The 60948-nt window shown below is 38.9% G+C and overlaps 1 protein-coding gene across 3 annotated transcripts; it reads right to left on the bottom strand.

Moving 5' to 3' along the window:
- Positions 1–24305: 24305 nt before the first annotated feature.
- LOC129441630 (CD48 antigen-like) lies at positions 24306–58849 on the bottom strand. Of its 3 annotated transcripts, XM_073872338.1 has the most exons (8): positions 58719–58849; positions 41618–41929; positions 37352–37399; positions 37142–37267; positions 36875–37003; positions 26262–26308; positions 25441–25488; positions 24306–25148 (listed from the first exon to the last, which is right to left on the bottom strand). In XM_073872338.1, the coding sequence occupies exons 1-8, from the start codon at positions 58768–58770 to the stop codon at positions 25059–25061; spliced, it is 852 nt and encodes a 283-aa protein (XP_073728439.1). In that variant the 5' UTR covers positions 58771–58849; the 3' UTR covers positions 24306–25058. The 3 variants fall into 3 exon arrangements, with proteins under 3 accessions (XP_073728439.1, XP_073728427.1, XP_073728433.1); XM_073872326.1 differs by having other exon boundaries at positions 37142–37399; XM_073872332.1 differs by having other exon boundaries at positions 25095–25228; positions 37142–37399.
- Positions 58850–60948: the final 2099 nt, after the last annotated feature.

Raw genomic sequence — 60948 nt, 5'->3', positions numbered from 1 at the left:
AACACCATACTAACAGTTAAGTTTGGGGGTGGATGCATCATGGTTTGGGGCTGCTTTTCAGCAAGGGGTACTGGCAGACTTGATATTATTGAAGGCAGGATGAATGAAGAAATGTACCGGGACATTCTGGATAAAAATCTGCTGCCATCTACCACCCAATGAACCTTCAAGATTTAAAGACCATTTGTGGGGAAGAATGGGCAGGAATCACTCATGAGCAATGCAGAGAACTGGTGTCTCCATACAAGAGGGGTCTAGAAGCTGTAATCACCAACAAAGGCTGTGTTCAATACTTATTCCCTGTGTCATTTCACTTTATTTATTATGACTAAACTTGTACTTAAATGTTCTGATTTCTTTGTATGTGTCACAAGGTGACGATCTTTTAGGGGCGGAACCAAAGTTGAGGGAGTTTGGTTCCGCCCGGAAGCGCTCCGCCTGGACCGGGAAGGAAGAAACACCGGAACTTCCGGTAGCACCGCGAGGAGGAAAATCTGCGAATTGGATACAGCTGAGCCTAGTTAACAGGAGCGGCCGATGATTGGAGGATACGCGGAACAGGATAGTATTTAAGATCAGCTTAAATCACAGTTTGGGGTGCTTTGTGGTTGTTGTTGCTGTGTTGTGTTCACTCGATGCGCTACTGGTGGCAGTCCGGCTCTCTTTCTCAGGCTGAAACTATATGTTTGGAAGGACATTGTATACCTTAAAGGTTGAAGAATGAACGGAAACTGTATATATAAAGGCACATCAAGAGGAAAAGGAACAGAGTGTTATGTGAGTAGCTACCTACAAGAAAATTGTGCAAGCACTGGAAAGCTGTGGTGTGACTTTGTCAAGGGAAGCGACGGCCTGTCTTCCGGGCCGACGTTGACGGTTGCTGTAAAGCAGAGCGAAGGACAGCAGACCGAGAGAGCGCACAGCACTCGTGAGTAGTAGTATTTTGTCAAAGACGCTTTGTATACTGACCTATCTTTCTAGCGGATACCTCCGGGAGAAGGAGGGCGGCCCTACCCCTAAGATAGCGTGGTGGGTGAGCCGAGGAAACCTTGGATTGAAGACAGCCACAGCGACGAGACCATCACTAAGGCCGTGTTGTACATCGCTAATTGCACTGGGGCAAAGTGGACGAAGACGGGCGTCCATTGTGTGCACTTAAGCGTGGTGGGTGAGTCTTTGTGCTGTGGAAACCTTCACTTTGATGTGGTGCTGTGTATTTTGCTGTGCATTGCTGTGTGTGTCTCGTCAGACAAACCCCCGCCTTCATACACTTTGTCCGGGATGATGAAGAGGCTGCCGGCCTTTGCGGAGATTGCTATACTGTATGTTGTGAGAGTGCTTCTGGTTTAAAGTAACGGAGCGGTGGCCCGGAACGATCCCCTGTGCAGACATTCAGGGTGTTGTTGAAGAGCGGCGGTGAAGAGCTGGAAACTAGTGGATGTGTGAGTACGACTAGGGATTGTTATTGTGGATGCCTTGACCTACGTAATACTTACTGTTGCAGAGAACGCGGTGTAGGAAATCCCGCCCTTCCCGAGGTCCCTACAAAAGGGCGCCCCTGTCCGGTGTGAGATCGCCTAACGGTAACAGGAGAGGGCAGCGCTCGGCCTGGTGCGACGTTTACACCCCTCTGCAACCAACACGCTCGTCAAGAGGGTCCGCCCCCGACGTTACCTGGAAACTGAATGTTCCACCTGACTCATTGATAGAAAACCAAATATCGTAAGTCCGCCGTTCCTACTGTATCCAACTTGAATCCCCCAAGTCTGCTGATTTACAGGGACGGAGAACGCACCACCCAGAGCCAGGACGCAAGTGAACACTAGAGAGAACGAACTGTGCGAAGCCTACACTTACCAAAAGCTGTAACCAGCGAAGAGGTGAGAGCAAATGAAGTCGAATTAACTATGCCTTTGTGTCCGAGCCGCTGCCTGTGGAGAAAGAGAGTGAACACCAGAGAGAACAAACTGTGTGAAACCTATACTTACCGTGAGCTGTAATCAGCGAAGAGGTGAGAGAAAACCAAGTCGAACTAACTGTGCCTTTGTGTCCCAGCCGTTGCCTGTGGAAAAAGAGAGTGAACACCAGAGAGAACGAGTGGTGTGAGACCTATACTTACCGTGAGCTGTAATCAGCGAAGAGGTGAGAGCAAACCAAGTCGAACTAACTGTGCCTTTGTGTCCCAGCCGTTGCCTGTGGAGAAAGAGAAAGAGGGTGAACACCAGAGAGAACAAGCTGTGTGAAACCTACACTTACCATGAGCTGTAACCAGGGAAGAGGTGAGAGCAAGCCAAGTCGAACTAACTGTGCCTTTGTGTCCCAGTCGTTGCCTGTGGAGAAGGAGAAAGAGAGTGAACGTTACGACAGGGAAACATGAGAGCATGTGGGGCGAATACCCCTGCTGAGAAGATGAAGGTACGCAGACAGAGAAAAATCATTTCAACAGTCACACTGCTTTTTACTCTGCCTCCAGGAAGGAAGAAGGAGGGCGCTATGAATAACAGGGACCAGGCAGGAGCCTGACTCCCCCCCGACCTCTGTGGCCCGGACTCCTGTTGCCCCCCCCCCTTGCCTGTCTTCCCTTGGCTGCCGCCTGCCTGGAGGGCAGAGCCAGAGACTACTTAGTTTTAATTTCCCTTTCCCCATTCCCCGATTATTTTAAATATTTAATAAATAAAGATTTGTTTTAATATTCACCTGCTCTCGTTGTTGTCTGGTCATTGGGTTGGCTTTGGGGACCTCCTCGAGGTGGAGGTTGAAAAAGGGCGTGGCTTTAGTCAAACCACAGCCAGCCCCTGGGTGTGACATATGCATTTATTATTTGGCTTGATGGCTGCATCTGGTGTAAATTTTGTGTCAATAGCCCACTTAAAAATCTCATTACTGATAAAAATGCTGATGTGTCAAATACCTTTTTTCCCCGCTGTATATGGATGATCATCAAAACAAATTTGAAAACAAGCTGGTGGCAGGGCCGGATTATCCAATGGGCATTATGGGCACGTGCCCAGGGGCCCACGCGCAGTCAGGGCCCAAGCGACGGGAGAAAATAAAATGTAAAATCTACTTGTTAATTATTTAGATTAACTATTTAAACGCAAATAATCCCGCGCTGAATCGAGCGGACTGTGGGTTAGACCCCGAAGCCATTTGTTTTGGGAATAATGGCTGGCTGATAAAGTTATTGTCTGGCTAGCCGGCTCACCCGAAACCTAAATGGCTGCTGCAGCCGCCAAACTTTTCATAGCTGCAAATGGCTGAAGTTGCCACATGTCTACAGATGTCTACGTTATACTGATTAACAGTGTTGGGAAAATTACTTACAAAGTGTAATACATTATATATTACAAATTACTGTAGTTTAGTCACATTACAATATTACTGTCTCTGAACTGTAATGAGTTACATTACTTTTAAGTTACTTTCATCAAAATAACAGAAGTATGACTAGGCATTATAAAATGTTAAAATGTAGTTTATTGCTGCTTATAAATCTAGAAGTTATGTGTTTGCCCTCGAGCTTTGAATAGGCACAGTGAAGACTTATGGCAAAATACAATAACTGTCAGAATTATAAACAAATGATCTGGTAAAAGTCTGTTAAATTATGGTACACCTAACCAAACACAAAAGAGCTAGAGCCCACTATAATGCTACCTATAGACTAATAACATGGCAAAACACGCAACCTCTTTTCATTTCTATTCTTTAATTCACTTTTAATTCAGAGCCACAGCACAAACCTGGCATGCACTGGGTTGAATGAATGAATGAATATAGGTTCCCATACAAAGGCTGGTAAAAACTTTTAACATTGATGTTTAAAAGTCTACACTAATTTTACGTTGTAGTTTTGGTTGCTGTTTGTAATAAAACTCTAGATAGCATAGCAATAGCCTAGTAATCTATTATGTATCTGGACTGTAACCATAGCAACGCTAGCTTACCTTGTCATTGCTGGTGTGATATGGATTTTACTGGCAAGCTTTTTAAAAGTCTCTTTACTTCTGGGGTTCAAGCAGCACAGGAGACCGATAGAAAGAAACCTTCTGTTGCTTTTATTTAGTGCTCTCATTCGCAGAATTATGCGTGTGCGCTACCGGACCTGATTGCGACCACTTTAGTCAATGTTATGCCGCACGTGGACTTCCCAGAAGCGGCTCTTAAAAGAAACGCGTCTATTTGACTTCACCGATTCCAAATCGCAGTTCCAATACAAAATTAAAGTAAAAATGAACATGCTGCATACAGCACCCGGAAACAGACATACAAACGTTATTTTACCCGCAGCTTTTTCTTGTGTGGACTTAATTCAAACGCAAATGCAAACTGTTTGCATTTCCGTTTACGCGAACGTACAATATATGCCAAATTTCAAATGTAAAATCAAAGTCCATTTGCAATTGAATTTCCAATGTCTTTCGAGTTATGACCCTGCCATATTTCAATCTGAATTGCAATTCATAATTTGCTATTTCACTTCCTCTAGCGTTGCGTACTGATCTTGCTAAAACTCAAATGAAATTGCAATCCTCTTTGCATTTGCGTTTCCAATGCCTGTACTTAAACTTGTCAATCACAGTGTTGGGGGTGGGGTTATATTATAGGGCATGTTTGGAAGCGGCGTCACTGCACTTAAACGGCCACAAGGGGGAGCACAAGAAAAGCTAAAATGATAACGCAGAAAATATTTTATACATTAAATTATATATATTACCTCAGTTATATTTCAGCAATAATCAAATAAGCTTAAGCACTGTTTATTAACTTGCATAAACTTGCATTAACTTGCTAGTAAAGAAAGATGCCATTTTTAAAGCATTTTAATAAAAAAAGAGCTCATTCTGTGTTAGATGTGATATGAGCTAGTGAAGTATCAAGTAAATGTGGGTTCATTACTTTAATTCATGCTAATAACATTTTATGTTAATAGTGATTGGTTATGGAAGGACGGGGATGACTGGCTTAATGCGTTTTAACTGAGAACAAAAACACCCGCTTCTTGGTTCTCCTTCAATAAATATTCTTTCTTCAGGGTTCTAGAGCATCAGTCCACATACATTTCTCTCACCCTCTCCAGAAAGATCGCATTTGCAGCTTTTGTTTCCCCACGACGATTAATGACGAGAAACATCTCATGCTGAACCTGACCCTTACGAAAATTAACCATGGTTTTACTACATTTAAAAAAAAACATGGTTTTGACAGCCATGGTTTTCAAAAATCATAGTTAAACCATGGTTTTGCTGATAGTAATCAATACACCAAAAACCATGGTTACTACACTTTTACCACAATTAAACCATGGTTAATTTTCGTAAGGGGAACTTTGGGACCGCTCGTCTTCCGACTTGCTGTCACTCGTTGCTGACTCCGCTGACTCTTTGTTTTGTCAGACAGATTAACATTTTTATATTGTTCTACTAAAAATACCAAGGTTACAAAATATTTGTTAACCTTTTGAAGAAATTTAGGTTATATGATATTTTGATACATAATAGACTGCATTAATTTTATAATACATTTAGTCAATAGGTCAGCTAAATGTTCATATATTATTTTTCTGATCGAAATATCATTTAGCATACTTCATTGACTTATTTATAAAATAATACCTTTTCTAATAAAAGTGTTTAAAATAATGCACTTATGATACACTTCTAATAATACACTAATAGCGTTTGACATGAGATATTGTCAAAACATTCTGCCATATTATTACTGACAAAATCCATTGAAGGTCAATAATCAATTAATGAAGATGCATTCATTTAATTCATAAAACTCACACTTTTGAAACAGTGTTTATTTGGTTAATAATTGCTGCAATATAACTGAGGTAATATATAATTTAATGTATAAAATTTTTTCTGCGTTATCATTTTAGGTTTTCTTGTGCTCCCCCTTGTGTTAATTAAAGTGCAGTGAGGCGTGGTCGACTGTGAGTGACGTCGCTTCCAAACACCCTATAATATAACCCCACCCCAACACTGTGATTGACAATTTTAAGTACAGGCATTGGAAATGCAAATGCAAAGAGGATTGCGATTTCATTTGAGTTTTGGCAAGATCAGTATGCGACGCTAGAGGAAGTGAAATAGCAAATTGAGCAATTGAGATTGAAATATGGCAGGGTCATAACTCGAAAAACATTGGAAATTCATTTCCAAAGTGACTTTGATTTTACATTTGAAATTTGGCATATATTGTACGTTCGCGTAAACGGAAATGCAAACAGTTTGCATTTGCGTTTGAATTAAGTCACAGTTTTTACACCCACAAGTAGGAAACGCAATTGCAAATACAATTTGCAATTCCTTTTTAATATTGTCTGGAATATCATTCCATATAAATGTGTCAAAACATTTGCTCAAGTTACCAAACTGAGTTACCTGAACAAACTATTTTAAAAGTAAACAAGAGTTCCCAGCATGCATTGCATTACATTCAATTCTGTTGTTAAATGTTAAGTGTTTTAGTGTTTGCTGGCTTTATCCATGCTGTTGAATTTGTCTATGTTTGCTATATGTTGTATTAATCGTTGTTTTATAATAAATTATGTTTGTTGATTGTTATCATGATTAAGGTTTGTGTGTTCAGCTGTGAGGTCTCTGTGAATGACACAAGAACATTAATTAGGTTACAGTTTATTCCGATAGTTCACTTTAGACATTCTACTAACTATAAATGACTTTGCTTTTGATTAATTTGCAGCTATGTGTTAACTAATAGTGGTTAGAGTATTAGTAGACTGTAAGGGTTAGTGGAATAAGTTGACATGCACCTGCAAAGATACTTATATTCAGTTGAAGGTCTGGTTGAGGGATCATCAACATAAAGTGTTAATAGATATTAGGCAGTCTACTATACTAGTCAACATTTGAAGTGGGTCAAAACCTTTCCTAAAAGTTTGGTAGTTTCTGTTGGGAATATTACTGATTATATACTGTATTAATATTACACTGGATTATTGTCCCTATATAAGATTATGATGACACCCAGTAAAACTTTCGTTTTCTTAGCCAACTTTTTGATTTCTTAGCTGACCTTCATTTCCTCAGTTAACTTTCGTTTCATTATTAAAAGAGCCCAGGTGCGATCCTGCGACTATGCCATGATTGTTCTCGCCACGATTATTATTCGAAACAAGGTCCAGCCGTACTTTGCTATGTTAACAATAAGATATCTGTGCAAACTAGGCCAAGGCCATGAGAACCAATAAGCAGAATACGCAATTTTAGATATGAGAAATGATTCAGCTGCACTTTTGCTCCATTAAATAATAAGTAAGTTAATTGTGGCAGGCCGAGACCAATGATATGAATGTACGTCATTTCAGATAAGGAAAGTTTGATCTTGCTGTATAAAAATGGAGTCAGATGTTGGGAGGGCAGATGATCTTTGAGCTCTGTTTTAGGGGTGTTCATTTTCTCATTTTGTTGGCTCGAGCAAATACATTGATTTCTGTTTGGCACCTGTATCCTTTGTCTCCTGAGAATTTTTCTTATGAAGATTCAAGCTAAGACTTTGCCACTACAAAAGTTCTCTTTAAACCAATACCCCTTACCCGTTCTTGCCTCCGGCCCGCTGTTCCCGTAGCCGGTGGTGGTGAGGGTGCATCTACAGGCTGCCAGGTGCGGTGGCAAGACTGGACTTCCCTGTGCGACCCCAACCCCCTCATTTAATTGCTAGCACGATACCCCTGTAGCGTAGATCTTATCATTTGCTCGCGGGTGTGGAGGGGTACCGTAACACCTTTGTCCACAGGTTTCTGGCAGTCCAGATGGCATCCTTGATGGCATTTAGGGTGAGCCAGAGCGTAGTGAACTGATGTGCAGTCAAGTCCCTCATGCCCCAGCCCACCCCCAGGACTGCGAGCTTGTAGTCCACCTGGACTCCACTCACTGGCAGGCTTGGGGAAATAAGTAGTTACTTAGAGTTAGTCTAATCGAAATAAAGTGTTACCCATTAATTACTGTGTATTATATTTAGAAATAACTGATTATCTTATTGTTTTATTGCAAAAGAAACTGTAACCAATAACAGTCGGGGAGCCAAAGTCTCAAAAGCTCAATAAAATGGGTTGAACCTGACATGGTCTGCCATACTTTTTATTTGTGTTTTTTCTGTTAACTTTGACCCCAAAAACCAATAATTGAAGGGTCTGCTCTGCCGGAAGTATAACGAAAAAAATGTGTGGCCATTTTAGTTTATGTACCCTTTATTTGCATCAGAAAATTGTGAAAAATTATTTTTTTCCTCAAATTCTTAGTGGGTTGGGTAAACTGTCAAAAAATGCATTCCAGATACAGAGAACACATGTGCTCACAACATCCACTGACAAAATAACTCTTAAAACACATTTCTGCATAATTTTGCATCAATTTAATGCAAAAAAGTAGGCGTTTTCTCACTTTTTCCGATATTTTCATCTTTACTTCATTGGCAATCAACTATTCCCCCAAGTTATGACATTAGTCAATTTACCATTCTTTTCACCAAACAGTATACTCATTACACAGAAAAAATTATAAAAATTCAACCAAAATCAATGGAGCTGTAATGATTTCACTACTAGTTGGGGATCAACAGGCTCAGAACCTTAATAGAAGTTTTGGCTACTTTCAAAATTCCGAAAGACATACTGGATAACATGATTGTTAATGTCCACATTATTAAACATCATGTTCTAGGGATCTTTTTAATTTCAACATAACCCTGTGGAAATGTGTCACACAATAAATATAATACAGCAAAATGACTTTAATTATTTTATTGCCTCAGATGACAACTATTACAACTTTAAAGAGATACTTCACCCATTTGCATTAAGCTTTGTAGCTTTAGAAACCCAGTCATGTTTTTGAATGGTCGTGCATCATTTTCAGTTTCCCCTGAGACGGGAGAAATACAGATTTCAGTGTTGCACTTCCTTCTTTCAATGATGTAAAAATCGTCATTTTGCGTCATTGAAAGAAGGAATTGCTATATCTTTGTCGAGGGTGTAAGACTACAAACCCTCTGTCGTAATTTTTCCAGGGGGGGCTATGGGTGGGACCCACTCATGCTACAGACCTATTACAGATTAGTGGGTGGGACTTACGAAAATAAATGATACAGCTGCCATCTTTTTGGAATTAAAGCTAACAGATACTGTTGTTTCTTTTATCACGCTGCTGTATAACCCTCAAATTCTTGTTTGCTGTCTCCTCAGGTGGTGAGGGTGAAGGTCTGTCCCCAGAGCAGTATCTGCAGTGTTCCACCCTTCTGATTATCCCACCTCACATGGACCTGCACCTAGTTAATAAGTTATGTTATTTTTTTTCCGTTAAAGGGACATTTCACCCATGGATACATTAATCCTTATTGAAAGTGGGTCATATTTGTAGTCAAAATGTAACATACATTTCAAATGTGGTGCCTATTTGACCGTAAAAAGACAGAAAGTGACTTTAGGGCACATTTGTATGGAAGACAACAACTCCCACAATGCACAGCTCTGCAAGTCACTCCCAAATAAAATAGAAACACTTACTTTATAGTCAGACGTCAGTTTTTCCCTGCAGGCTTTGGCTGTCACTTCCAGTTGACCTTTGGTATTCTAAAATATGTATCCAGAACGCTGCTGTCCATATGCGGTGCGAAGCTTGGGTGGTTCACCACACAAACGTCCATATCCTCATCTGATGTAGAAATTTCATTCAGAAGAAACTGGAATCTTTGAAATTCTCTGCAGCAGACGGACTCCATTTCTGTGTCCGTAGGTGCACAGCATGAGCACAGGCACAACCAGTCCATCCCAGCTCGGGTCAGTCCAGGCTCCTCGCCTGCGACAGGCAGGTCTTCTACCTCATTTTCTACCTTCTACAGGCAGGTTTTCTACCTCTGTCTTCTTCCTCCTGTTCCTCCATCTGCCTCACCTGCTCTTCCCTCTATTGTGGCTCATAAAGATAGCCTCGAAATCACCATCTTCCATATCATATTGATAACCTTCCACCATTGTTGGAAAACATCAAGACTGGCTCCACAGCATCTGTTAGCTTAGATTCCAAAAAGATGGCAGCTGTATCATTTATTTTCGTAAGTCCCACCCACTAATCTGTAATAGGTCTGTAGCGTGAGTGGGTCCCACCCATAGCCCCCCTGGAAAAATAACGACAGAGGGTTTGTAGTCTTACACCCTCGACAAAGATATAGCAATTCCTTCTTTCAATGACGCAAAATTACGATTTTTACATCATTGAAAGAAGGAAGTGCAACACTGAAATCTGTATTTCTCCCGTCTCAGGGGAAACTGAAAATGATGCATGACCATTCAAAAACATGACTGGGTTTCTAAAGCTACAAAGCTTAATGCAAATGGGTGAAGTATCTCTGTAAAGTTGTAATAGTTGTCATCTGAGGCAATAAAATAATTAAAGTCATTTTGCTGTATTATATTTATTGTGTGACACATTTCCATTGGGAGAACAGAGTTATGTTGAAATTAAAAAGATCCGTAGACCATGATGTTTAATAATGTGGACATTAACAATCATGTTATTTTGAAAGTAGCCAAAAATTCTATTAAGGTTCTGAGCCTGTTGATCCCCAACTAGTAGTGAAATCATTACAGCTCCATTGATTTTGGTTGGATTTTTATAATTTTTTCTGTGTAATGAGTATACTGTTTGGTGAAAAGAATGGTATATTGACTGATGTCATAACTTTTTGCCAATGAAGTAAAGATGAAAATATTGGAAAAAAGTGAAAAAACGCCTACTTTTTTGCATTAAATTGATGCAAAATTATGCAGTTTTTAAGTACCGCGAGAGCGTTTCTAGAGTAGCCGGCTAGCTCAGCCAGTGTCATGAGCAATTCTGACCCCCCTGGCAATTCGGTCTCCCCTAGGACCCCGCGTGATTCCATTGGCTGAAAAACTCCTCATGGGTAGTTTTCTTTGCGCCTTATTACAATTCCTACAAAATCACGTTATGATTTATGTAGTTAGAACGTTGTTAAAATTACAATTGATGTCTTTTAAATTATATAGTAGTATATAAATAAGGCTATAGGTGGGAGATCTACACATTGCTTGTGCCATTTTATTATTTAGATTATTATACTGTACCCTTTACACTTTTGTACTCTGTAAAGTTAATAAATTACTTATACAAAACACGATTACTACATAGCTGAATCACACATCAAAACTATAATTTATAAGCCATGATTACTACACTTTTACTATTTAAAAAAATGCACTTTGTAAGGTATGTTAATAATTTACAAAAAAGTATTTTTTGTAAAGCAGATGATGTCACAAAAGTTCTGACGTGTCTGCAACATGAATATTAGTTTATTATATTATTTTTTTGGTTAACTTTTATTAAAAAAAATGTGCATGCTTCTATTTTGTACAACATAATTAGCTTGCTAGTCCGCTAACGCAGACGAGATATCGCAATGACAATTTTTTGAACAGGCATTAGTGCTAGGTACCAATCGGGGTCACTACGGCAAGCAGCAGGTGTCCGGCTTGACGGCTCCATCTTCAGTTCCTCCCTCGACTGCAAGTGGCAAACCTCGCCGATCGGTCTGCGCAGCGCCGGATGATGTCGAACACACCTATTGTCTCACCAGGCTATGTTTATTCGGCTGTGCTGAGGTTCAATGAAACTTCACGAGACCAGCGAGATGCTTCCACAGGACGGGAGATATGCGGCGTGATTGACAGCTTTGACACCAAATGGATATAGGTGAAAATCAGATTACATGATTTCACAACTTTTCATTGCCCATTTAGATATGTGAAGCATACTGTATACGGAAATCAACCTGGACATTCAATCCGTTGAAAAATCTAAAAATCAGCAAAATGCACATACGTGGTTTTTATCGGACAGCGACGATATACTGCATGCTACATTTTTGTGCATTATACTTTATTAAGCAAAACATCATTTTGACTTGTTTCTTAACTCTCTTTGTGAGGACAAGATTTAAATGTTTTATTACAAATTTAACACTCTGGGGTCGACGGCGGCGCGGGCGCCGCAAAGTCTTTATTTTTCAATCACTCCGCAAAGAGAGTTAGATAACTCTGCTGATTTTGGACATACAGATATAATTTATACATCATTTAAAACGTTAAAGTGACTAGTTTTTATCTGTCCACTCCCAATAAAAACAGAATATTGTGCTTTTTGCAAAATTAAGAAAATAAACATGTTGCATGTTTTGTTTTCTCTCCCCCAGTGAATTTCTTTCAGAAACGTTTCAGAAAAATTAACTGTAACTTAACGACTATATGTCATAGAAACAAAAGATACATGTCTACATAATGCTTGGAATGTCTGCTTTTGGAAGATGTAAGTGAAATCGAAAACAAATATTGTAATTCGTTGTTAACTGTCCTAGAAGAGGGAGATGTACCGTCTTTCTCGTGTTACTGCATTATCTATAATGAGCCACGCCCGCTCCATTGAAGAGAAGAGCAGAGATCATCCATATTCATTAGTCAACCCCAGTCAATGGAGACTCCGTCTCTGTAGCCATTCAGTGCTGTGTTGAGTTTTAATCCAAGTGTTGGTGACATGACATCTACTTGTTTACTCAGACTGTAACTTAAGTTATCTCCAGACGCGAGTGTGTGCTTTATCAAACAGACGTGATCGACGTCCAAACGCACACACAAATACCTCATATTTGACGTGCTTTGTGGTATCATTATAAAATATGCGATTGTAAACATCACATCTACTTGTTTACTCGCGTCTAAAGTTATCTCCAAACAGACGCGAGTGTGTGCTTCTTCAGTGACGCGATGTCCAAACGCACACACAAACACGATGCCTCATATTTGACGCGCTTTGTGGTATTCTTATAAAAGGTGCCATTGCAAACATCACGTTTACTCGCGCATATAGTTATCTCCAAACAGACGCGAGTGTGTGCTTCGTCAGTGTGATGGGATCGATGTCCAAACGCACACACAAACACAAACACACGATGCCTCATATTTGACGCGCTTTGTGGTAAATTTGTAAAATATGCTCTCTCGCCTGTAAATACAAGTTATCTCCAGGCGGTTATGTTTTCTTTGTGCTTCCGTCAGACGTGGTCGACGGCCAAATGCACAAACAAACACACAACGCCTCATATTTGACGCACTTTTGTATTAAGACGCATCTAAACACATCTAAAACCCTGTTTGTTCGCGTATATCTCTGCACAGTAAGTTTATTTAACGCAGGATCACACATGGGAAGGCATTTCTTTTATGTTGCTTTCACAAACAAACACGTAACAAGGCGTCGTCTTACTGCCTAAAGGCTCATTATGCAGCTCATTATGCAAGTGTTTTGTTCTTCAGCTGTCAATCACAGACTATTCAAGAGCTTCCAGCCTCCTTGCATATTGCCTTCCTAACCAAAAAGTGACTTTGAAATGACTAATGCGTTTTTTACACGTGTTATGTTGCGCACTGTAAACACAATCAAAGCTTCAAAAACACAGGAAGAACGGGACCTTTAAGCAATAAAGTACAAGAGGCTTACGAATACATTTAAGTGTGCTTCTCACTGTGCTAATAATATCCTTTAGTCACAGTATGGCTATGTTTACAATATACTTTAACAGATCTTTGAGTGCATAACTGCTTTTATTAAATAAACATAAACACATACAAAAATACTAAGAGCACAAGAAAAATAATTACTAATAAATATCAAATAAGCAAAACACCCTTCCACTTGATGTAGCCCCTAACACACTGTTAATAACACTTAAAAATATTTTTTTCAGCTTAGAATTTCACTTTAGCTTTACTTTAGGTAAAAAAAATTACATCTAAAATATATATTTTTTTTTAAGTTGATCCAACGTTTCACTTTTTACAGTCAAAAGTTTGGAGTCACGCCTTTGTTCTGAAGTCACATTAGCCTGGTCCAACCAGACTCTCGTACATTAATTTCATTTGTACAGAGAGTCTGGCCACGCTCCATTGCAAAGCGTTACTTCCGTTAAGGAGGGTCCTCTGTTGAAGTTTAAAACTATTGGATCTGCCCATAGTCACTCAGGATCTGCCATAACCAGTCGCTAAAGAATCAAACTTTTCCCGAACCCCGTGGGGAGGAGGGCCATAACGTGTCTGGCACGTCTGGTGCGTTCCATTCCAGTTTTAGACATGCATTCGCAAACTTCCCTAAACACTTCCCCTCGGGGGAATCCCTGTCTCCATTTTGAAGTGGGTTCCAATTCGTCAAGTGCACGAGGGAAGTTTGTATGGACAGACCATCACTCCCTCGATTTTGAGGGAGCGAGTCTTAGGGGCGTCGGACTGGGGGTAAAACCAGTACTGATTACCAGGGCCCCAAAGGAAGAGAGGGCCCTTGAAAGTCTGGGATATATTGTGGGGGTGAGGCATGGGGGTCCATCAGGACTGCCTATGCATAGGGCCCGAGATCTTGTGCAACGCCCCTGGCGAGTCTACTTCATATGTACACTTCACGCAGCTCCATATCCCACAATGCAACACGATTGTGCCATCACTTCAGTAACTCGCGCTTTGCACAGTTGAAATGATGGAGGGGGCGGTCTCCACTTTCCATGTGATCAAGGGCTTGAACTGCCTCAGATAGCCACAAATGATACACCATCTTTTCTCTTAGGTCCTACTCTAAAAAATGAGTCCATTCACAGCATTTTCTTTGGTTGTGTGCATGAATAATCCCTTGCTATTTATTATATGTGCAAAACAAAAAATTAATATATGAAAAATGTATTTTCACACCCTTCAGTAAAATGAGAATAACTTTTGAATGCGACATGCTAAAGAGTTCATTCTTTTTTGGGGTGTTTACTGTCTGCTGTTGGTAACAGACAGAACTGTCTGCAGTCTGCTACAGCACACAGAACCAGAGTTATACACTATCAAAGGCAGTATTTACAACATAAAAAAAGAAAATTTGGTGTTTGTCATATGAGAAACACATAAATAACAATATTTGTCACAAACAGCAGCTTTTTATGTTACTTCAAAGGGTTTTCTGCAAAATGATTTAAAGAAATTCCATTTATTCCACTGTATGTGGTTATGGGAGCACTTCAAATGTTTTTAGGCAGAAATTGTATACAAAAAGTGTATTATTCCTCCCATCAGTTGGAGTAAAATAACTTTTGCAATTATTATGATAGAGAAAAAATTCCTTTTTCCTCTGTAAGCTGGCAATTGCTGGAATCAAACAAAACTGTCTGCATGTTTCGTTACCACTCAGGGCCAGAGTTACTTTTAAATACAGACTTTAGAAAAAAAAACATCAAAAAGCGCCTATTTATTTTTGTGTTTATTAGAGGACTGACAACACATACATTATTGTTCAAAATAATAGCAGTACAATGTGACTAACCAGAATAATCAAGGTTTTTAGTATATTTTTTATTGCTACGTGGCAAACAAGTTACCAGTAGGTTCAGTAGATTCTCAGAAAACAAACAAGACCCAGCATTCATGATATGCACGCTCTTAAGGCTGTGCAATTGGGCAATTAGTTGAAAGGGGTGTGTTCAAAAAAATAGCAGTGTCTACCTTTGACTTAACAAACTCAAAACTATTTTGTACAAACATTTTTTTTTCTGGGATTTAGCAATCCTGTGAATCACTAAACTAATATTTAGTTGTATGACCACAGTTTTTTTAAACTTCTTGACATCTGTGTGGCATGGAGTCGACCAACTTGTGGCACCTCTCAGCTGTTATTCCACTCCATGATTCTTTAACAACATTCCACAATTCATTCACATTTCTTGGTTTTGCTTCAGAAACAGCATTTTTAATATCACGCCACAAGTTCTCAATTGGATTAAGGTCTGGAGATTGGGCTGGCCACTCCATAACATTAATTTTGTTGGTTTGGAACCAAGACTTTGCCCGTTTACTAGTGTGTTTTGGGTCATTGTCTTGTTGAAACAACCATTTCAAGGGCATGTCCTCTTCAGCATAGGGCAACATGACCTCTTCAAGTATTTTAACATATGCAAACTGATCTATGATCCCTGGTATGCGATAAATAGGCCCAACACCATAGTAGGAGAAACATGCCCATATCATGATGCTTGCACCTCCATGCTTCACTGTCTTCACTGTGTACTGTGGCTTGAATTCAGAGTTTGGGGGTCGTCTCACAAACTGCCTGTGGCCCTTGGACCCAAAAAGATCAATTTTACTCTCATCAGTCCACAAAATGTTCCTCCATTTCCCTTTAGGCCAGTTGATGTGTTCTTTGGCAAATTGTAACCTCTTCTGCGCATGCCTTTTTTTTAACAGAGGGACTTTGCGGGGGATTCTTGAAAATAGATTAGCTTCACACAGACGTCTTCTAACTGTCACAGTACTTACAGGTAACTGTCTTTGATCATCCTGGAGGTGATCATTGGCTGAGCCTTTGCCATTCTGGTTATTCTTCTATCCATTTTGATGGTTTTCTTCCGTTTTCTTCCATGTCTCTCTGGTTTTGCTCTCCATTTCAGGCATTGGAGATCATTTTAGCTGAACAGCTTATCATTTTTTGCACCTCTTTATAGGTTTTCCCCTCTCCAATCAACTTTTTAATCAAAGTACGCTGTTCTTCTGAACAATGTCTTGAACGACCCATTTTCCTCAGCTATCAAATGCATGTTCAACAAGTGTTGGCTTCATCCTTAAATAGGGGCCACCTGATTCACACCTGTTTCTTCACAAAATTGATGACCTCAGTGATTGAATGCCACACTGCTATTTTTTTGAACACACCCCTTTCAACTAATTCAACTAATTGCCCAATTGCACAACCTTAAGAGCGTGCATATCATGAATGCTGGGTCTCATTTGTTTTCTGAGAATCTACTGAACCTACTGGTAACTTGTTTGCCACGTAGCAATAAAAAAATATACTAAAAACCTTGATTATTCTGGTTAGTCACATTGTACTGCTATTATTTTGAACAATACTGTACAACCATGTTTAGCACTTTCAACAGTGTTTTATGAAATTTCAAAGGCTTTCCTGTAAAATTATACCAAACTTTTGTATGTGCACCTCTGCATGTGGGTATGGGAAGCTTTTGAAATTGGGTAGGCCAAATCCAGGCGAAAATCCCCAAAATAGCCTCAGAGTGTAAGAAGCTTAGGCTACGTTACCTTGTTTCAGCGACTCTTGGTGAAACAGCAGTGGATGTTGTCGATTCATGTAATGTAATGATAACAATGTAATGATCCCAAAATTCAAAATGTATCACGCACTATGATGTGCTTCCTGAACATTGAACAACAGTCTGTGTGAATCAGATCTCTGCGCGTGTAGTGCGCGTCATAGGAATATAACAAGGAATTTTTGCCTCAAGGAATTTTTTTAATCGAGTTAATCGAGTAACTCGATGAATCGTTTCAGCCCTACCAAGAAGTTTCATGGACAGGGATTAGCTTAAGCCAGGACTAGACCTTAGTTTAATTAGGAAATATATTAACGAACTATTTTTAACAAACATGCCTTATTAAAAACATTACTTGTGTGCATTTTAAGGCAAAACAAAGGGCACTGGTGTTTTTTAAGATATGCCAGTCAAATTGTTTTTAGTTTGGACAGCTCTTACATTTATTTTAGTCTAGGACTAGTCTAATCCCTGTCCGGGAAATCGCCCCTATTTGACTTACGGACATGCTTTCTAAAAAAGCAAATAAAAGCCCACTTGGCTTGCACTGATAGAGCTAACCAAGTATAGAGATTGGGCTCTTTTGATTTGATCAGTAAGAAAGCACCTAGCAACCCAATTGCAATGTGAGAAAAACACTTTAGAAACTTTCTGCAACTATTAGGCAGCCACCCACAAGGCCCTAGCTTGCACTGCAGCAGTGAGTATTGCATGGAAATGCACCACTTACAGTTTTTATAGATATGGTTAACTTTTATATCTGAGTTAAATTAACTGTAGCTGGTGCAGAATACAAAAGAGAACGATTACTCAAAAGCACTTGGACACAAAGGCACTCGGCAAAGAATCTTTGCCCATGGAAAGAGATGAGATAGGTAGAGAACACAGGAAGAGAGAGAGAGAGAGAGAGAGAGAGAGAGAGAGAGAGGTGCTTGTGTTTTACAGCAGCTAGCGAAAAGCAGGAGAGAGAAATAGAGGCGGCTTGGCAAACAATAAAGGGATGGAGGCAAAGATATTTTGTATTGGTGCAGTGTTGTTTTTGGCAGCCCTTTTAGTTTTGGTCTTAGTCTTTTGGACGAAAATGCTTTTTAGTTTTAGTCACATTAGTCACTTTTAAACTTGATAGTTTTAGTCAAGTTTTAGTTGATGAAAACGCAAAAAGGTTTAAGTCAAGTTTAAGTCAATTTTAGTAATAAAAATAGTCTTTAACAAATTAAATTAGGTTGAAAAGTGTGGTGTATTTAATACTATTAAAATGTGCATTAGGGTTGTCCCTGAGGGCTTGCCATTGTTTTAGTCGTTGTGCCTTCTGCGCATATCATAACAAAAAAGTTGACCCTGATATAACTCATGTTGAGTTTTTGTGTTATGCTGAGACTTCGCTTATAAAGTTGAGAAACGCGTGCCTTGCCTTGTTATTTAAAAACACCACAAAAAGTATTGGAAATGGGCTTAGGCTTGATAAGTAGATACACGTAAAACCTTAGGCTTACCATGAAATGTGTCACAAGCCAAATGTTGAGTAAAATTGAATGTATATGATATGTTTACAGTGTGACTACAGGTAACCTTAGTTACCTAAAATATTAGCGTGCCACTGTAGCAAAAATGTCTTTTTTCGGTCCACTCAGCATGAATTTCTACAAACAGTTTTTTGTGTCTGTGCCACGACTTTCTTTATTGTGTCATTTTATATTTTTGTTTTCTTATCATTTTTTCCTATTTTTAAATCATTGTCGCTTGGGGTTAGGGTTAGATTTAGGGTTTGGGTTAGGATGTAATTAATGCCTTGGTTTCTACATGTTTTCTTCCACTATTCTCGCCTGGAGTTGGGGTAAGTGTTAGGGTTAGGATGTCGCAGAAAGTGATTCTAGCCCAAACCCCAAGCGAAAATGGTAAAAAAAGATGGGAAAAGACGATGAGAAAATAAAAAATAAAATGACACGATAAAGCTACTCTAAAAAATGAGTCCATTCACAGCATTTTCTTTGGTTGTGTGCATGAATAATCCCTTGCTATTTATTATATGTGCAAAACAAAAAATTAATATATGAAAAATGTATTTTCACACCCTTCAGTAAAATGAGAATAACTTTTGAATGCGACATGCTAAAGAGTTCATTCTTTTTGGGGTGTTTACTGTCTGCTGCTGGTAACAGACAGAACTGTCACAGAACTGGCACAGTTTCTAACTAATAAATCGTTTGATTGTTATCACAAATATAATAATACATTGTCAGTCAGTCATCCATGCAATGGTATGCAAACCAAAATATCATAATCCTACACTGTAATAAATGAAGAGTTTGGTTCCAAAACGCAATAAATCCATTTTGACAAATTTCGGTAAAAACGTGTTTTCTATACCAAGAAAGTGACAAGATGAAAACCACTATTTTCTGTTACAAACTTTCACATAGCATCTTTAGGTTATAAAAACATAAAAAATTCTAATCCATAACTTGATTTTCAAAGATTTATTATAAAAACTAATTCTTTTTTCCACAAAATGCAATAAATCCATGACAGTTTTATTTCAAAATGCTATAAATCTATTAAATCAATGTATAAATGTGCATTCATCTTTACCATTTTATATTTATTTAGTTGACTAGTGGTATACAATGATTAAAAAATAAACATTAATGGCATTAACCAAAACACTTACTTTGTTATATTAAGAACACAATGTTTTAGCATGAGAAGCTTGATGCTGTCGGGAGAACAAGCAACCGAGTGCCTCTCGCGGAAATTATTAGCTGTTGATGGCTTACGTTTCTTTCCCGTCACAGAAAACCATCACAGGTTTGGCAATGCTATTAAAGTATTATTTTGTTTTGTTTGTTGATCACGAAGTACAAAGTAGATGAGGAAAACTAGGACTCCGTGTACTCAGCGCGCCGCCATGTTTGTTTACATTGCGTGAATGGTCCGCTGTAATATCAGAAATGGATTTATTGCGTTCTGTAAAAAAGGAGGACTGGCGTTTGTCGCATTTTGGGAAAAAAGGGAGAAAAGATGACAGAATATCACGGCGGATATTGGATTTTGCGTAAAATTAATTATTTACTTTTAACTACTGACCTGATATAATACTGATTTTGGCAGTAACTCATTTTTTTCAAAAATGGCGTTTATCGCGTTTTGGAACCAAACTCTTCAAATTATGTGTTCATAATTTGTGTGTGTCGTGCCAGTTAACGCGTTTTTTCATGTTCATGTTAAAATAAATGAAAGGGACAACACAAGTTGTGTTAAAAACAGTGATGGGATTAATGTGTTACAAAGTAATTCCATTACTGTAATTCCACTACTTTTAGTGGTTACGAGCATGTAAGAAGTATTTTTTTTTAATCAAGTAACATAGTTACAATTACTGACATTTAAAAAAAGGTTGTTACTCGCGTTACTCTATTTTGTGATAGAAAATGAACACTTCCAGACAAGACATTTCTGATCGGACGCCGCAGGACTGTTGTGGGTGGCTGTTAGAATGTAACTTTTAATCAGGTCTAGGAATATGTTTCGTAGTCTGGAGGTCTGAGCTGAGCAACAGAGAATTCTGATATATATCAGGGGCCATGAATGACACTGACACCAAATGCCATTCAAAATAGACCAAAGTTTATTAGACAGGCTTTACATTATATAGGTTACAGAAAGGAAGCACTAGTCACCTGATAAACATAAGATAATGTCTAGAAGAATCATGTTAGTCAGTGGATCACACCTGTTCACACACACCCATATTAAAATAAAAATGTATTTGCTTCTTGTTTGAAACAGTTAATGTTACCCTCAATTTCTCACAGCATATAACAGGGTTATGGGTACACATACGGAAAGCACTGGTTTCCCATACTTTAAGAAAATGCTTTTCCTAATTGCAGAAATCAAATTGTTACAAATAGTTTATTAAATAGCAATTTCCTAAATAAACTTTTTTTTAAAAACCAAGACCTTTATTTATTTTCTATAAACTTTCAGATCACCATCATTCAAAATAAACATATACCACAGCATATGATCTACGCATCGCTTTTGCAGGCCCGGTTGTGTGATGTGTTCGTTGTCTTCCATTACTCTTTGCTCTGCTTCCACAATGTGCTCACTGAAGATGATGCAAGCTTCGGTCACTATACACGGTCTGAATCCTTAATCAGTGGAGCTTCCATCAAGATCCCTCACTTGTTGCAATTCTCCGTTGATCTCCGTGACTAGCAGTCGTTGTTTGGGTTCGTCTCCGATGTCCTGATCCGTGGCAGAGTGGTGCTTCAACCTTGAGGCATGAATCCACTTTCTATGCCGCTGGTTGTCAATCAGAACTCCCATCTTGGTCACAGCCATCACCGTGTCTGGGCCGAAGTATTTTGGCTCTCATACCATCGTGGGCTTCAGGCTCCTATTAGTACAACCTGTCCTGGAGCAAAAACGTGAGTTGGCTTTTCTGAGGGGAGAGACAACGAAACATTAGCAATCTCAATTATGGACACCACATAGTCTTCTTGTATCACCTCCAGGTCACCTGGGTAAGAAACGCCTCCGCAGCCTTTGACCCATGGGGTGGGGAGTGGCCTACCCGTTAGTATTTCAAATGAAGATAATTTTTTTGGTTGAAGATGGAGTCATTCTTATTTTGGATGATAAAGCAGGTAGCAAATCTACCCATTTCTTTCCCGTTTCTAACGCAGCTTTGGTTATTCTCTGTTTAATTTTCGCATCCGTTCTCTCTATGACAGCTGCTAATTGTGGGTGATACGAGATATTAATATGGCAACTGATAGACAACGCTTTAGCTAAGAGCTACAGTACTCTGGACACAAAAAGGTGTCCCGTTTTTGGATTCAATTGTTTTCGGAATGCCAAAACGAGGAATAATTTCCTTTTGTCAAAATTTTAACTACAGTTTGCGCATCCTCTTTGGGATATAAAAGAAATTTCCAAACGGCAATATATGTGTGAAATCAATCTGATCATGTTAAAAAGGTGCCTCGGGGTGTGGCAACGCATCTTTTTTGTTTGTTGAGGCAGGTTCACTTTTGCACAGGTTAGACATGAGTTGAAAATCAAATTTGTTGGTTTTCTTTATCTGCAATATAATACAATTTATTCATTGCTTGTGTCACCTTTTTCCTACTGGTATGTGATAGACCATGGTAATAACTTATTAAAATTACCAGTCCCAGTTTTGGAAGTGCTACTCTCCCTTTCTCGTCTCTCATGACTCCCTTTTCATCTGGTGCACAACCATGCTTGCTTCAATGTTCGAGGTCAGTCTGCATCGATGGACGGTATCATGTCAATATCATCTATGTTAGTCACTTGCACAGCCATAGCAAGGTCTGTTTTGGTGATTTCATTTGAGCTTGAGCTGCTTCTCTAGCAGCCTCATTTGCTCGTTTCCCACAGCTTGTTCATCATTTCCTGATCCATGACCTTTTACTTTTACTATTCCCATTTCAGACGGTAGCTGTACTGCTTTTGTCAACCGTCCTATCAAATTTGAATGAACTATAGACTTACCATCTGTTGTCTTAAAATCTCGGGCTTCCCATGTTTTTACAAAATTAGGCACTATGCCCCACCCATATTTAGAGTCATGTAGATTTTGGCTTTTTTCTTTCATTAGCTCATATGCTTGTATTAGAGCTACCAATTCTGCAGCTTGTGCTGATTTGTAATTTGGAGCAAAGGCTTCAATAACCTCACCAGTATCCGACACCACAGCATAATCACACAGGTAGACACCTTTCGATGGCTTTGCACATGAGCCATCCATATAGATCTGATTCCCCCCATCTAGGGTCGAGTCCCTTAAATCGGCCCTATAGGAACAGGAAGTGGTCAATTCAACAATGCAATCATGTTTTAGATCGTGGTCAATCATGTCTACCAGTCCCAAAACTCCCAGCAAAGTGGAATTAATGGAAGAATTGGGCTGCATAGTTAAATTTTTGGTTGCCAACAGCGTAGCCTCATACCCAGGTCGCCTTTGTGCCGTCATGTGTTGTGTTTGTATATTATGTAAAAATGCACCAACTTGATGTGATGTGTAGAGTCATTGAATGTGACACCATCGTTCTCTCAGCCATCTGTACAAACAGAGCAGCAGCAGCCACTGCATAAAGACATTTCAGGCATACCTGTACCTACATGATCTAGTTTTCTAAACAGATATGCCACTGGCGTATAAGTGCAACCAATGTTGTTGCCAAAGGAGACCCAGAGCCACACCCTTCGACTCTTGCGCATGCAGGTGAAAATTTTTTGCATAGTTCGGATGGCCCAGAGCTGGGGCCGTAGTAATGGCATGTTTCAGTGCCATAAAATGAGTCTCTGCTTCATCAGTCCAGCATATCGGTGATGAAGATGGTGCCTTGTGATCAATGAGGCTCCGCAATTGTCCATCATGGGCAGCCACTCAGGTTTCCACAAGCGACAAGAGTCTATTAACCCCCAAAAACTTTGGAGCTGTTACACAGTTCGTGGGAATTTCATCTTCTGGATCAGTTCAATCTGATCTGTGGAGATTTTTCGAAGACCTGGCATGATGATGTGACCCAGGAACAAGACCTTTTGCTTGACCCACTGGAGCTTTTCTTTTGATGCTTTGAAACCAGCGTCCGCCAGAATATTGTAGACGATAACAGAGGCTTTCTCACAGTTCATTTCAGTCAGAGCAGAGACCATGATCTCGTCTGCGTACGGCAGAATGCAAACCGAAGACAGCAAGTCGATCCTTTTTATGTCTTTTTCACCGCAGCGGAGAGGACGGATGGTGAGTCAACATACCCTTCTTAGTATTTGCTCCCCCTATAGGTAAAGGCTAGCAGTGGCTGTGTGTCTAGATGCACTGAAAAAGAGAAATAAAAGCAGCACACAAATCAATGACAGAAATACTTTTGTGTGCATGGTAGAGCCCTGCAAGCCCGTCGGGGCCCGACGAGGCCCGACAGGCTAAGCCCATTTAGGCCGGGGTCGGTCCGTTTTTTTTTTCAGACCGGGCTCAGTTCGGACTCGGGCTTATTCTCTCCTCATTGTGTGTGTGTGTGTAGTAGAGACAGCGCGCATCTGAGAATGCGCGTCCGAGGACAGAGCGCACATCAAAGAGTAACTTCTAATCAGGTCTAGGAATATGCTTCGTAGTCTGGAGGTCTGAGGTGAGCAGCAGAGAGTTCTGATATATATCAGGGGCTACGAAAGACACTGACACCAAATGCCGTTCAAACATAGACCAAAGTTTATTAGACAGACTTCACATTATATAGTGTACAGAAAGGAAGCACCTGATAAACATTAGATAATGCCTAGAAGAATCATGTGAGCAGCTATTGAGCAAACATGTCTGGAGAAGAATCGCATAATCAGTCCCTTCGCAAGAACGTCTGAATACGGATACATAAATAATCATGTTTAGACAGTTGTATGGTGCAAACGAGGAAGGGGAGATTGGAACAGGAAAGTCTGGTCGAACTTCATGACCTGGACTGATCAGCCCATGTCAAGCTTTTCTGCATAGCCAAGGGAAATGTCACAACTCAATCTCAACTTAGTAAATACAAGACAAATGAACCGTTTCATTGCATCATTAATCATACGAGTATAACAATAAAGAAATATACAAGGTTTTATAAAAATATATCAAAAATATAAATGTGGGGTGTGGGGGAACAACATTTACATTTTAACAGTGAGCTATACATTTAATGAAACAAAAGTAAATTTCTATACATTCTTCTATAAGAGTGCATTTATGCAACTAAACAAATTATCTTGTGTATCTTCTTCATGGCTGCCAAGACGTTTTTTAGTTTAATCTCAGGTACAGTTGGATAAAGGCAAGCGGTGTGTGGTCACTTAGGTGGTTGTTTGCACACTTGTGAATAAGTTTAATCTCTGGCCTGATGCTGGAGGTGTTGCCCCACTGTGTGATAGATTGTGCTGTTTTCTTCCTTTTCCTCTTTTGTCTGAGCCAGGATCTTATAAAAGAATTTGGTGTTTAGAAAATGATTTTCTAAAGGGCTTAGCTGATCAGTTATTCTAAAGAAAATGTCCCAGCCTATATCAGTAAATAAAACATTTAATTAGTGTGGCAAATGTGCACATCTGTTTTACTGTAGATCAACTCCTGATGATCTTTATAATCTACACTAATAATTCATTAAACACTGTCCTTTAAATGTTTGAAACTCCACTGAACTCTAATAGTATTTTCAATGCCTTAAATCGATTATTTTCTTGCTAACACTTTTAATAAGCAAACGTTCTTACCTGATCATATATATGAGAGTCACCTTTGACTGTTTTCATTGGTTTAATCTGAAAGAAAGAGCAGTTACGTTTGAGCTGTGCATCTGTAGTATCAAACATCTGCTGAATTTTTACACCACGTCATTTTATTGATCATTTTGTTTCACGGACTTGGCAGAGTGGTCAGAGATGTCCAATAATCAGTTAAAATCGGGTACATGATGAAAGGAAATGATAAATATATATTTCATTGTATCATTATGCACTTCTGATCCTTAGCCTCCTCTCTACATTTGATCTATAGTTGGTCATTCTCTAAATCACTTTGTTCTTTAAAACTTAGCCTTTTGCATCTTATTTCTTGAGCTATCATTTGAGCCAAAGGTAAATTAGATATTTGGTTATATTAAATAATACAGGACATATTATAACATATAAATTTTTTGGAACATACAGGAAAGGAGCAAAAGTAAAATAAGTACTGGCCGCCTCTGTGACAAAGTGTTCTTAAAAGACAAGACTATTTGCATTATTTCTGGGGTAATTAACCGACCTATGAAAAGTAGCTACTTTTTTGTGTTCACCAGAATAAATTAACTTTCATTTTTGGGTGAACTATCACTGTAAACACAGACTACAAAAAGTGCATGTGCGCAAACATCACTAACCACTCAAAAAAAGACAATACCCATTACGGGATTAGCATCATGTTTGTCACCAAAACATTAAAATGTGTCTGGTGCTCAACATGCTACACACTTTAATGAATAATAAAAACTATGACAGCAAGTATTATGTGTGAAATTTACATGATAAATGATGAAGAGTAAATTGAAGCTTACCTTAGTATTAACTTCTTCATAGACTGTATTAGGTCTCTGTTTGGTACCTAAGATATTAAGAATTTACACTGTAAAAATGATCTGTTGAGTTAAATAACATGATTCAAAATGTTGCATATATTTTTAAGTAAATATAACTTTTTATATTTAGATTTTAGGTCAAAATAACAGGAAAACCTGTTGTATTAACACAATTATTTGAGTTTATGTAACAGATTCGCCAGGTTCTCTCCCCACTCATCACACACAATCATCATCACCTAAGTTTTAATCATCATAACCTGTCAAACGCACTTACCCTGCACTATTTAAGTTACAGACAAACACACACTCTTCCTCCAGTCTCATTAATGCAAGCTAGTTCATACTACTGTATCTTTCTCAAATCTCAACCATAACTTTGACTGTGTCAACCCAATTGTCGAAGGATCTCTACGTTGAAATTAAGGAAGGTAGGCTACTGTGTCCATCTGTGACAGAAAGAGCGTGTGTGTTGTAAGTGTCATCTGGTTTCATCATATCACCTTTTTATAGTTGCTGGTTTACTTTTAAGAATGTTCAATACACATCTTAGTTTTTATACTGTACATGTGTCTGTATCGTCTTCTGTTCATAAAAAAAATTATTAAAAAAATATGTAACATTTAGCTTATTAATGCTCATGTATACTGCACTTAAGCTGTTTATATAGTGTACTGATGCACACAATAATAAAGTGTATTTAAAGATTTAAATGTCACATGTTTCACAAGATTTCTAGAGTTATTGTATTAGGTTATGATGTCCTAAATGTATATTTACAGTGTAAGTACTAGAAACAATCTCTATACTTTATATTTTTTTACAGCTTCTCTTTTAGGAGCTCTGCTAATGCTGAGTTTACACCAACCGTGTTTCAGGCATCAAAATCGCGTCTATCACGCGTGGTTTGCCGCTTGAACAATTTGGATCCATCCGCGCGTGTAGAGCGGAGTAGACACGCGGAAAAAGCAAGCATTTGACGCGCGTCAGAGGCAAACTCCGCTTCTTGTGGGAGGCAGGGCCGGATTAACCATACGGGCAACTGGGCAATTGCCCAGGGGCCCAAGACCTCCAAAGGGCCCAGGACAGCATGCGCACGAGCAAAATACTGTATCTGGTAATCTCTTGCTGGCCGCTTTATATTAAACAAACTGTCAACACGGGCTTTTGCGCTGCAAAGAGAGACGCTGCGCTGCCTATGAACGAGCGGTTGAATCTCATGCGGACTGACCAATGAAAAGAGGGCCTCAAGTTTAGACCCTCTCCTCATTGGTCCATCCGCATGAGGTGGGTCAAAGGTTCGCCGAGCATTACGTGACGCACTTGCTACATTAGAAAAAAATGAGACATGGAGAAGCTAAGTGGGAGCGCGAAGCGGAAATTAAAAAAGGAAAAGGACATCAGAAACGCAGAAAATGTAAAGTATAAACAGTGGTGTAGTCTACGTGATTCGCAGTTATCAGCGCGATCCGAATCAAATTACTATAGCGGCGCGAAAGTGAATGCGGAGTAGCAAACCCACAGGCGATCAGCAAAGTAGCGCGAGAGCGATTCCAGTTATCACATGGAGAAATCTGCTTTGAATTGCTCTCGCGGTACTTTGACATCATCAAGAGGTCTGATTAGTGCCAAATGAAGTCGAACATGCAGCGTAGCTGCTCACGCCACAATGTAAACAAACAGACCATGTGGGAAGTGAACGAGTGGAGCAGTGCACAACATAAAATCCGGAGAGTTCACAACGCACATGTGAGTAAACAACATTTAAATCATCAATCCAGTTTATTACTTTATCTGGAGGTAAGAATCCAAATTGCAATAAAATAAGCCCGTGTTTATGTCCTGATGGTTTTTAGCTGCCTTCCAGCATGTTTGCTTGTGCTTCACAGTGTTAAACTTCCTTTCCCTGTGTTCATTTATATCTACGTTCAAGATGTAGCCTATATGATCTTAAACTTCTGTGAGGAAATTCATGTCTGCGTTGATGTTCAGTTCAGACTTGCAAATTAAAGAGCATTTTCTTCACTTTGGTTTGGGTGTCTAATATTAGGCTATATGATGTTCTTGTAATAATAATTAAGGTAAAAGCCTATTTTCATTTTTAGACAATGCTTGTATATGCAAAAAATAAGCTTTTTAAAATTAACGACTATGCAAATTAGAGTTAATCCATGGTCATCTTAAATGTGTATTAATTAAAAAGTTCTGTTAAGACAGATTCCGTCAACGACGAGGACAACTCAGCTTTCCTGCTTTGCACAAATCATTTCTGATGCCCATCTACAGAAGCCAAGATCGAGTCAAAATAAGATTAGCATTATTATTTAGAAACTTACTTCTCGTCATGTTTTCATATTTACTCACTCGCGTGGCGTCACCTTTTGAATGCAGTTGCGCGCTAAGACGTGCATGGACATGGATACATGCGTTCACGCGTCAGTGCCACTGCTTCGTCGCTTTTACAATTGTAAATTGGGTAACTACATTGCATATAGATCTGTTTTTGCCACTATTACCTTTGTAAATGAATACACTTAACTGCTAAAATGAGATTTACACCTGGACACAAAGGATTTGCACTGGGGCACGTGCCTCAGTAAAGGGGTGTGGCGACACCCCTGTCATTAGGTGTGTTCTACTTCATGGGGCGCAGCGCAGACCGATCGGCGGTTGACTTGAAGCAGTGCATTCCGGTTAGTATTTTCGTCCGACTTCAGCTGGCGCTGCAGGCACGTGACTGTGTCATATGGTTTTTAAGTACCGCGAGAGCGTTTCGAGAGTAGCCGCTATCTCAGCCGGTGCAGCTTCTCCAGAGCGGGTGCCCGGAGTTGTAATGACGTAACAGCTTTACGTGATTGGTCGCCTCATTGATGACAACGATCACATGCGTTTCAAGTTTAATCCAACCTTTAGTTTCACTAATAAACATTATAAATTCATGTTTTAAAACAGGAAAAAACACTTTAATATGCTTAAATATGTTACATTGTGTCGTGTAATAAAATAAAAATGAAAATAACAAACTCTATTGGTATTTTAATAATATAGGCTTGTTTCCCAGTATTTTCGGGTATACAGTATAAGCAGCAATTAAAATATTCGATATAAAATGTTTCTGGTTGCAACTTTTTATTAAAAGATTTGTTTTTATCAAATTCACCATCTAATTCACTTCATTCGCGATTAAAAACAAGGAAACACGGTGCACACGTCACTACGGCAAGCAGCAGGTGTCCGGCTTGACAGCTCCGTCTTCAGTTCCTCCCTCGACTGCATGCAGCAAACCTCGCCGATCGGTCTGCGCAGCGCCGGATGATCTTGAACACACCTTTTCAGTCTATCCTCTCTGCTCTGCCGTTCGCTCTCCTTCTTCCTTGTGTTTTGGTGGATGTGCTCGGTTCGTTTCCATGGTTTCTCGCGCTGGTTTCGCTGCAAAATGCACGCAGCCAGTGGGCGTATGAAACATCATCACGTAGCATTACGGCAAACACAGTGTTCATGGGAAATGTAGGAAGAACTGCCAGAGGGATAAATGACCGAGAACAGAGCTTATGCATGCAATGCCTCATTCATCACCGGCCAATCTGGCTAGTAAGTTTTTATAAAGTTTTTTAGAACCCTGTCCATAATGTAACTTAGGCTAAGTTTATAACCGTGACTTTTTTATACGGTTTGGGCATTCGTTCAGATGAAAACGCAGTACCAGGGCACTGAAACCGAATTTTTTTTAAAACCCCTGCCAGGGTAGAGGATTTTAAGAAATGACAGTTGCGGTGTTGTCGTGTAGACAGTAAAACCGGGGTTTTTGCCTTGCGACGTCACTGTTAGGCGTCTAATTGGCCAAGGTGTATTTACAATTTGGGTTAAATCGCCGCCTGCTGGTGTGGCATGCAGGAAGTGCAGCGCTTGATACTTGTTTTTGCTTTTTCATGTGGATGAAGATTGATTCGAAACCGAGCATGTGTGGACGGGATTTTTTTGGAGGAAAAATTCCGGTTATAAGAATACCCGTGTCCGCGTGGACTAGGCCTTAAAGTTACGGCTGCATGATAAATCGCATGCGATTGTCTCGGGCACCGCGTCAGTAAAGCCGGTTTATTGATTTGTAGTAAATCACCAGGAGATGCCGCTTTACTACTAATCAACGAGATGCGCGACAATCACATGCAATTTATTTCACTAGTTCGCCTGCACATTCAGATATTAATGATTAATGGTAAACAAACTTGGCTTGCTGTCCTCGAAGGGAGCTCTGCAGCTGAGCTCTGAACATTCAGAAAGAGCGAACCTGAGGCCAGTGCTCAAGCCCCAAGCTCTACCCTTGCAATAGGGAATGTAAAGGTGACGTCACGCCGTGTTGCATTATGGGTCCTCACCATATTTGCAGGATCGTGCCCTTTCCCGCTGTATTTGACTTTGTGTGTTTAGAGGCTGGCTATATTTGGATTTTCTGTCGAGGTAATACCACGTCTGAAAAACTGGACGCTTTTAACGTTCTAAGAACGTTCAAAAAAATAAACGTTTTCCAAACTTTCGTAAGATGTTACGGAACGTTTTTATAACGTAAAATTGTTAGCTGGGCTACTCCAGTGCTTCCCAATCCTGGTCCTTAATCCAAGCAATAAAAACGATGACAGACATTAACATTTTTACACTCATTTAAGCAAGTATGTGAGCTAACCGGGCTATAGCAAAAAATTTAAACACTAGTCCTTACACATTGAGCAGTTGTTTATGATTTATTTTGAGGTGACGGTTGTTAATACTTTCTCAGTAACAGTTAACAATTCCCATTAAATATATAAACTCACCTAAAGGATTATTAGGAACACCATACTAATACTGTTTGACACCCTTTCGCCTTCAAAACTGCCTTAATCCTAGGTGGCATTAGCTACGTTTACATGGACACATTTTGCGTCCATCGGATTAAAATCCTTCCGATTAATAAATCCTATCATAGCGTTTACATGAACACTTAATAATGTGATCGGATTGATGTGCGTGTTTATATGACACAAGATTTAAATCAGATTTGATAATTTGACACGCGCACATTGCACAAATATAGTTTCTCGCTGTTTCAAGATTTGCTTTGTGCCTCTTATAAAGCAGCAGCAAAAACACCCATTCACGTGTGCCCAAAAAGCGTATTTTACTTCACGCAGTGCTGCAGAGACCGTTCGCGAGAGCGAGTCCAAACACACGCATTTGTGGATCAGAGTATAAATCATGGACTGACCGGACAACGCTGTCTTGTATAGGGCTGGGTATTGACAAGGGCCTCCCAATACAATACGTATCACGATACAATACAGTGTGTTGCATGGTGCGATACATTGCAATACTTTTTCTTTTTTTGTCAAAAATGTAAAAAAATAGAGCTGAACAGAGTGTTTTTTAATTTTCTGCCATTTTTTCACTCCCTCTAACTTCTGAGACATTGGCCGAACGGCCGTATATGGCAGACAACTGGACAATGACAACTACAACAGCGGCAGAGGAGGTCGTTTGACGCACACAGAGGGATTTGATGGATTTTAAATATCGATTGTACAGATCAAAATATCGATACACTATCGATACAGCTAACTATCACGGTAGTTAGCTGTATCGGTATTTCTGCACAGCCCTAGTCTTGTATCACTTTATGGGGAATTGGAAGGATAATAGGAACAAGATTAACAAGACAATCACTTCTTGTGACTTCCTTCAACGAAATAAACTCGAGTTATTTGCATCACATGTCATTACGGCAATTCTACCTCATTGCACGTGTGCATATGCTCCACACTCCCGTCCTGTAGGTGGCGGGAATGCACCTTTCAGTGGGTTTGCCAACCGCCATAAAAAAAAAAAGAAGATGGCACATGTGCAGAGCTTTCCAGTTTCAGTTATCCATCCGATCAAGTGTTTACATGTCCTTTTGAGCGGATTACAAAAGGTATAAACCACCCCTAACAAGCGGATTAGATTTTTAATCAGATTGGCACTTTTTAGTCCGATTGAGGTGTTTACATTTTTATTCAGATTGATCATTTAAACGGATTACAAATGTCCATGTAAATGCAGCTATTGCAGGGCCGGCCCTGGCCAATTTGCTGCCCTAGGCAAGATTTCACCTGGTGCCCTTTAGAATCACAGAATCACAATTGTGTTCCAATAATTTTGTTCATAAACTTACACAGAAACAAACTGCACAGCTTTGTCTTGTTTTTCTTTATTTTGAAAGCATTTTGTAAACACACACAAACACACATGCACGCACATACAATACCCTGTTACTCAGGCATTTGATCTTGACATTGTTAAAATCTTGTCTTTTTTACGCTGTACATTTAAGTTAAAATATTTAATTTTGTACAAGAAAACAGCTCTTATAAATTAATTATTAGTAGCATGTTGTAGTGTCGCGGGAGACTGTGCTCATTGTTAAATAGCTCTGCGGCCACACCGCACCGAAGCGGCACTCCAAAATACAAACCCAGAACCCAGCCAACGTCAAGAACAAGAAAAAAACTATAAGGCCGAGACGCGGGACCTAAATTACGCCACACGGACCATGGTTTAAACCCCAACTCTTCTGGACAAAAATACCAACTTTGTCTGGTATTAACAAACTGCACATTGGAGCGCCGGCTGCTCCCTGCGGCGCCGAAGACGCGTGATGGCACATATGCACAGATATTTACGTACAATCTATTGGAAAGCGGAGGAGTCATTAGTTGGGTTAGTACAATAACGAAATTATAGCTTTTAAATAGAATTTTTTTTTAAAGAGATATATTTTTTTAAAAAGTTTAAAAGTGCAGAACTCTTCTCAAGGGGAAGAAAGCTATACTTTTCCCCTTCCGTGCAACCTATCGGAAAGCGCAGATGAGTTAGTTGGGTTAGTAAAATAATGAAATTATAGATTTAAGTACAAAATAGTATTTATATAAAGAGAAATATTGAAATAAAAAGTGCTGAACTCTTCTTAAGTGGAAGTAATAAAGTAAAATAACGAATAATAATTATATAATAACGAATAATAGTTTCCAATAGGTTGCACGTAAATATCTGTGCTGCCACTAGTACTCCGTCCGAGCGCGTCTTCAGCACCGTGGCCAGCACTCCAATGCGCAGCTTATTAACACCAAACAAAGTGAACAAGTTGGTATTTCTTTGCAGAAACACTGAAACCCAAACACGGTCCGTGTAACATTATGCAAATTCCGCGTCTCTGTCTGATTGTTGTTTCCGTTTACTTGTTCCCGACGTTGGCTGAATTCTGGGTTTATATTTTAAACTGCCGCTTCAGTGCAGTATAGCCACAGAGCTATTTAACAGCATGATCTTCCGAGATACTATGCTACTAATAATTCATTAATAACTGCTGTTTTCTTGTGCAAAATTAAATATTTATAGTTAAATGTTTATATACACATATTAAAAAAATATATAATTTGGGCGCACGGATGCCCCAAGGGGTCGGCGGCGCCCTTAGAATTTGCCTATTCCGCCTATGCCCAGGGCAGGCCCTGAGCTATTGATTCAAATAGGTGCTGAAAGCATTCTTTAGAAATGTTGGCCCATATTGATAGGATAGCATCTTGCAGTTGATAGAGATTTGTGGGATGCACATCCAGGACACGAAGCTCCCGTTCCACCACATCCCAAAGATGCTCTATTGGGTTGAGATCTGGTGACTGTGGGGGCCATTTTAGTACAGTGAACTCATTGTCATGTTCACGAGACTAATTTGAAATGATTCGAGCTTTGTGACATGGTACATTATCCTGCTGGAAGTAGTCATCAGAGGATGGGTACATGGTGGTCATAAAGGGATGGACATGGTCAGAAACAATGCTCAGGTAGGCCGTGGCATTTAAACAATGCCCAATTGGATCTAAGGGGCCTAAAGTGTGCTAAGAAAACATCCCCCACATTATTACACCACCAGCCTGCACAGTGGTAACAAGGCATGATGTATCCATGTTCTCATTCTGTTTACGCCAAATTCTGACTCTACCATCTGAATGTCTCAACAGAAATCGAGACTCATCAGATCAAGCAACATTTTCCCAGTCTTCAACTGTCCAATTTTGGTGAGCTCGTGCAAATTGTAGCCTCTTTTCCTATTTATAGTGGAGATGAGTGGTACACGGTGGGGTCTTCTGCTGTTGTAGCCCATCCGCTTCAAGGTTGTGCGTGTTGTGGCTTCACAAATGCTTTGCTGCATACCTCAGTTGTAATGAGTGGTTATTGCAGTCAAAGTTGATCTTCTATCAGCTTGAATCAGTCGGCTCATTCTCCTCTGACCTCTAGCATCAACAAGGCATTTTCGCCCACAGGACTGCCGCATGCTGGATGTTTTTCCCTTTTCACACCATTCTTTGTAAACCCTAGAAATTAATGTGTGTGAAAATCCCAGTAACTGAGCAGATTGTGAAATGCTTAGACCGGCCCCCGGGGCACCAACAACCAAGCCACACTCAAAATTGCTTAAATCACCTTTCTTTCCCATTCTGACATTCAGTTTGGAGTTCATGAGATTGTCTTGACCAGGACCACACCCCTAAATGCATCGAAGCAACTGCCATGTGATTGCTTGATTAGATAATTGCATTAATGAGAAATTGAACAGGTGTTCCTAATAATCCTTTAGGTGAGTGTATATCCAATATATTGGACATAAATGAGGACCGATTATGAGACGTTAGAAAGTGTAAAGAGATGTTTTATCTGTAGACTGGTAATTAAATGTTTTGCTTTAAACAAATGCATCTATTTTTAAATGTTTTTTTAAAATGCTACCAAACGGATTTACTGTATATGAAGACTCTGTACCTGTAGATATGGTAAAATGAGAAATATTTTTAAGTAACGCTTAAGTAAAGACTTTCATTGGTTTATTGCACGTTACGCCCAAAACACACCCATTTCTCATTTCGAGAATAGGAACTATCCTTTTCGCCCGTGCGCTCGGCGCACAAACCATTTTTTCCCGTCGTTAAATTAGCAAAAGTGAAACCAGACACGCCCGTTTATACCGCTTTAGACCATGCAATGAGAGAGTTAAAATAAGGCCCATTGTGTTATTGCTATTGAGATATATGTTTAGTAATAAAAGTCTAACTGGCAAAAACAAAAGGTTTTTTTTCTCTGGGTTGGGGTAGGGGGCTTCATAAAGGAATTCATGCTTAGGGCACCAAAATGGCTAGCAGCGGCACTGAGTCTTGGGCTGCTAAATCATATGGATCTATGTTGTTTATCTTGGACAGTTTGTCCAAATAAAGTTTTTTTTGGCAGTGGCATTTAGTTTCTCCCGAAAGGGTCCCTTCTCTTTTTCTTTCCACTTCTCCATTTTTTCCATTCTTCTTCAATTTTACCTTGTTTTAGCCAAACACACCCACAATTAAATGGCATAGCAATGGTCGGTGAAACCGTAAAGATGGCACCCACGTCCCACAATGCAACACTGCTTGACGTATCTTCACATTCCATATAGAAACTGCACAGAGGAAGAAAGAGAGCACTGAATGAGGAGATGGGAAGGAGGAGGGATGCCGGAAAAACTGCAGCTGGACCCGGAGGCCTGCTGTTGTTGAAACAACACTTCTTATTTGAAACTGATTCGTCAGGTTCTTCCCTCACTCAGCACACACAATCACATTTAAGTTCTTATTGCAGTCACCTGTCACCCCTTATCACCAGTCACTATTTAAGTTACAGTCGTGCACACACACGCACGCACGCACACACACACACACACACACACACTCTTACTCACTCACTCACTCACTCACTCACACACTCACTCTAGGTTTATCTGTGGCAGGAAGAGTGTGTGTGTGCTAGAACTATCATCAAGACTCTACTTATCACCTTTATTTCTCCACAAGTATCTGCTGGTTTAAGTTTACACTTTTAATAAACATCATTACTGTCTCCCGTTGTCTTCTGTGTCATAACTTTATTACCCTACAGATGAAAATGTAGACGATGTTTTTCCTAAGATAACGTGTATCAGCCTTGGAGGAACCTGCATAAGAAATCTAATCTAACCTTAATAATTTGAATAGTAATTTAAAAAAAAGGACAAACACAGAAATGACTCACTATCTAGTCTACTAATAAGATCATTGTAAGGTTGTTGGAAAATCACCATATACTGTAGTAAAATGTTACTTCTGCAGTAAAATCTTTATACATCCTTTACTTGTCTGAAAATAATCCTGAGTTTCTGCATTATATCATAAATCAACAGCAAACCACAAATTTCTCCATAAAGAAAGTTGTAACTTGGAGAAATCTGTCTATTGTGTTCTATCTGAAAACACAAGACGCTAACAAGGTGCAACAAGGTCTGCATCAAAGTCGTGAGTTCAGTTCTCAGCCAACACAATTATTGTGTTGTTATCAAGTATTGTTGTTGTTATTATTGTATTGTTATCAAGTCAAGATAAGATAAATGCCAAATGCCTAAATATAAATATATATATATTGTAAGCGAATTTGCCAAGAGGTTCTGTAATTTATATTTTAAGTTTAAAGTTGTGTATGGTTTGAAGGGAGTGCTTTAATGTTAAATGTAAACAAATAATATATACCTTTATTTATTTTCCCACGGATGAATAAAAAAATCAACAAAACCACCGACGACACTGTCACCATACAGATCACTATGTTGCGATGTGTGATGGAATAGATTTGTTGTTCTGGTTTCTTTGGATGTAGATCTGTAGCAACAGTCAATTCAAACAAAGTCACTTATAAGATTAGTAAACATTATGATCTATGAGATATCTGCTAGATTATGCTATTGGTGCATCTTTATTAAAAGCATTGTGTTGTGTTGTCTAGGAGCAAATGTTTACCTTCACAATTCTGAGGAATGTTTATTTTGTTTGTTTCCGAGCTGATAGGGTTGCTATGGTTACAGATGATGGTTTCATTACTACAGATCAGGATGAGAGTGAACTTCTCATGTGACGTCACTTCCTCTGGAGAGCAGCTACCATTATTATAAGTGGAGATAAGTGAGAGGTCATGAGCTCTACATGTGAAGTTTACACTACAGGAGTTACCGTTTAACCCGTTAGAGTTGACAGTCAGCTCAGGAGTCTTTACTGGATCTGGAACACACATGCAAAATATAAACCCACAAAGATACACAACAGAGAATAATGAACTGTAGAAAGACCAACCTTGTGTATCCAGTAACAGAAATAAACTGTTATAATTTATGTCAGGTGAAAGTGAGCAGCTTGTCAAGTATGCAAGACATTCAACATCCCCCTGTTGAATTCGACCATTTGGTGTTTTGAAAAAAATTGTTTATGGTTACAGTTTATGAAATAAATCATTTTGACCAGCAGATGTCCATAGAGACCCATGTATGTGGCCAACTGCTCAACATTAATACTTTAGTGAAACATTTTGTGAATTTATGTTCATATAAACATTAGAAAGGACATTAAAAATAAAAATGATTTTTGATGCATTTTGAAATGTCTGTTTTTACAAAATGACACAGAAATTTGACTAAATGTAAGGGTGTGTGTGTGTGTGCTTTGTTTTTTTGTGTCTTATTGCATTTGTGCTCTAGTACCAGGCCTACCTTTGTGTGTCAATTTTTTCAGATTTATTCTGGATGCATTGATTTTATTTGATGAATAACAAGAAACAAATTATTTTTTCCAATTTCCCATTCATTTCAATTGGGGTCATTTTTACCCCCAAAGGGCCTCTTTTGGTGAATTTTTTTTACACCTCTTTAGAACGACCGAATCAAGCCCAGTTTTTCATATGAATCTTGACAGATAATCTGGAAAAGTCACAAAATCTTATTCCAATGAGATGAAGGGAACCATGTTTTTTTAACTAAATAAAAGTGGGTTGGGGGTAGAATTGACCCCAAGGGACTTATTAGGGTTAACCCTCTGGGGTCCGACCATTTTGGGACACTCTCAGAGGTTCTGACATGCTCTTACATTTGGTCTTTTTTCAGTTGCTTTAAAACATAATTTTTTCTTTAAAATGATGTGAAAATCACCCTGCCTACTTAGTCACATAAAACAATGTATTGATTTAGAAATTGTAAGACACTTTTTGTTTAGAGTGGCCGTATGCGAGAAGGATTGATTGACAGCTAGCAAACAAAGGCTCGCATAATGAGCTGCATAATGAGCTGCATAATGAGGCAGGAATCTGAGAGTGAACTACAGTAAAGAATGTGAGGACAAATGTATACATGTTTGTTTGAGGTTTATTAAGTTACCAATGTAATCAAAATAGAAATGATGGTTAGTAGGACATTTTCAGTTTATTTGGAAACATACCCTATTCAAAAACTTTGTATAAACTAAGAAACTGATACACAACAGAGCTGTAAACTTCATGTGGCTCATGTTACAATATAACTTTATGTCCAAAAAGTGTTTTCCACTTCATAGTTTTGTACTGATGAGAGAGATGCAGACCTCTAAGAGAGTTATAAACAGCTGCTAGCATAAATTGTCCACAGAAATACCCTTACATATATAACTGATGGGTAAATATGATACTACATTCATAAACTATCTTGTACATAAACTTAATCTCAGATAAACATCTGCAGCAATTAGTTATATAAAAAGTTGTTTTCAGATGACTGTTTTCAGATGCCCATCCCCTTATCGTCTAGCTTCTATTTTAAACGTGTTTCTGTAAGCGTGTATGAACTTTAAAACTTTTGGGAGTACATCGACTCAGCGCAGTAACACTCTCCCTCTCCCATTATGAGAGTGAGAAGGGCAGCAGACTTTTCAGGCGAGTCGAAGTACTCCCAAAAGTGCTATTACGCCATAAAATATAGTTCCTCTTTTAAATCCGCTTAGAAAAGCGCTACGTTTTATTTTGTACCACCAAACTTGCTCGTATAACTACTCGTCTTAAATAGGAAAAACGTTGATGTGTTTGGTCACTTCTAACTTTATCTCTGATTGGTACCATTGAATGAATGGGGCTAAGCTAAATGCTATCGCAGTAGCCTACTCTGCTCTGATTGGTCAACTGACAGAGTGTCTTTGCACACAATGCACAGATCACAGATCAGTCTCACAGACCACAGATCGGTGGCACAGACCAACAACAGTGCAACATGTATTGACCTCGTGCTAACATGATTTACTGAGAAGACATTGTCAACATCAATACACATCATTCATCATTAATCCAAGCAATAAAAACGACGATTGAAACTAACATTTTACACTAATTTAAGCATTTATCTAAACTAACCAGGTCATAGCAAAACCGTAAATAAGCATGCATTAGCCGTTTGCTAACGTGACTCTCTGACAGTAAATGAACAGTTTAAACACACAACATCATTCATCATTAACCCAAACAATACAAACGACGATTAAAACTAACAATTTTACACTCATTTAAGCATTTATCTAAACTAACTGGGTCATAGCAAAACTGCTTGCTATCGTGGCTCTGACAGTATATAAGTTAGAGTTTAAACAACAATATCATTCATTATTAATCCAAGCAATAAAACGACTATAGACATTTTAAACTCATTTAAGCAAGTATGTAGCTATAATCATACTTACAGGTTGTGGTTAGGAGACGCATGTTGTTCCAAATAAAGTGGGTACTGAACCATCTTGCATTGCCAAACGTCTAAATCCCTCCGTTAAAAATTAATTTTAAGCACTGATTCTTCACAGCCAGACACGTTTAGAATATCCCTCCTTGAAAAAGTCTCCTTTGGTAGTGAAAACAACAAAAGCTGAAAACAGCGTGAGCTGATGTTTACACTCACACACACTAGCTAGCTGTGGGCGGGTCATAGTTTTCGTTTCTCCCGCAGGCAAGGCTGTAGGCGGAGATTAGTATCTCATGTGACGTGGATAAGTTCCTGTGACGTGGATAATATCAGGAAGAAGACTCACTCCCTATAATGACTCGTTTCAGCGATTCAGAGTCGACTCCCTGCTTTAGAAGCCAATAACTTTATTAATCGTGCACTTTTTGGTTCAACTACTTTACACGTTGTTTACATTGATGGACAGCTACACGACACACTGCAATAAAGGTTAGTTTCGATTCTGGATCTGTGTGGCTCTTTAATATTGAAAATGAGTAGACTATTCCTTTAAAGATAAATGCTTCTCTTCCTCAATGTCCAGACATAAATGAAGATATTCCTCACGTGTGTGTAAAGTTTATCTCCCAAACATGCGGTAAAGTCTTTAAATCTGATCAAACTTTACGCTTTGCTTGTTATGGTTGAACAGCTCGTGTGTCTTCATTACCATGTCAACAGCTGTGGGCGTGGCCGAATTAAAGATAATGAAGTCAGCCAGGAAAAACGGTACTCTCTTTACTTCAAGGTAGATTACATAAACAGGCAATAGTTGTTTTCGATGATATTTAGCTTGTTTAAAAGTAAACATTTCAGGTTTTTCTGGATATGTGTATCATGCTTGTGTGACGAGTATTCGCAGAGTTTTAATTGATTTTTGTAACGTGTTTTGAGAGACAGCTGGCGGAGACAGAAATGTCTGGATGCACACCCTGTTTATTTTCTTTATTTGACAAAAACACAAAGATCTGTTGTTATTGTGAATGAACACATATTAAAGAAGAACCTTTATCGTTTCAAATGATGTCAAACACGTAAGTGTATGATTATTAATGATGGAGTATTTTAAGTTGATTCTGCCATGATAAGGAAAAACCACGTCAAAACGCAGCCCCGCGTTTTTGGACCACAGGGGGTTAAATGAACATGAAACATTTTCAGTCCTTATCTTTTACAGTAAGTTACTGGCAACCAGCTGCATTATTACAGCTGATTTTTTACAGTGTATGTTTACATTATATGTAGTATAGTACTGTACTGTCTAAGTAAAGATAATGTAAGAAATAATTGACAATGGGCTGTTGAATTATTTGAAAATAATGCACACTCTATGTGGTAATGTGGCATGACGCAAAGTGGATGTGCATTATTTTAAAATAATTCAAAGGACCGGAATCAATTATTCTACTTATACCGCGGTACCACAAACATTGCTCTGGTGATTATTTTAAGACATTTGGCAGGTTAGGTGTGCGGTTTACAGAAAAATAATCAACACTGCTGGAACATTTCTCAGCCAATCAGAATAAGCATTCAACCGGCCTGTGGTATAAGTGACAGTAATCAAACCACATTAAATTAGATCACAACAAAAAAAGTTTTCAGCATAAATTAATTATTGTATTGTATTCTTTTCATGGTGCTACATTTTGTATGCTGTTAGACTGCAAACCCCTAACAAATCTACATGTCATTATTCAGCTCTCCCACTCACCTATAACAGATACTCTGTGTTCAGCAACATCTCTATTTGTTTTTCCAGTTATTCTTGCTGTATAAACTCCACTGTCTGTCTTCTTCATGTTCTTCAGTGTTAGAGAGAAACTTTCATTATTAAACTCCACTATGTCCTTGTAGTCATCGTAAAACTTTACTTTTTTAAATTCTTTATAATATTTCACTATAGTGTCTGATTTATTATTCAGCCAGAATATCTCTTCAAACTTATCAGGTAGTTTATCTCTCTGTATATTCAGTTGAAGAGAAGCTCCTGTCTCCACAAACACAGTGTCTTCAGTACTGAACCCTGAGGAGAGAAATACAGATTAGTGGTTGCTGGTTATATTTTCCATAAACCCATTTATCATCAATAACATTCAACATTGTATGAACATACATTATCATGTTCTTTTATTATTTCAAAAAAAAAAAAATTGTATTTAAACATCTGATCTTACCATTTTAACTTGGTATTATTGTAATAAATAACTTTTAGACAGCTCTGTGAGGTAAATGAATAAAATGGGGGGGAAAAAATCTGTTTTATAGGTCATAAATGATACACACACATTATTGTAGACTTTCTGGGTCTTTTCTCTGAAATTAGATATTAGATAACTCTGAATTAACAAAAGACTTTACACTCTACAAATAAATTTGACAGAGTATACAGACATTATCCAGATATATAATAAGCTTTCATGAAACCTCCTTGGGCAGCAACTAAATCACATTTGTAAATGTAAATGTAGTATATATTGTAATTAAATAAATATCATACAAGAATATTCAAAACAGTTACAGTGTGCATAATAAAAAATGACAAAAGATTACTAGGTTTTCACTAGGGTTTCACACACATGGTTACCTATCATTACACTGTAAATAATTATTTGCTTTATAAAAAAATTTAGTTGAATCAACTAGTTGAAAGAAGTCAACTTTATTTCATAAGTTGTTGCAACGCATCTCTAGTCAATGTAAATAAGAGTAAGTTGACATGACTTGCAAATCTGGATTTATGAACAGATGGATTTATGGACGCACAGGACCCAGTCTGAGCACACATGCATACTTTGGGCAAGGGGAAGATTTTGGGCAAACGCAATTGCATTGAAGACAGTTTAAATGTGTGCACACTCTTTGGGCGAGAGCGGAGAGAAATTTATAAGGAACTGGGAAGCGAACCTGTCTAGGCGGAACCACTCCCTATGAGGTTTCACTAAGTGCCATAAGATATGATTCTTGCATTTTTTGAACTTCCGGTGGTGAACGCTGGCACTGTTGGCTGCCGTTGGTCCCGGATGATTCGTTTGTTTTCGTTTGTTTTGTTGCTTGCTTTTAATCGATAATAAATTATTTACATTTTTTGACAACGGGCATTGCATTTTTTTTCTCATGCTAATGTGTACCGGGGGATTACTGCTTAAACGGAGTTGACATTGGCTAGCGGTGTTTCACAACTCCCTATTGTAATGGTCGTGACCGCTGTAATGTATTTACGGTAAATAAGGGTACTCCCATATGCCTTTACGGTAGTCCAATTATATAGGGGGATTACGGTAGTGTTCTTCCTTATTTAAGGTAGAGTGAATTTTATTATGTAAGGTAATGTTTTTAAAATGCATGACATGTGGTGTAATTGCGTATATTTAAATATGTCATGCAGGCAATGATGAAGGGTTGTACCTGTGCGATGAGACATTTGTTGTAGCTGCTGCCAGGTATGTGATACGTAGCTAAAGTGCATTGTTACGGGTGTTTTGTAAATGTTTTTGTGCTTTGATGTATTTAAATGTATTGTAGTGTATTCGGTATTTAAGTAATGCATGTATTTAAATGTATTGTATTGTAGTGTATTTGATATTTGGGTAATGCATGTATTTATGGATGATGTGTTTTTATTGTTAAATGTTGGGTGTAAGATTAATGGTGATTTCTGGCTCTGTTTTAGGAGCTGGCCTATGTCACTGTTTTGAGGCTTTAGATATAATTATATATAAACCCAATGTGTTTCTAAATCCACATGTGAGGTACTTAAAAGTGTTAGCCCATTTTAATATACCCACATGCACTTGCTACCAAAGAAGCCTATTTATGTGTATTCTATGTAGGCTCTACACTATGTTCCGGCTCTAAACTTCAGGTGGATTACTGCATGAACGGAGTTTACATCGGCGAGTGGCTATTGGCGATTTAAAGCTCCCTGTGATCCGGTTCTAGGCTTCAGGTGGTTGTTGCCCTGAGCCTCTGTGACCTCCTGCGATGTCTCTGCAAGCGATTTGGCCTGTGATCGACGCCTGTAGCGGAGTCTGAACGTGTCGTGGTCTGACTGTGATCATCTGATTGACCATCATCAATTCTACAAATAGCCCTCTCTCCATTTACTATTGACTGTATACTCCTATACTGATGAACTATGTCTCCTGGGGAGCTACCCGCTTTAGCCCTATGTGCTTGGCTTATCTTTCTATTTTTCAGCTATCCGGTTGCGGCTATACTTCGTTATACCTCAACTGAGCTTTTTCAACTTAGATCCTGTCACTTCGAAGTACCATCTGTGTTGTTTTCACATTGTGACATGTTCTATGTTCCCTGCCGAAAATATGTACAACGGGGCTCTCAGCGAAGATGAATATAGATGAATCCACCACTATTAACTCATCCTGGTCCTCAAGACCGTGCTCGGTAAGGAAAACCACAAGTTCTGTTGATTCCAGTCTGTTTGCTCATCCTGCCAGACCAGCGGACTCAGGTAGGCCTTCCGAATCTGTTTTAATTCATTGTGGGCTTTGGAACGTACGTTCACTCTCAACAAAAGGTCCAGTGTTGCATGAGCTAATATGTGATCGTAAATTAGACTTGTTATGTCTAACTGAGACTTGGCAACATAAGGACGATTTTGCACAGCTGAACCAGTCTACCCCTCCGGGCTATGTGTATGCCTGTAAACCCTGCGAGATGGGTCGAGGTCTAGCAGTATTTTCATAAGGAGTCATTGAAAGTGTCATCTATATCGGTACCAGACTTTGCATCTTTTGAGTCGTTGGTCCTTCAAATTCATGGTCCTGTGCCTACTGTTTTAGTTTACCGTCCTCCAAAGGCAAATCCTAACTTTTTAAACAATTTTTCAAACTTTTTAACCCACATCAGTTCTCTATCGGTCAACGTGATTTTAACTGGTGATTTTAATATTCATGTTGACAATGAAAATAGTACTTGTGTAAGGGACTTTCTATTTTGCCTGGACAGCTTCGATATACAACATTATGTTGAAAATCCTACCCATTTAAAAGGTCATATACTTGACCTAGTTTGTTGTTCAGGTATTATACCACATAATATTACTATCTCTGACCTGTCTCTCTCTGACCATTTCCTGGTGTCGTTTAATGTAGGCCTTGTGTTATTAAAGGGCCCATGTCACACGACTTTTTTTAGATGTCAAATAAATCTTTGGTGTCCCCAGAGCACATATGTGAAGTTTTAGCTCAAAATAGCAGATAAATAATTTATTATTGCATGTTAAAATTGCCACTTTTTAGGTGTGTGCCGTTTTGGGTGTGTCCTTTAAAATGCACATGAGCAGATGAAGTGCAAACACTGATCCTAATGATGGTGGTTTGTTGAAATTGAACTCAATTGTTGTGTGAATTATTTTCTCTCTGCACTAAATGACAGTGCTGTGGTTGTAGTCGGGGAGCCAAAGTCTCAAAAATGGGTTGAACCTGACCTGGTCTGCCATACTTTTTATTTGTGTTTTTTCTTTTAACTTTGACCCCAAGAACCAATAATTGGAGGGTCTGCTCTGCCGGAAATATCGCGAAAAAAATTTGTGGCTATTTTAGTGAATGTACCCTTTATTTTTATCAGAAAATTTGGAAAAAAATGTTTTTCCTCAAATCCTCAGTGGGTTGGGTAAACTGTCAATAAATGCATTCCTGATACACAGAACACATGTGCTGACAACATCCACTGAAAAAATAACTCTTAAAACACATTTCTGCATAATTTTGCATCAATTTAATGCAATATTGGCAATGGCACATTTTCATCTTTACTTCATTGGCAATCAACTATCATCTGAGGCAATAAAATAATTAAAGTCATTTTGCTGTATTATATTTATTGTGTGACACATTTCCATTGGGGAACAGGGTTATGTTGAAATTAAAAAGATCCCTAGATCATGATGTTTAATAATGTGGACATTAACAATCATGTTATCCAGTATGTCTTTCGGAATTTTGAAAGTAGCCAAAAATTCTGTTAAGGTTCTGAGCCTGTTGATGGCCAACTAGTAGTGAAATCATCACAGATCCATTGATTTTGGTTGGATTTTTATCATTTTTTCTGTGTAATGAGTATACTGTTTGGTGAAAATAATGATATATTGACTGATGTTATAACTTGGGGGAATAGTTGATTGCCAATGAAGTAAAGATGAAAATATTGGAAATCAGTCTTTCTCTCCGTCGCTCGCACTCGAGGCAGCGTCATGGTTGGATAGCGCAGATGAAGGGGCGGTATCTTTATAATAAGATCCCCTACCTACGTCATGGGGGGAGCGAAATCCGAATGACCTATTTATTCACATGCTTGCAGAGAGAGCCTTACCAAAACAAAGTTACAGGGTTGCTATGTTTCATGTTTTCTGGGTTGATAGAAGCGCTGGGGACCCGATTATAGCATGGAAAAAGTCTGATTTTCATGGAATGTCCCCTTTAAAGTGCGTCTCTTTCTCTCTCTCTCTCTGGTCCTTCTCTTTCAGTTCTCTGCCTCTCTCTTTTAATAATGAATTTAAATAAATGTGATAATTAATTTAAGTAAAAGCAATACGATGGCACTACTTTATAAAGCGGACGGTGTGCGACCCTAATACTTAAGAAAATGACCGTCATTTTTACCCGTCTGTTAAAAAATTACACTGTAAATATTAATTACAGTTTTAACTTGGCAAATAACCAAGGTTTAAGTGGGATAATCCACGGCTAGCTATGCATTAAACACTTCACAGAGGCAACCAGGTTCTTTGCCTCTAGGTCGTGCATTAAAATCATTTAATGCATGGCTAAACGTGGATTATCCCTTACTTCAATGTGTACATTTAGGGGTCTTTTAATAGTAAAATACATTCTCTTAATGCAGATTCCATTATTGTGTAATTAGGAGGGCTAAACATGATGGCAGTACATATTTATGCAAAAACTGTATGAGTGAAGTTTTTTTGACATAATGAAATTAAATGCAATAAATTAATTTATTAATAACTTGTATTAATAAAATGTATATATTAATACGTCTAGGGATTTATTAAATTAAAAGTGATAAAGATTGCATTTTCATCAGATGTTTTAATTACCAACAAAAAGAAAACAACACTGAGCCAGTGGTATTATTATAGACCCTTTTACAGCTCACGTGATCAAATAGCCTGCGCGCATTTTGGCAAAGGAAGTGGTGTTGTTCCTCAGTGGTTCTACGTGTTAGCAACTCAGAAGGTTTCCCAGCATCAAAATGTCTGGTTATTGCGTTTGGTTGCAATAATATAATATACCAATATACATATATATCTATCTGGCCACTTTATAGTTGGCCATCTGCTAACGTCTTCTATCCACTCCACTATAGTATATTGATCTGGTAGCTGTGTTGAAAAAGTTGATAAGTCAACTTTTTTAAATAATTTTCTCTGTCTGTGTTACTTCACTGCTGATTCTTGCCATACTTCTGTTGCCAAAATCTCTTACATTTATTTTAGTCTAGGACTAGTCTAATCCATGGATTTTAAAGAAAGACCTGACTGAGACAAATCCGAGAAGATTAAACCCGAATCCGACCCGAACCAGCGGCATTTTTTGACCCGAATGTAAATGGCACCAACGTGTGTGCAGTCTGCAGCACCGCATGCAGACGTCAGACAGAAAGAAACCCAGCTGGACTTGCAACCAATTTGGCGAGCTGCTCCATTTGTTTGAAGACGAAGACGATGTACATTGACTGACATCTCTGTCTCAACGAAAATTAACCTACCACCAGCCACACAATGTCGCAAGCGCTCTTGGCAAACAGAGGAGGGGTTTCAAAAGGACATTGACACACACACGCGAGAGAGTTCAGGTTTTCGGGTTCATTCGACAAAACACATTCATTTTAAATTACCTCAGATCTCGGGTTTTCGAATCTAAGTGGACCCATAAAGACCTTTTTCTTCCAGGAACTAACTGAAGTCTCCATGAATCATGTGACAGCCGGGCTTTTTGGATCCTAATAAGACCTTAATTGGCTGCTTCAGTTCAGTGTTTGATTAGGTTTGGAGCTAAACTCTGCAAGACACCGGGCTTCCAGGAGTTTGGACACTCCTGGTTTAACAAATAGTTTTCAATATTGACTTCAGTTTGTCATAAGCTACATAAAACATCCTATAGTTTTGCACAGTCACTATAACGATTATTAATAAAAACCAATTAAAAATACATAGAGTTTTTTATCTGGGTTGAAAATGAGAAGAATAAAGGACGCTAAAGATGCCATGCTGCCATTGTTAAAGAATGAAACCATGCTACTGGGAAATGGCTGAACTACAGTAGTGTGATGCTGAACTTCCTAGTTGTCAGAATGTGACTCCCCAACTCGGCCTTCGTGATTTTAGGATGGAAGAAAATGTGACATATTTAACAAATAGATTTTTCCCTGAAAGCCCTTTGTCTTCTTTTAATTGTTCTATAGACCCCTTGCACGTGACGTCACGCTCTACTCGCGCGAATTATGGACGCCATGATGGACGGCGGAAGTGCTATGTTGTAGACGGACGGCAAGCCGAAAAAGTACGTGTTTGTGTTCGTTAGGGTCATTAAATGGTTATTTCGTGTTACTATGATGCACCTATCATTACAGAAAAGTGGCATAAATACATTATTTTTACATGAATGTTATTGTTTAATGCTGCAGTGACACCATAAATTTCATAGCTGCCAACTCTTACGCATTCACCGTGAGACCCACGCAATTGACCCCATTCTCACGCTCTCACGCCACACATACATTTTCACGATGTAAGTAGCTAAACCAGTGCTCGCAGTACTGACACTTTTATATTTTAGCGTACCTTCACTGTCTTTTGCGTGCCACCTTCTCATGTTGCTGGTACTTTGCTGCAAAGAGTCAAAGAGCATTTCACTTTATGTGGCGCTGCGCAGGAAGTTCGGCAGCGAGGACAACAGAGTACCGCGAGAGCAAGTCGAAATGTTACAAAAGGGTCCGCCTTTACCTTGCTCTCGCGTTACTCTGATGTCATACGCCGATCAGTCAGCTCCGCACCAGTCGAACACACAAAGCGTCAAGGTCTGGATGAAAAGCAGAGACCTGCCCGGATTCCACGCACGCAGATACCCTCAGAAAACAGCAATTTTAATCTACCATCACTCGCGTGTGCATGTTTGCAAGCAGTACAAGCCTGCGTGATGTTTGCGGTGACAGGTTTTAATAAAAGAGAAAAAAGTCAATTGATATTTGACATCTATAAACAATAATATATACGAAATATAATTATATGGTCTTGACATACACATTATCTGTTGCTTTAGTTTAATATTAAACTATTCATTTGGTTTATTTTATTGTGACAGTCCCTCTACCACCAATCACAAATCATCACTTTACGCTTCTCTTTCTCAGTGCATATACTGAATCAAAGCTGCTGTTATCTGCAGTTATACATTTTACAGAGACCAGTAGCCTATTCATTAGATTTTAACTGAACTTTTTTGGCACTTTTATCAGAAGGAAAGCATAATAGAAGTGTATAAAATAATAGTAAAGACTCATTTAAACTCAGTAAAAGCTTTTATTTCAATTTAATTTCTAAAATATGATTCGATTTGCATTGTGAACCATTTTAACGCAGTCTTTCCCAACTATTTAACACAGAAATAGCTAAAATCCACACTATTATCAATTGGCAAATGGTTAGGACTTATATAAAAAATTATTACCACAAACCCCCATCCCCCCAAAAAAAATCTCACTCCAAGCTGAACTCAGAAGTTGGCAGCTCTGCAGACTTTTAAAAGCCTTAAGATCAGCACCAGTGTATGGGGATATCCCGTTTGCCACATGGTACAAATCATGCGGGCTGAAGTCGGGCAGACTCTGCGTTTAATGAGGTCCGTGAAAATTGAAGGAGGAAGAAGGTAAGGGTCGGTATCCAGTACCGCTATCTCTAACTTCTCTAAATAGCGCTTTTTGTGAGGACCTACCAAATGTCCTACCTCGACCGATAACGGCACAACAACTTCCTTAATATAAGAAGCCATGTATTTTAGTGTAATATATATTTAAACTGTTTAAAACTAATCAAAAATCCCGCTCGTCTATTACTAATCAACCTAGTGCGCCAGTGATTTTGCCGTCCAGCATGGCGTCGTCACGTGGTCTAGGTCACGTGTTTGCAAAGGGTCTATAGTAAGACCTTTAGCTGTTTTTTTTATTTCTAAATTAACAGATATTAACAGATATAGTAATGATCACAAGCCCCAGGTTCAGCTCAGTTAGATATCAATCATATTTGTGGAAACATTGGTATGGGTGCCTGTTAAGACTCTCATGAATCAAAGTATGTTTTTATGTTTGTATGTATTTATTCCCTCTGTTATGTTGTATGTCATGATGTTGGGCCTAGAGCCTGTAATAAAGTTTATATAACAGAATAGTAAATGTGTGTGTTATCATGCTTTAATATACTTTATATTCAAATCTCCTAATAAATGTAATAACACATGCTAACAAATGTATTTAATTAAAGGAATAGTCTACTCATTTTCAATATTAAACTATGTTATTACCTTAACTAAGAATTGTTGATACATCCCTCTATCATCTGTGTGCGTGAAAAGTCCGCTCCCCTTCTCACTCTCATAATGGGAGAGGGAGGGTGTTACTGCGCCGAGTCGAAGCACTCCCAAAAGTGCCACCACGCCACAAAACACAGTTCCTCCTCCAAATCCGCCCAGAAAAGCGCCACGTTCCACCCTGCACCACCAAACTTGCTCGCACAACCACTCGTCTCAAATAGGAAAAACGTTGATGTGCCTGGTCACTTCCAACCCCATCTCCGATTGGCACCATTGAATGAATGGGGCCAAGCCAAATGCCATCGAAGCGCCACAGCGCGCCCCAGCGCTTACGTGCACGAACACAGATGATAGAGGAATGTATCAACTCTTCTTAGTTAAGGTGATAACATAGTTCAATATTGAAAATGAGTAGATATTCCTTTAAAGGAGATATAGTTGCAGTCACACATTTAAAAAAAAGTACTGCTGTCACACCTTATGTGTGAACCACATTCTTCCACTTCACAACTACACAAACATTGTAAATAAACTTTTAATGGGAAACATGAGTTTAAAAACAGTTGAGTGTAAAAACAGAGTTAGTTGAAGCAAAGATAAACTTCCCCAAAAACCAGTCAGCATCTCATGTGACCACCATGTGCCTCACATCTAATCTCCTTTGCATAGAGTTAATCAGGTTGTTGATTGTGGCCTGTGGAATGTTGGTCCACTCCTCTTCAATGGCTGTGCGAAGTTGCTGGATATTGGCAGGAACTGGAACATGCTGTTGTATATGGCGTTTCAGAGCATTCCAAACATGCTCACATTGGTAATATGTGTGATGAGTATGCTGCCCATGCACGAACTGGGATGTTTTCAGCTTTCAGGAATTGTGTAAAAATCCTTGCAACATGTGGATGTGCATTATCATGCTGCAACATGAGGTTATGGTCATGTATGAATGGCACAACAATAGGCCTCAAGATCTCATCATGGTATCTCTGTGCATCTAAAATGCCATCAATTAAATGTACATGTGTTAGTTGTTCATAATATATGCCTACCCATATTATAACCCCACTGCCACCATGGGTTACTCGATGCACAACGTTTACATCAGAAACTCACTCCCCCACATGATGCCATACATTCATCTGTGAAGAGAACACCTCTCCAAAGTGCCAGACACCATCGAATGTGAGCATTTGCCCACTCAAGATGGTTATGACAACGAGCATGCAAGATGAGCATTCATGAGAGACACTGTATGCAGGAATTATTTGGTAATGCAAACCGATTGTTGCCAGGGGCAGATTATCCATAGACGGGATATCAGGCGATAGGGGGCCACCAAGGGATCCACACATGGACCAAATGGAGTTTTTAACACAGCGCGAGCAGTGTGCAAGCACCCGTGACAAAATGGGAATGGAAACTCAATCTCTGATCCTTTTTCTCTGTTCCTTCATATGCTAAGTTGACTTTCACCAGAGTGAACCAAACATGACATCTAAATCCTTATTTACTTGCATATGTATGTCACTAAAAGTTCTCCAAATGAACAGTACACACGACACGCACACCATACACAAACATTGTAAATCAATATATTGTTTATTTGTGAATGGGTAGGCAGAATGATTTTCACATCATTTTAAAGAAAAAACTTTATACTGCTAGATCCTGTTTTGAGAAGTCTTGGGAAAACATGTTTAGTATGGGTTTTGTGGACTTATATCAGTGACTTAAAAATTATGCTTTTTAAGAAACCACGCATGAAGATTTTTATCTCTAAAATACAAACATGTACATACATGTTGATCATATAATATTGTAGCCCAGTTTGAGCTGAAAACAGTGTTATGAGACTTTTGCCATTATTATGTATTTAAGCAACTGAAAAAAGCACAAATGTCAGTGCAGGTCAAAACTTCTCCAGGGCCCTAAAAACCCCTTAGACCCCAGAGGGTTAATTAGACATTGCAGGGATGAGAGATAGAGAGAACGGGAAAACTTGTAGCCTATCAACACCCAAAACATAATAAAGAATAAAGGTCTTAGACTAGCCTGGGTTTCCCCATGCTGCCTTGCGCGCAAATTTATTCACGCTGCAAGTCTAGCATGGAAACTATGAACCAATTTTGCCCATGAAATAGGGAACCAATCACAGAAAGGGGAGGGGGCAGCAAGACGATGACGACGTCTATGTGACACACCAAAGTAGTTTTATTTATCCAACACAGCAACAGACGTGAAGTTACTTTTCAATGCAGCCTTAGACAGTGTTCTAAGTAGATTTGAACGCAAGTTATCAAAATTAAAAGAAATAAACATTAGAAATACATGTGTAATAAATTAATATAATATACAAGTTTCACTTTTTAAATGGAATTAGTAAAATAAACTTTTTGATGATATTCTTATTATATGACCAGCACCTGTATAATTTTTTTTCAGAGACTTAATGCAGATGAGCAAACAATAAAAATCACATTTTGCAGAAGCAAATGCAGACATCAAATAGACGTCTCTGAGATGTATGTGTGCTATCTAGGAGTGTTCAAGTAAGCCAGAGATGCACAGATGCAGCGCAATAATGCTGTATTTAGTATACCATAATGACTTTGTGCTAAAGGCGGGCAGATTTGGCTTACACGAGCTTTACAAAGAAATTACAGATTGGAAAAATGTATAAAAAGTAAACTGCCAAATTGGCTAGCAATTTTGTAACTCAGCTGATAGGGCTGACTGTTACAATTTGACAACGTTACAGTACCTGCCATTACTGATTTTAATCTGCATTTGGCAGGTATTATGTGCTTACAGAGCATAACTCAAGAGTAATTCTTATTAGGTCAAAGCGCTTTTAATATAGATTTTAGTTTCTCGTTAAAGTCCAGTTACAGCCATTAGCAGACGTATCAAATACTGATCTGGTAGACTTCCGGTTTAGCATCTGCCATGTGAGGGAGCATAAGTCAGGAGCTCCGCAAACCAACTTTTAAATTTTGTTTCATACTTTGATACAGCACTAAATATATACTTTTTTCTTTTACATCTAGTTTATTTTTGATTACTTCACCTCTAACAATAGTATTTAAATCAGACGTATGAGTTCCAACGATGTCTAAGACGCAACGACAAAAGAAGGCCGAGTCGTCTGTTGCCGCCGGCGGCTCGCCTTTGGAAACTGTGGAACTTTCCACCCCTGAGGGCGCAGCGATCATGGGGGCCATCAACAGGCTCGAAAGTGGAATTTATGCCAAATTTGACGCGCACGCCGCTGAAATTCGAGATTAAATTTCTCTGATACGAGAAGAAATGCATAACACAATTTCATCTTTCAAAGCGGATCTCAAAACCCAGAATGAGCGCTTAACTAACCTGGAGACAGCTACCTCGGAATGGACGACAAGTCTTCACTCTCTCGAGCCTACGGTCGTCTCTCTCCAGAAAGTGGTCGCCTCATTCCAAGCTAAGTGCATTGATTTAGAGTGTCGTTCCCGCAGATCCAATCTTCGCTTGGTGGGAATTCCGGAAGGTTTGGAAGGCCCACAACCTACGAAATTCGTGGCGGATGCTTTGGCGGAGATATTTGGTCTTTCTGAACCTCCACTTCTTGCTCACGCACATCGTACAGTTGCACCGAAACCTGTGGAGGGTAGCCGACCGCGAGCCTTCGTAATTTGCTTCCATCGTTACGACGTCAAGGAGGATATTTGGCGAAAGGCGAGCCGTGGTGGGCAGCTTAAGTTCTGAGACAAAACTGTGTTCATCTTCCCGGACTTTCCGCCTGAGATTGCTAAGAAACGGGCTGCATACTACGAGGTTAAACGTCTACTGAGGTCCATGCCAGATGTTAAGTACGGTCTAAAGGGCCTTACCGGTTTCAGAATTACAAAGAACGGCGCTGAACATTCGTTTGATACTCCAGCCGCGGCGCTGGCTTTTGTGAAACAACACCTATCACCTGATTGAACACCTTCAAACGTGCTGGAGCTATAATTTCTCATTTTCTCTCGGTCAGAGACAATTGAAAGCACTTTATTCAGATGTGTGGTTTAATATGTTAGAATTTATTCTTTGATTATAGTTATCTTTTATACAAATATAGAGGATTATAAGTCCTATTTTATATGTATCAGAATACACTTGCTGTATTTGTTATTTGTTTGCGGAGATGCGTACCAGGTAAGAATCACAATAACTCGCACGCACATTGGGGTTTTTCCTCAGGGTAGCGTACGCTACAGTTGGGGGAGTGTTAGCTTAGGTCAAGGGCGCTGGGTGGAGGGTGGCAGTGAGGGCGGGGGGCGGGTCTTTGCGCCAGGGTTCTTAAAGTTTGTTAATATGTTTGCGTTTCCTTGTTCATCTCATAAGCACACGACTGGGCCATTGATCCTTTGTATGGTTTCATACTTTTCTGTACTTGCTGATCCTTGCATAATTATTTGGGTTTTACATAATACTTTATTGGTCTCCTCTTTTTTTTCTTTTTCTTTTTTAAATGATGGGTGGTAGGGCTAATGAAGATGGTTCGGTGAGATGGGTCAGCTGGAACTGTAAAGGTTTGAATAATCCAGTCAAACGTAATAAGGTTCTGACTCATCTTAGGAAACTGAAAGCCAGTTTTGTGTTTCTTCAAGAAACTCAACTCTGTTCATCAGACCATTTTAGATTAAAAAAAGACTGGGTGGGTCAAGTCTATCATTCACATTTTCAGTTCAAATCTAGGGGCTGTGCAATTCTGGTACATAAATCCACGCCATTTGCCGTATCACAAGTAATTGCAGATCATAAGGGCAGATATGTCATTGTAACAGGAACATTGTTTTCAACCCCCCTAATTCTTGCTAATGTTTATGCCCCAAATTATGATGATGTTTCCTTTATGACGACCTTTCTATCATGTATACCTGACCTTCACTCTCATTCATTAGTCCTGGGCGGTGATTTTAATTGTGTGATGTGTCCACAACTTGATAGGTCCTCGAAAAAAGCTATACCTCTTTCAAAATGTGCAGCGATAATTCAATCGTTTCTACATAGCTATGGTATTCGTGATCCATTTCGCTTTATAAATCCTTCCGCAAGGAAATATTCATTTTTTTCGCATGTACACCATTCTTATTCACGAATTGATTATTTCTTTTTAGACAACAAACTTCTTCCATATCTGCAGAATTGTTCGTATGAAAGCATAGTAATATCTGATCATGCACCAGCTGTTCTGGAACTTAGCTTTCCAAAAGCACCCCCAAAGCATCGTCAGTGGTCCTTTAACACTGGACTATTAAGGGATAAAGAATTTGTAAAATTCATTTCTTCACATATATCTTCTTTTCTTGAACTTAATAGTACTCAGGGTATGGCTTATTCTACCATTTGGGAGACCTTAAAATGTTATCTGCGTGGTTGCATAATTTCATACTCGTCTTCTAAAAACAGAGATCGAAAAAGGCAACTAGATGAATTGTCTTGTTCTATATCAGCTATTGACAGTCAGTACTCACTGAACCCGTCTCCCAACCTTTATAAAGAGCGTCAGATTTTGCAGACAAAATATGATCTGTTATCGACGGAACAGGCTGAGAATTTGTTTTTACGAGCTCAACATAGGGTCTATGAGTTTGGTGATAAGACCGGTAAATTGTTAGCTTATCAAATTCGTAAATCGCAAACGTCACGCTTGATACCCCAACTTAAGCTACCTTCAGGACTTATTACCACTGACTATAAAGAAATAAACTCTCAATTTAAACAATATTATGGAAATTTGTACACCTCGGAATCTCCTCAAGATGTATCTGTCATGAAAACTTTCTTAGATAAATTAGATTTCCCCACCGTAGAGAAAACTTTGTGTGATTCTTTAGATGAAGATATTACAATTGAAGAAATAGCTGATGCTATTGCGTCCTTAAAAACAGGCAAGACCCCTGGTCCCGATGGTTTCCCGTCTGATTTTTATAAAGCATTTTCTAAATTACTATGCCCTGTATTGCTTTTGGTTTTTTTAGAGAGTCTACAAAATTCCAAATTGCCCCTAACCCTCTATCAAGCTACTATTTCACTAATTCTTAAGAAAGATAAACCCCCCCTAGATTGCGGTTCTTATCGTCCCATTTCACTTTTAAATTGTGATTACAAGATACTAGCTAAAGTATTAGCCTTTTGGGTCGAAAAAACTTTACATGAAGTCATTTCACCTGATCAAACCGGTTTTGTTCGTGACAGACAGTCTTTTTTTAATATTAGGCGTCTTTTTAACGTTTTGTACTCACCTCATTCCAACAATGCTGAAGCTGTGGTCTCACTAGATGCTGAAAAAGCATTTGACCGCATTGAGTGGGGTTATCTTATAAATGTTTTGGAGAGGTTTGGCTTTGGTTTAAAATTAATCTCTTGGATAAAGCTACTTTATGCTACCCCCAAAGCATCTGTACGCTCAAACAATATTGTTTCAGATCCTTTTTCACTGTATCGAGGCACAAGGCAGGGCTGTCCCCTCTCCTCTTCTATTTGCTATTGCTATTGAACCTTTGGCAATTGCTTTACGTGCTGACCCAGAGGTGCAAGGTATTTTTCGTGCTGGGCTAGAGCAGAAGGTTTCTTTATATGCTGATGATCTTATTTTATTTTTATCCAATCCCCTAGTCTCAATCCCTCGAGTCCTTTCAATATTGGACTCATTTAGTACTTTTTCAGGATATAAATTGAACTTTTCCAAGAGCTAATTATTCCCAGTAAACTCTGCTGCATTAAGTCTATCATATTCAAATTTCCAATTCAGAGTTGTTAACAACCAATTTAGATACTTGGGTGTCCAAGTGACTCGTAAACATGCTGATTTTTTAAAACTAATTTTAGTCCTTTATTTGATCTCACAAAATCTAAGCTTTTATCATGGAAACCCCTTCCTCTCTCACTGATGGGAAGGGTAAATGTGATTAAAATGAACATTCTTCCAAAGTTTTTATATCTATTTCAATGTCTGCCCATATTTGTTCCCAAGTCATTTTTCTTATGTTTGGAAAAAACTATCTCATCATTTATCTGGAATAACAAGCCAAGGCGAATAAGTCTAAAGCACCTTGTTAAGCCAAAAGAGGTGGGAGGTTTGGCTTTACCTAACTTTCAAACGTATTACTGGGCAGCTAACTTTAGAAGCCTGCTGTACTGGTACCAGCATGATCTGCAACTGTGTAAACCTTACTGGGTGCAAATGGAGGCTGTTTGTTGTTCCCCAGTCACGTTGACATCTCTGCTCTGTTCTTCTATTCCCTCTACTCATAGACCCCACCTGCCCACGGTGTGTTCATTCTTTCTGGTCCTGTCCTAAATTATTAAGGTTTTGGGGAAGAATTTTTAGTTGTATGTCAGAAATTCTTACCACAGTAATAGATCCCAACCCATTGACAGCTTTATTTGGGGTCCTTCCGGATAATGTTAAACTTACAGCTTTAGAAAGAGATAATATTGCACTTTGCACACTGCTGGCTAGAAGACTTATACTAATTAATTGGAAGTTGCAATCTCCACCAACCTATCGTCAGTGGGTTTTTGACCTACTTTTTGCCCTCAAACTGGAAAAGATTAAATTTGAAGTCTCTGATTTATTTAGTTGTTTATATGTATATGTTACTATGCTTATATGTTTGTTTGTATACGAGTATCTATTATGGGTGTTTAATTCTTGTTTTTTCCCCTTCATTTCATTTTATAATATTCTCACACTTGTACTGTGCTTGTGATGCTTTTCATAAAAAAAAAAAAAATACTGATCTGGTAAGAGGTTGCAACCATTTAAATTTTTTACAAGGTAAATATGAGATAATAAATTAACTTGCACTTAACACCTAAAGGCACTATAATCGAATAATGTGTGACGTCACTTCTTGTTGATGTTTGAACTGTTTTCAAACAAACGGAGCGTAGCTAACGCCCCCCCTCCCTCTCCCGTCCGGCACATATAAAAAAAGGCACATATAAGTAAGTATACAATAGGCACATATAAACCCCAACATGCAATACGTTTGTATTAGTAAACATTAGTAAATTAATCAACTAACATAAACAAATATTAAACAATATCATTTTTCAGTATGTATTAATTCTTGTTGATGTTACTTAATGTCCATACAGTTATTCATGTTAGTTCATGGTGCATTAATTCATGTTAACAGTTACAACTGTACTATAGAAAATTATAAATTAGCAATAAAAAACAAAACATTTACTGCATATACAGTACTATAGTACCTTTGTTGATGACCAAAAGAGCCGTGAAGATTATGACTGATGCTGATGCCATTGCCGGTCATTGAGATGAGACTGGTGTGGTCAACCAGTGGCTTGACTTAAGAGGAAGCTCTGCAGCTAAACCACATCCACCTCCTCCCACCAGTAACATCACAGATCTGATGCTGCAGTATACTCTTAAAAATATACTTTTAAAATGAAGTATTAACCCTTAAATGCATGAATGTTTCTTTAGCGACACAGAATGTTTATTTAGCATCGATCTTTAAACTTCCTCAGTAGTTATGTGTAACTTAAACAAATGCCAAAGAATATGCAATGTTAAAATTTAGCAGTAACAGCATTCTATGCATTGAAGGTTATATTTATTAATGCATTCTTAATGCCATATATGGCTATAATGAAAACTGATTGATCTGATTTGACATGTCCAATTCACCCAACCTCCATGTTTTTGGCCTAGTGGGAGGAAACCGCTGACAAAAGCAGAACATGCAAACTCCACACAGAAAGCCCTCCTGAGCCGGCTGGGGCTCTAACCTGCTGTGAGCCACTGTGCCGCCCCGCGTTAAAGGTTAAATAAAGCTAACTCAAAATACACTTATACACTTACAATAAAACATGATTAACATTTTCTAAGTGGTATTATTTTTTTGCCAGAATATATTTTTAATAGTGTTTATTAAAATAACAATGTTCCACTGAGTCAAACTGAGAACACTTTACACTTATAAAAGAAGAAGTTGTTCACCTCAAAATGAAACTTTGTCATCTGTTACTCACCTTCTTGTTATTTTAAACCTGTATGACTTCTGCAGAACACAATATATATATATATATATATATATATATATATATATATATCAGAGATGTTCACAAGTCTCTGAGCTCGAGTCCGAGTCAAGTCTGAAGTCTTTGACCTCGAGTCCAAGTCAAGTCTGAAGTCTTAGAGCTCGAGTCCAAGTCAAGTCTGAAGTATCTGGGCTCGAGTCCAAGTCAAGTCTCAAGTCTCGTTGTAACAAATAAAACTCTAATAACAAAAAGAAATTATAAACATTTATATAAAAAAACAAAGTTGCACATTAAGTAAGGTCAGTGGTGTAGTCTAGATTTTTGTAGTGAGTATACTGTGATTTTTCCCTCTCACCCTTATGCTCACTCGTCCCAGCGCAACGCACCACCACACTCACAGATGCATACAGTATGGATCTTCATGTAACAGAGCATTCTGAAAGTGTACTCATAAACACATAAAATGAATGTGTTATCAACATGTCAGTTTATTATAAGAAAAAAAAAGAGTTTAACAGCCAATGGGTTTACAGCTGGGGAAACTGGACTGAAACACGTTAATGATAAACTGCCTTAGAAACACGTTAATGATAAACTTACCCTATTTAAATTGCATATTAATCCGCAAATCGCATGCGAGCCGAACCGCGGATCCGTCACAGCACTACCCAAAGCTTCAGATGAATGCCACAGCAGCGGCTGCCTGCAGGTACAGTCGACATATATGTTCGCGGCCGCGCGCGCGGAGCAGATACGTCACGTGTGGGCAGGTTGTAGGTAACGGAGGGAGCTATGACAGCGAGCTCATCAGACGTTTCCTAAAAATAAACATTGTTCACGAGTCGCGCGGCTCGAGTCCGAGTCGAGTTTGAAGTCTTTGAGGGTCGAGTCTCAAGTTGAGTCTGAAGTCACTGTGTGTGCGACTTAAGTCGCACTCGAGTCCGAGTCTCAAACTCGAGTCCCCATCTCTGATATATATATATATATATATATATATATATATATATATATATATATATATATATATATATATATATATATATATATATATAGTAGGGATGCACCGAATCCAGGATTCGTTTCGGATTCGGCCGAATACTGGGCTTTTTGGCGGGGTTCGGGTTCGGCCGAATCCTAGATTTTTTTTCCACCGAACCGAACCCTAGGCTTGCGCTACGCTGGTCGACGTCACGCAGCCGTTGATTACACACATCGGGTGCTGACGTGGAGATGAGCTTTTTCTTTCGGTCAGCTGGACACACCAAAACTTTTAAACACCGCTGAAAACGCCTTGAGGACCCCAAATGCCAGCTGTTTTTCAGCCGAGCGCTTGGTAGCTGTGATGCTTCAGCTGTGAGCCGGTTGGTTGCTGTGGTAATGTCCCGCCCCTCCTCCACTGTAATTGGACGGCCGTGTGAAGACTGACATTGACGAGCGG

Source organism: Misgurnus anguillicaudatus, chromosome 2 (genome assembly GCF_027580225.2).
Source record: "Misgurnus anguillicaudatus chromosome 2, ASM2758022v2, whole genome shotgun sequence".
In the NCBI taxonomy this organism is placed as follows: Eukaryota; Metazoa; Chordata; class Actinopteri; order Cypriniformes; family Cobitidae; genus Misgurnus; species Misgurnus anguillicaudatus.
The sequence above is the reverse complement of the archived record's forward strand: the minus strand, read 5'-3'. Positions and strand labels throughout refer to the sequence as shown.

Coding starts and splice junctions, on each gene's coding strand:
- LOC129441630 (XM_073872326.1), bottom strand. CDS start 58,770: ATGGCATCAGCATCAGTCATAATCTTCACGGCTCTTTTGGTCATCAAC. Junction 26,309..36,874: donor CCGTGGGAAAATAAATAAAG/GTATATATTATT, acceptor TTAATATCTTAG/GTACCAAACAGAGACCTAAT. Junction 25,149..25,440: donor ACTCTCATATATATGATCAG/GTAAGAACGTTT, acceptor TTCTTTTATAAG/ATCCTGGCTCAGACAAAAGA.